Source organism: Herpailurus yagouaroundi, unplaced genomic scaffold (genome assembly GCF_014898765.1).
Source record: "Herpailurus yagouaroundi ecotype Mexico unplaced genomic scaffold, PumYag 159, whole genome shotgun sequence".
NCBI classification, from domain to species: Eukaryota; Metazoa; Chordata; class Mammalia; order Carnivora; family Felidae; genus Herpailurus; species Herpailurus yagouaroundi.
The window spans coordinates 73,822,503-73,878,763 of NW_024412400.1; the positions used below are offsets into that span (position 1 = coordinate 73,822,503).

A 56,261-nucleotide genomic window follows, 5' to 3' on the forward strand; every position below is an offset into this window, starting at 1 on the left:
GAAGGAAGGAAGGAAGGAAGGAAGGAAGGAAGGAAGGAAGGAAGGAAGGAAGGAAGGAAGGAAGGAAAAGGGAAGAAAAAAGGAAGAAGAAAGAAAAAGAAGGAAAGAGAAAGAAAGAAAGAAAGAAAGAAAGAAAGAAAGAAAGAAAGAAAGAAAGAGAAAGAAAAAGAAAAAGAAGATAAAGAAAAAGTGATCAGTCCCCATCTCAGTAAATGGCCCCACCATTCACCCAGTTGCTGGAGCTAAAAACCCTGGTGGTCATCTTGGAGCTCTCTCATTCCCTTAGTGTCTACATTCAGTTTATCAGCAAGTCTAGACTGCACTTCCAAAACATTGTGAATCCATCTCTTGTTCTGCATTTCTACTGCTATAACCATCTTTTGCCCATCCCTCTCCTTAATCTCTCTGCTTCCAGTCTTGCCTTCCTGCAATCCATTCCCCACAGAGATGTCAGAGTGATCTTTTTAAAACATTGATCAAATCATATCTCCTTACTTGTTATAATTTACTGCAATAGTTTCTACCTACACATAAAATTGAAATTTCTTTCCATGGCCTACAAAGTCCTGCATGATCCAACTTCTGTTTTCCTCACCAACTTCACCTCCTACCTCTCTTATTTTCTCCATCATTTTCCATCCATACAGGTACCATTTTTGTTTTCAGACACACTAAACTTGTTCTAATCTTGGCATCTTTGCACTATCTGTTCCTCCTGCCTGGAATATTCTTCTCCCAGATCTCCTCATGCCTCTTCATTATTAGCAGTGAAGACTTATATCCCCCTCTGATCACTTACACATCACTTCTGTAACCAACCTCCTTAAAGAAAACAACACCCACGCCCTACTACTATCTATTACATCCCTGTTTGTGTCCTTTATGCAAATTTTGAAGTCTGAAATTATCTTGTTTAGTTATTTACTGACTTATTGTCTCTTTCCTCCACTACAGAGCAGGAAATTTTGTTTCACTTCTATCAACAAAGCTTAGCACAGTCACTGGCATCCTGTAGGTGTACAATAAATGATTTTGAATAATATTAATCCCAGTTATCACCTATATCATACCTACTGCGTACCAGGCACTGCTCTAGCACTTTACATTATCAACTGATTTAATTTTTGCAACAATCCTAAAAGATGGACGATACTGTTATCATCTTTATTTTACAGTTAGGAAATACATATAATGAAAGGCTAAATAACCATTCCAAAGTTATACAACTGTTAAGTGTCAGACCGAGGATGCCAATTCAAAGTCTGACTCTAGAGTCCTTGCTCTTAATCTCTACACAATGCTACCTCTGAAAATGAACTCAGTGTTGAAGTCTGTTTGTGTGGAAAGGGTAATTGCTTAGAGGAGAAAGTGCTACAGTGGAATTTTAACGGACAACTGGGGAATAAAGGAGTGAGAGGCATTCAAAGTTGAGGGAAGAGTGTATTCAAAAGCACGCATTTTGCAATAGTCATATGTGTGTATCTTCCTTTTCATATTTTCATATATCTGAAATTTCAAATAACACTTAGGATGCACCTACATTCCCTGAATGGTATGTATATGTTATTTTTTAACATCTTTTTTTCCAGAAAGAGCTTTGGACAAAAATCCAGAAAAAACTGTGTTCTAATCCCTACTCTATAATTTTGAATTGCTTTGGCCTCTAAAATGCTCTCTGAGCCTTAGTTTCTTTACTGGTAGAATGGGAATGTCTGAGCCTTAGTTTCTTTACTGGTAGAATGGGAATGATGATCCTCCAGCTCACGATGCTGACAGTTCTCAAGGAGATTATGGATGCAAAAGGCAAGTGCAGACTGTGAAGCGCGAAAGAAACATCATATTCTTTCCCTCATATAGCTTATTTTAGCTTTCAAAAAAAATTTTATTTATTTTTGAGGGAGGACAAGCGGGAGAGGGGCAGAGAGAGGGGGACAGAGGATCTGAAGGAGGCTCTGCGCTGACAGCAGCAAGCCCGATGTGGGACTTGAAATCAAGAACCACGAGATCGTGACCTGAGCGGAAGTTGGACGTTCAACTGACTGAGCCATCCAGGTGCCCCAGCTTTATTTAACTTAATAAGTCCAATGGTTTTCCCTCATTTTAAGGCCCAGATCTCTCAATACTGGATTTCCTTTCTTGACTCAGCTTAGTGGGGCTACTTGACTCTTCTGAGTCATTTAATGAGACCCAGTTCTTTACTAATCCTAACACCTGCCCTAAGTATATTGCTGAGAGTTTGATTGTGATTCTATTAATCTATAGATCAATTTGGGGATGTCCACAAATGTGGACATTACATTCTTCCATTAATTTAGGTCATTTAAAATTTTTCCCAATTATGTATCAGAGTTTTTTTTTGTTTTTTTGTTTTTAATTTTTTTTTTCAACGTTTATTTATTTTTGGGACAGAGAGAGACAGAGCATGAACGGGGGAGGGGCAGAGAGAGAGGGAGACACAGAATCGGAAACAGGCTCCAGGCTCTGAGCCATCAGCCCAGAGCCTGACGCGGGGCTCGAACTCACGGACCGTGAGATCGTGACCTGGCTGAAGTCGGACGCTCGACCGACTGCGCCACCCAGGCACCCCTCAGAGTTTTTTTTAAGATACTGACCATCTTTCCTAAGCATGTAATGATTTTAATGCTATTATACATGATAACATTTAAAACTTTTTATTTTCTACTTGATTTTTGCTGGTTTAAAAAACACAGTTGAGAGGTGCCTGGGTGGCTCAGTCGTTTGGGCGTCCGACTTCGGCTCAGGTCATGATCTCGCGGTCCGTGGGTTCGAGCCCCGCATCGGGCTCTGGGCTGACCGCTCAGAGCCTGGAGCCTGTTTCGGATTCTGTGTCTCCCTCTCTCTCTGACCCTCCCCTGCTCACGCTCTGTCTCTCTCTGTCTCAAAAATAAATAAAACGTTAAAAAAAATTTTTTTAAATAAAAAAAATAAAAAAATAAAACACAGTTGATTTTTATATACTGACCTTATATCACTCCCCTAAATATTACTTATTAATGCCAGTAGTTTACCTCTAGGTTATTTTTTATTTTTTACATATATAATTATGTCATCTGTAAATAATGATCATTTTATTTCTTCCTTTTTAAACATTATACTTTTTATTTTTCTTGCCTTACTGCATTTCCTAAGATATCAAATATACTGTTGAATAGTAATAGTAGACATCCATGTCTCTTTCCAAATTAAAAAAAAAAATATATATATATATATATATATATAATTTTAGAGCAGGCGTGAGTGGGGGAGAGGGGCAGAGGGAGAGAGAGAGGGGCTCTTGAGCAGGCTCCTCACTCAGGCTCCTCCCATGACCCTGGGATCATGACCTGAGCCAAAAATCGAGAGTTGGATGCTCAACCAACTGAACCACCCAGGTGCACCTGTAATTTTATTTTATTCAAGATACAGGGTTTTCATTTGTGGTAGTGTAGATAATGACCTCTTCCTAATAGAATTTATTTAGTTTTAAAAAGCTGAGTCCAAAGAAAGGTGTTCAGTAAATAAGTATAGGTAGAGTTGGCAAAAAAATATTATAGTGATTCACATGTTACAAAAAAACACAAAAACAAAAACAAAAATGGAAACGCAGCTTTTACCCAAAATAAGATGTCCAGATGTCAACAGTGTCACTCTATTACCCAAATTCTCAGGATAAACTGTCCATTATTTTGACATTTTTCCCCAGTTTTATTGGAAATAATCAACAAACATTATTGTATAAGTTTAAGACATATAATATGATGGTTTGATTTAACATATATTGTGAAATGATTAGCACAATAGGTTCAGCTAATATCCATCATCTCATATAGATATAATAAAAATAAAAATAAATAAAAAGAAAAATTACTCTTTGTGATGAAAACTCTCAGGATTTTCCTTAACAACTTTCCTCTATATCATACAGCATATTAACTATAGTCATCATGTTGTACATTATATCTCTAGTAATTATTTATCTTATAACAAGAAATTTGTATCTTTTGACCACCTTCCTCCAATTCCCCCTTCTCCCACCCCTGACTCTGATAACATGTCAGATATTTTTTCCTATGAGTTTTGTTTTAGGTGTTTTTTGGTTTTTAGATTCTACATATAAGTGAAATCACATAGCATTTATCTTTCTCTGTCTGACTTATCCCACTTAGCATAGTATCTTCAAGGTCCATCCATGTTGTTATAAATGGTAGGGTTTCCTTATTTCTATGACTGAATAGTATTCCATTGTGTACATGTATCAACATTTTGAGTTAATTTGTCTCATTCTTTTACATGTGTATATTCAGTTATCCCAGCACCACTTATTGAAGACATTGTCTTTTCTCCACTGAATATTCTTGGCTCCCTTGTCAAGTATTAGTTAACCTATATGCTTAGGTTCATTTCTGGGTTCTCAGTTCTGTTCCCTTGTTCTATTTGTCTGGTTTTATGCCAATACCATACTGTTTTGATTATGACAGATTTACGGTATAACTTGAAATCAAAGAGTCTGATGCCTCCTGCTTTGTTCTTCTTTCTCAGGATTTCTTTGATTTTTGGAATCTTTTATGGTTCCATATAAGTTGTAGCAGTGTTTTTTCTACTTCTACAAAAAAAAAAAAAAAAAAAAAGAAAGAAATCTTGATAAGAATTGCATTGAATCTATAGATGGATTTTGGTTGTATTGCCATTTAAACATTATGAATTCTTCCACTCCATGAACACTTGGTACCTTTCTATTTATTTGTGTCTGATTTTTTTCATCTCTGGCTTATAGTTTTCAGAGTAGAGATCTTTCATTTCCTTGGTTAAATTTATTCCTAAGTGTTTTACTGTTTTTGATGTTATTATAAATGGGATAAATTTCTTTATTTCTTTTTCATAAAATTGTTGGTGTATAGAAACCATACTGAATTTCATACATTAACTTTGTATCTGCAACTTTACTGAATTCATTGATTTGATCTAATAGTTTTTTTTGGTTGACTTATTAGGATTTTCTTCTCTTTTTTTTTCCTTTCTGTTGCTTTTTAAAAAATAATTTATATTTTAATTTACATCCAAGTTAGCATATAGTGCAACAGTGATTTCAGGAGTAGATACCTTAATGCCCCTCACCCATTTAGCCCATTCCCCCTCCCACAACCCCTCCAGCAACCCTCTGCTTGTTCTCTATGTTTAAGAGTCTCTTATGTTTTGTCCCCCTCCCTGTTTTTATGTTATTTTTGCTTCCCTTCCCTTATGTTCATCTGTTTTTTGTCTTAAAGTTCTCATATGAGTGAAGTCATATGATCTTTGTCTTTCTTTGATTAATTTCACTTAGCATAATACCCTCTAGTTCCATCCACATAGTTGCAAATTTAGGATTTTCTATATATAAACTGATGGCATCTGCAAGTAGAGACAGTTTCACTTCTTTCTTTCTAATCCTGATACCTTTGTTTCTTTTTTTGCCTGGTTGGTCTAGCTAGGATTTCCATTACTGTGTTGAATAGGAGTGGTGAGAGTGGGCACCCTTGCTTCTTCCTGATCTTAGAGGAAAAACTTCCAACCTTTCACCATATACTTGAGTATGATATTAGCTGTGGGCTTATCATATATGAGCTTTATTATGTTAAGATATGTTCCTTCTATGCCAAATTTGCTAAGAGTTTTTATCATGAATGGATATTGAATTTTGTCAAATGCTTTTTCTGCATCTACTAAAATGATCATGTGATTCTTTCCTTTCCTTCTATTAATATGATGTATCACATTGATTAATTTACATACATTATACCATCCTTGCATCCAGGGTTAAATCCCAGTTGATCATGGTGAATGATTCTTTCGATATATTGCTAAATTCAGTTTGCTAGTATTTTATTGAGAATTTTTGCTTCTATTTTCACCAGGAATTTTGGCCTATAGTTTTCTTTTTTTATTAGTGCTCTATCCTGGTTTGGGTTTCAGGATAATGCTGGTCACATACAATGAGTTTGGTAGTGTGCCCTCCTCTTCAATTTGTTGGAAGAGTTTGAGAAGGATTGGTATTAATTTTTTCTTTAAATATTTGATAAAATTCACCAGTGAGGCCATCTTGTCCTGGGCTTGGGAGATGTTTTATTACTGATTCAATCTCTTACTAGTAATTGGCCTATTCAGATTTTCTATTTCTTTCTGATTCAATCTTGATAAATCATATGTTCCTTACAATTTTCCAGTTCTCTTGTAGTTATCCCAAAATTTTACACTTTTTCTTCTCCCTCTAACATTTTAAATTATTGATGTTACAATTTGCAATCTTTTTTATATTGTGTGCCTAATAACAGAATATTGTAGTTATGGTTATTTTTACTGTGTTTTTGTTTTTAACTTTTAAACTAGAGTTGTAAGTGAATTATACATCACTATTACCATCTTGCCAAATCAATGACTATTTACCATTACTAGTGAGATTGATGCTACCTTTTCAGATTTTTATGATGTTAATTAACATTCTTTTACTTCCACTCAAAGAACTCCCTTTAGCATTTCTTGTAAGGCATGACTATGAACTCCATAGTCAGCTTTTGTTTGAAAAAGTCTTTATCTCTCCTTCATTTCTGAAGGACAACTTTGCCAGGTATAATATTCTTGGTTTACAGTTTTATTCTTTTAATATTTTTAATATGTCATCCCATTCACTCCTGGTCTGAAATGTTTCTGTTGAGAAATCCACTGATAGTCTTGGGGGGTTCCCTTCTATGTAACTTCTCTTTTTCTCTTGTTGCTTTAAATTTTTGTTTTTGTCTTTGACTCTTGACAATTTAATTATACTGTGTCTTGGTGTGGCCCTATTGGGGTTCAACCTATTTGGAGTCCTTTGAGCCTCATATATTTGGATATCTATTTCTCTTTCCAGGTTCAGGAGTTTTAAACCCATTATTACTTTAAATATACTTTCTGTCTCCTTCTCTTTCTCTTCTCCTTCTGTTATTCCCATATTGTTGAATTCCTATTTTGTGAATATTGGTTTTTTATGATATCTGTAAGTTTCATAGTTATTCTTCATCCTTTTTTATTTTTTTTCTTTTTGTTTCTCTAACTGGATAATTTCTAATGTCCTATCCTCCAGGTCATTGACTCTTTTTTCTGCATGGTCGAGTCTGCTTTTGAAACTCAAATTCTTCAGTGCAGTTATTGTATTTTTTTTTTTTTACCTTTAGGATTGTACATTTTTTGATAGTTTCTATTGATTTGTTGTTCTCATTTAGTTCATGCAACTAATTTCATTTAGTTGCCCATGTGTCTTTATAGTTCATTAAACTTCTTTAAGTGATTTATTCTGAATTCTTTGTCAGATAGTTCATAGATCTCCATTTCTTTAAATCAGTTATTTGAGCATTATTAGTTTCCTTTGGTGGTGTCATATTTACCTCGGTTTTCATGATTCTTGATTTCTTACACTGGTATCTGTACATTTGAGTAATTGGATTCCTGTTCGAAGCTTGAGAGTTTTGCTTTGGCAGAGACTGATTTTTACCAGTCAACTCAGTTTGGGTTTCTGGGTGTGCTGCTGGTAATATCCTTAGGCAATGAAGTCTGCTATTATGGTCTATTTTGGGGAGAGGCAACAGCTCAAGCTCTGCAGTTGGATTGGGGGGAGGTGCTACTGGCTAAGAATAGTTACATGAGACTGCTGGCTTGGTGCCCTACCCAAGTGAAGCCATGGGATGGGCTCTGAAATTATCTGGATTCTCTGGTAAGGCTTACTAGATGGTCAGGTCTGGGTACCATATTCAGTTATAGATGGGGCTATGAATTAGCTTCCTACCCTGGTGTGACAGTAGGACAGGACCCAGGGCTTATATGGCTCTTTGTTTGGAGATCTGAATCAGGTCAGAGTGTACACTGAATTTCCTGGTCAGGTGGACCACTGGTTTTGCTCTACAGACAGGGAAAGCCATGAGCTATGCTCTCTGTTCTAGTGCCACCATAAGTAGGGCTTGTTGGGTGGACTATGCAGTTTCCTGTGTGCTTTGGTTTCCTGTGTGCTACCTGGTCAGGTAGGCTAGAGGCTGTATTCAGTAATGAGTAGGGCTACAAATTATTTTACCCGCCTGGGCACAGTGGGAAAAGCAGCTGTAAGACCAGTAAAGCTCTGTGTTGTCTTAACTCAAGTGAACCTGTACTCCAAGTACTTTGGCTGAACAGGTCCATTAGCTTTGCTCTGCCAACTATCAGTTCTACCTGCTTTTGTCTTGTCTTAAGCACCACTGTGTTGCGTTTTCCAAGTGTTCTCACCAGCTCTTTAGGTTCTACAGCTAGTGGATGGAGCATCTCAGCTCCCTTGCCTGGGTGGGAAAGGGAGGAACTACTCTAGGCAATTCTCAATTTACCCAACATTTGGGAAGGGCCAGAAGCCACCCTCAGCATGATGGATTAATCCCTCTGGCTATTTTGAGGGTGATCAGCTATGCTTGTGCATCTCAACTTGAGCATTGTTGGGCTGCACAGCTTGCAGGTGTTCTTGCCAGCCCCTCTGGTCAGATGTGATAGTTCCTGATCACTCTCCACAGATCGTGGGACTGTGACTCAGCCTCTCTCTGGATATATGCAAACCATGCTCTAGGGCTGGGAGAATTCCTCATATGGGGTCTGAATCAAGTATATCTGTACGCCACTGACTTCCCTGGTCAGAATACACCACTGACTTGGTTTGACAGATGAGCAAAGTTGCTGGTTGTGATTATTACTTGAGCATTACATGTATGAATTTGGTCTGCCAAGATTTGCATGCTAATTGTTGCAAGCCCCTCCCTCCCTTCTCTGTCACAATCAGATTCCCGGGGGTTGAGCCCTGAAGATTCCACTGCAATCCCTGTGGGGCAAGAGCAGAGTAGTACTCCCACGAAGTGGTCCACAATGCTAGGGAAATGGCTGGTTGTCCTCCTGGAGTTCTCTTTTCCCACTGGAGCTGGAGGAGCTGGAGTTGCAGGAAAGACCTCTCTGCATAGTGCTGTGCTGGCCTTGGGGAGGGGCAATGCAACCAGTGTATAACTGCTTTTCTTACTGTTCCAATGCATCTGCCATGGTCTCTGTGGTTGGGGATTGCTTCAGCCTCATCCCCATGCTCTACGATTCTCTCAGTGGTGTTATGTTCTTGAATAGTTGCTAGTTGTTCTTGGGAGGGGGAAGGAAGTCAAGATGCTAATCCATGTCAGGTTCCTGGTGACATCACCCCCCTAAAGTTTTTATAGCTATATGACACAATCTCAATTGTGGGGGAGGGGGAGAAAACAGATTTAAAATATTTTGTATTCTACCCTTCTGTAAACTGCTTGAAAGTAGGGCAAGTCTCATTCATAGTTCTTGACATAGTGTCCTATACTTAGTAGGTACTAAATAAATGCTAGATGAAGGAATGAAATAATTAATTGATGAAATGTGGAATGTTCTGGCCTGACTGAATGTAATTAGCCATAGGGCATGAGAAAGAACAATCTCTCTGAACCAGTCTACAAGAACAATTTAGGACTCTGCTTTGAAGATTCAAGATCTGCCTTTCTAATAGAAGGAACATAAAAGAGATTAACCTTTCTGCTATGTGACTACAGACCAATTGGTACAGCTTGCCTTATATCACTGCCATAGAAGAACAGAGATAATAAAAAACCCTCACCCAGTTATGTGTGTATTTTAGAGGACTGATTAAATTAAGACCCCATTAAATAATCTTTTACCACTACCAGGGTTTCTGTGTTATGCTATCAATCCAAAGAGAACCCATAGAAACTGCAAATTATAGGGCGAGCTCTCTTTGAACCTATAGTAACTTTAAAAGGGGGGTGGAGAAAAGTAACCTTTGAAAAGTGGCTTTCTGACAATTTTGTGTGGGAGAAAAAAATTACAAAAATGCAAAAATATGGCTATCTTCCATATTTTCTGTAGCTTAAGAATAAAACTTTATACCCCTCATTTAAAAATGTTAATTCCTGCCTTTAGCTACTGAGGGAACCATTTTTTCTATTTTGAAACTTTGAAGAATTAAAAGGTCATTAAATTTTGGGGCAATAGAAAATCCTAAGAAATAATTTAATTTTAAGAACTAAGGATTCAATTATGATGAATAGCCTATATATATATATATATATATATATATATATATATATATACATTTGCTGTAACAATTTAAAGAATAATTCTACACTAGTCAATCGCTCACAATTACATCAGTTCAACCAGGAATTATTCTCTTTTCCTTTCCAAGTTGTGATTGTCTCACAGTTACCAACACACTGATGAAGTTAATATCCTAGTCCTGTTGATGTCATTCTGGGTTTTCTTGTCAACTGTCATGAAAAATTTTGTCATTAGGCAAGTTGGTAGATGCCTACTGCCAAGTCCTCTTGCCTCATTAGACCAATTTCATAAGCCTTTCTGACTCTATTTGGTAGGAATGGAATCCAGACATCCATGTCTGAAATTAAATTCTCCCAGCAGCTACACCTCAAACATCTCTTTGCTTTCCTTTTTTTTTTCTTGGCTATGGTATGAAACAAGTTGGATAGGATGGAAATGGACTGCTCAGCTTTTAAACTTGCCATTCTCCATGGAGCATGCATATGGTCTACTCAATTTGAACAATTCCTGGGAGCAGGATTCAGTCCCTGATCCTGCCTAAGCTCACTGCCAATAGTGCTACAAGGGGGAAAATGGCCTTCTTCTTCTTTTTTTTTTTTTTTGGCTAATACATCTGTGATATATATACACTGTATCTAGATCCACTTACAAGTAGTTGCTCTGTCAGTTCTTTGACTGCCCTTGCAAATCAATCAAAGGATCTACCATATCTCTGTAACAAAATAAATGATTTCTTAGGGCTGACCGACATTTCCTTGATACAATATCCTTTACAAGCATGCATTTTGTGAATCAAAAGTATGGTAAATACAACATACACTGAGTGTGCTTTTTTTCCCATGACCAAATAAGAAAGGATTATTTATTCATTTATTTGTTTGCATATTTACGCTTACAGTTTTGTTTGGGGACTTGTCAAGTAAGAGATTAGAAGGCAATTTTCACACAAAAGCCCCAAAGAAACATGATGTTATTCTGTGGAAGTTATTTGATTGTTCTTCATAGTCTCTTCCTTTCAATTGGCATTTAGAGAACCAGCCACACAAGCTGCTCCGTACCTTCCCGCATGATACCATTTCTTCCTGTTCTCCTTATCTGTACCTGCGAGGATGCACAGCTTTCTCTTTTTTCTTTCTTGTGGGTTTGTGCAGTTTCTTGATGTTTGTGACAGGCCACGATAGGGGAAGCTTTTATCACCGTGGGGTTTGGAGGCCTCGGTAAATTGAAAATTGCAAATGAAATCCACTGGGCTTGAATTCATCAGCTATTATGTCAGATGACCTTTGGCAGCTGCTGATAAAAATGAGAGAATGTTAGCTCTGATCCAATTTTCAGCACTAACCATTCCTTTTCAAATCCATTCACAGTCAGGCAGCAGACACATGGGAAGTGAAAATGATAGGGTTTCAAGAGAACGGCATTGTGTTGCAGATTAAGATTTTCTCCCCCTATTTCTAGAGGTCGGCCCCCAGGCCCCTGTCTGGTATCTACCTATTGTCCAATCAGTTTCAATATCTGCTTCAGAGGACATGTTAGCCATCCTTACAGATAAGTGCTTACAGGAGAGAATGTTGGACTTAATAGTTTTGCTTAGGAGGCATCAAGGGTCGCAGTGTAGCAATATTGACTGGCACATGTTAGTTTAATCTGACATTCTAAGGAATGTGACACTAGATTCTTTTAGAGTTGTTGATCTCTAGGTAATTTTTGTTACCAGCTCTGGTTTTATAAAATTTATTTTTGCACAACTATTTATATTCATGAGTCCGGAGATATTCTAAATGTCTGTCATAGCCAAGCAAAGGAAGCCTAAGCTTGTCTAAATAAGGTACGGAAGCCAAAATTATAAAACTGGGAACCAAATGACTTGTGTGTATTCTGTTCTTGCAATCCAGTTAAACATAAATGCTATCAATAATATTTTAAGAACCAGATTATCCTGAAATAAATGAGTTTCCACCAGCGGTAGGTTCCTCAATAAAAATAATAGATTTTTTTTTATCGTGCAGGGGGTAAAAATTAGACTTGTTATTTTCCACTGAGGTAGCATGAAACAGCAAAATAACACTATGGATGGTTGAGTCATCAGTATGATTTCCCCACCTATGAAATATAGAAGCCTTCTGAAAATAAAGAAAACTGAGATTAATCATTTTTCCCTTATTTGACTGTTCCAAAAAGACAAATAATTTCTCCTTCAGTCCTTTGAATTCACTGAGGGAATAGTCCAACCAAATGTGAAGGCAAAAAGCATCAGATGTTTGAAACCCATGTATAATTTTTTAAGCACTTAAAAAAACTAATTAACTGAAAAATATTAAACCTGTATTTATATAGGTTTTCTTGATATGCAGATTCTTACTTTCATGTTTTCCCTTGACACTCTAATGGTTGACATTATATGAAAATAGGTGATTATATGTTAATAGTGTTGCAAGATGGCTTAGATGGCTCTTCTAAATGCCAGTCTTTGGAGGAAGAATATGGCTGTATGAGCTTCCTCATAAGAAAAACAAATAAGTGCATATGTATCTATAGGATGTATATTACCCATATAATATATCTCACTTTTGAAAAGTAATTATTTAAAGTTAATATCTTGCTGGGTTTTTCCCCCACCTTTTTCCTGGTACTGTTAAGCCCTTTTAAGAGAAGACACTTATTTGCTGTTTAATGAGCATGTGTAAATAAAATGTGACACCAGTGATGGTGTCCAAAAACAAATATGCACATTAAAAGTCAATTATTATTGAATAATATTTTAAAGGACTCAAAGTCAAGTTGTAAGCAATGATTGAATCTAAAATTAAGTGGGACCACCCAACCAAAAGATACGAATTCAGTATATTTGTGGTTGCCTTTGATTTTCTCAGATAATTGATTTTCTAAACTTTTTTTCCAAACCAATGAAGGCACACATTTTGGACTCTCATGGATAAAGAATAAAGCCATGATACATGGTTTTCTGGTCCTACACACCATCCATTTGCACCCCAGGGAAGTGATGACATGACTGGTTTTATAAAAACAACACTACAACCTTGTGTGGTTTAGCCAAACCACACTTCAGACACAGCAGACAACAGCTCTTATCAAAAGGCTAAAATCTGCGGCTTTACAAGTTTATCAATGACTGCAGTCACACATCACCCATTTCATCCATATTCATGTGGCAGAATTTGTTTCTCTGAGTTATAGCTTCCTCATACCTCTACCTGCCTTTAGGTTTGCAATGGATACTGTCACTACTTCCAAAAAAAGAAGCGAATGATTTAACAATGAGCATGTTCTTAGGGGACTGCAACTATGACAGGCCCAAGCCATTCAGTTTGGACCCAGTGAGCTAACAGGAATCTGCCAGAAAAAACAGCAGCACCCACACTTGGCTGGGCCCTAGGACCTGGCTTTCAGCCACTATGATCTGCATGCTCAGATAGATGGAGCAATTAGATAGGCCTGTTAAGTCTTATGTCTTCATTATTGATTTATAGTATGAACTCAGCATGATTATTGAACCAGAGCAGCCAGTGAAACAAATGAGTCATTGATCTTTACATAGGCTTATATTTCCAATTTATATTTGGGGAGGAAAAACATGGATATACCATTATTTCTGGTATTTTGTTCAAAGGCTTGAACAGAGATTTGGGTAATTCATTGTTCCCACCTTCTGACCTTTCATTGTCATTGCTTCTATAGAAACACTATCCAATAGAACTTTCTGTTATGATGGAAATGTTCTGCTCTATCCTGTCCAATACAGTAGCCACTAGTTGCATGTGGCTATAAAGTATTTGAAATGTGACTAGTGTGACTGAGGAGCTGTATTTTTATTTTTATTTTTATTTTCATTGAAATTTAAATAACCACACGTGGGTAGTGGCTACCATATTGGACAATGCAGCAGCTTTATAGCATACCAAGCTTTTCTCCTCTCTCTATGAATAGCACTTGTTGAAATTTTACCTCTTTTTAAAGACCCTGCTTAAATACTACCCCTTTTATAAAGCCGTTATTGATTCTCCCACCTCAATATTCCCCCACGTGTCTCTTAATACATATAATTTTATACCTCTGATTGGTTTCTGCCTTATATTGTAATTATCTGCTCTACCCTACTACAGACTGCTTGAGGATAAGGATTATGTCCACCCAATGATAGGTTGTCTACCACAAATATTTGAGGAATTAAACTGAGTTGTAGATTTTATGGGGGGAGGAGTTATAATTTTTTAATACATGCTAATTAGGTACTGACACTTTTCATGCCCTCTTTTAAGAATGAATGTAGGAAAATCTGCATTATTTCCCTCTCTTGATTAATCTATTAGCACTGAGGTAGAAATACTAAAGAAAACTGTTATATTTTCTCCTCATCTTCATAGACAACAGCACAATGCTATGCATATAGGAAGAAGTCAGTAAATACTTCTTGAATCAGTGTACAAATGACTGAGAATTATTATCCAATTTTCAAATAACTTTGAAGTCCCTGAATCAAGGAAATATGCTTTTATTGGCTTCTAATGTTAGAAAAATTCCTTATAGAATATTCACATAAATTTTTACTCAAAAATAAACTCTAAAAACTGTTCTATGCCTTGGTTAGGATAGTAGTTACACGACCGTATGTGCTTGTCAAAACCCAGAACTGTACAGTTTAAGAGGATGAATTTTGCTGCATATAAATTATTTATGATGAATAAAAATACTGTGTACTTTAGTAATGCTTATAATTTTAAGTAGCTATTTAGCATTGGAGTATTAAATCAATGATATTTATTTAATACATGTTACTAATTTTATTCAATTTTGTGTTTCTGTGGTGCTATATTACACCTAGTTGACTTCTGAGGAATAGTGAGGTGATCTAAGACAAGTGTTCTATGATTAAAAAAGCACTAGATGTGGATGGAGTTACACCTTATTTTAAAAACCAAATTCTTCCACTTACTAATTTGAAATACTAGTAATAATTACCACATTATGTTTTATATCAGCTTATACTTGCTGAATACATGCTGGATACACTCTGTTCTCAGGACTCTATTAAAGTTAAGTCAATCCTCTGACAAGCCTATAAAGTTGGTATTATCCCCACTTTAAAGATGAGGAAACAGATTCAGTAACTTGCCCAAAGTCACACAGCATTTAAGTGGCACCTGGCCATCATACATTCTCCATATTTTTCGGTGTATCTGACGATTAGCATGGTAGAGTCAGGAGACAGGTTTAAGCATTACACATGGGCTCTTACCAATATTATCATATTTGAACATGTATTCTCTTCAATAAAAGGAAGATAATATTATTTTCTTCCAGTCTCACAAGGAAGGCTGCTCTGATGGTCAAATGAGACATTAATATGGAGATGCGATTACCCATTTTAGGAAAATTGTGCCGAGTACTTATGCTTGGTGTTTTAAGTTAAGGTTGGGGTGCCTTTTTGTGTATTGGGAAACACACTGATCTCAAGTATGCTTCATTTGCTGACAAGAGATCCTCCTCACTCCCATTTTCATAATTAGTCATGACTGTACTTGAGGAAATCAGGGAAAGGGAACAATAAAGATTTTAGCCTCCTGTCACTTAAGTATATAAGAAAGACCTTTGGGTCATTTTTCCTTTTTGAAAAATCTGGGAAAGAAAAAAAAAAGTAGAAGAGATGAGAAGGGAAGGAACTGGAGGTTGAAGGAAAAAGTGGGAGAATCTCCCAGAGCTCACCAAAAAACACAATTCAACCAAGAAGAACCATTCTAGCACTTTCCTTTACCCTTTGACTCCTTCCATTCACTCAGCTGGGTACTATCAGAGTCGCAAAATATTAGCCACTGGATGGATTTCTAATGTAAAACTTTTAAAAAGAGTAATAAAATATTTCAATATCAGAGCACTTAGAAATTCTCATTTCCAGAATATACATGGAGTATGTGGGGGTGGGGGGTTTGAATGAAGTTAAATTGTTCTACCTAGTATTATTTTAGACATTTTATATCTATTCGGTGTCTGTGAACAAATTACTTTAACAGGATGCATGTCCATGCACTTAAATTCATTAGTTTATAAATACCCAAAGTTATGTCCAAGCAGATTTATGAGTAATGATCAAACTGTACTAATTAGTACCGTCTACCAATGTATTGTACTCATTTCCGTTTCATAAAAGCAGTCATTCAGATGAATAAGAGCCAGTGGTTTAAGGAGTTCAGGATAGGTGGAGATCTTAAAGAAATTTAGCTAATTATAGTAAAATCTAAAATACTGTGCTTCTTCACACTTCTTGTAAACACAGTCTTCTGAGGATAGTCAGAGTTTACTTTTTTTAAAGTGGGGTAAGGAGAAAAGTTTTCAGAGTCAGAATAAAATTGTTTTAGTTCTTTTGGTCAGTTAATATTAAGTATGATTCAAGTCTAAAGTTGACATTGGCCATTCCTTTTCATTGTGAAGAAGAAGAAGAAGAAGAAGAAGAAGAAGAAGAAGAAGAATAGCTTCCATTCCTTAAGTGTTTTTCCCCCATACAAATGTAATGCAGAGTAAATCCCTCTAACTACTACAATCAGTAAACCCCTAAACCCTCACAGCAGCTTAATAAAAAAAGAATCTAATAGATAGCAGTGGAATCTGATATGGGTCATATGGCTCTTCCTTGTGGCTTTTCTCTAAGTGATGATTCAAGGAGACACCTTCTTTCCAACCTGCAACTTTGTCACCTCAAAGTCTCTTCTATATTTTGAATGGAATAGAGAGGACTTTTACCTGCCCCAACCTACAAGTGACATATCACTTCTGTTACATTCCATTGGTGAAACGTAGTCTTGTGAACTCAGCTAGATTCTAGGGGAACAGGGAAATGTAGTTTACCTCCATGGCAAGGAAAATGAAATGGTAGTGAACCCATAATATTGCATCTGCCATAGCTAGACAGTGCTTTATATATATTGACTCATTTAATATGTACAAGAACACTAGAAAGTGAATGTTATTAACCTCACTTCATAGATGAGAAGCCAAAGATGCAAAAAGCTTAAACAAGTTGCCTAATTTTCACATAAATGGTGGAACCAAGATTCAAATACAGTCTGTCTTAAAAAAAAACCACTATTAACAAATTAACATGCAAAAATATATGGGAAAAGGTTATGAAAAAAAGAAATAGAGCTAGTAACTTGGTTATGAGAAATGCTCAGGCTACATAATAACTAAAGAAATGGGAATTTAAGGGGGAAAATGTTTTAATTTGTGAAGTTAACAATAGCAACAAGAAGTTTAATGCTGTATCCAATGCTGACAAAGGCATGGTAGAAATAATTGAAAGGAAAGTCACCAAACTATTAATAGTAGTTGTTTTCTGTTGGTGGATTTATGGGTGATAGGTATCACTGATTTACCTTTAAAAATTATTGCATTTTATAAACATGTAAACACCTATGTACATGCATGTGGACACATGACATATAACTGCTTTGTAGAAATCCCAACTGGGGCTATGGCAGGGCACGACTCTGTGCATGTAAGTGAACATATTACTTTAAAGAAATATGGAGGCATGCATGGTCCTGAAAATTTCCACCATCTCAAAACAAACAAACAAAAAAAATGCACTGATTTATTTCTGTGGCTTTTGGGATCTATCCTCTTTTTATACTCACTCCTGGAACTTGTGTCTCTTAAATTCATTTCTGAAAAGAAATATAGATTTTGGCAGTAATAAAGCTGTCAGAACATTGATGGAGAGATAATATCACATAATTAAGAAAGAAACTATCATGTGTTATCCAATAGTAAGATTAGTCACATGGAAAGCAATGTAAAGACTGCACATGCAGAATAAAGCAGATTTAAGAAGACAAATTCTGACAAAATGGACAGAAGGCTGTGGGGGTGGAAGTCGTACAGAGGATGGAGGGTTTCATAATGCTTATGTTTCTGGCCATTTGGAGAAATACATTTCAACTCAACAACCAATTCAGATATTACTCTTTTAGCTAAAAAGGAAGACGCTAACCCCTCTCTCTTCCATCATGATAGCATGTCATAGAGCACAGACTCACTACACAGTTTTAATAAGACAAGTCACTTATATTTTTTTTGTGTTAGAAAGAGCAAACTTTCATGAAGATCATTTGGTGAATTTATGCTCCTTTAAGTGAATTTTGAGAGATTTCATTAGCACAGTCCAAAAATAATCTGTAAACAGTAAAGGGGTCCTGAATTAAAGTGGTCAAAGCAAATATAGACTAGCATAGGACCAAAATAATATAGGGAAAGTAAAATAAAGTCAAAGAAAATAGAAAATATATCTCTATAACCTGGGAAAAAGAAAAATTTCATTTGAATAGTATTTCTCTGACTGAGGCACACGTAAGGTTTTAACTTTAAGGCCCATTCACCAAATCTAGTTTGCCTTGCTAACTTCATATGATTTCTCAAAAGTAAGATTCCAGGTTTACATTACTCAAAGAAACAATTAGCAATGGTTATTTTTGTAACATGACCAGTTATTACAGCAGCATTTTTATATTTTAATGCAACACTTCCCCACATACAATTTATAAAGTACTGATTCTGAGTAAGAGTAATAAGATATTATACAAGTAAAGATCCTGTGCTGGGTGAAACAAATGATAAAAAGATGTATTAATGACAAAATTTATTAGAGCCTGCAGTGGGTGTAAGGAAGAAGGAAATATAATGTTCAGCATTTCACCAGTGAACCCTTGTTTGGCCATGAAACATGTTGAGGGGCCATTGTCTTTTGGGTCATGTTTTGGAGACAATGATTTGGCACCACTTCTCTTCACCAAGAGAGACCTTTCTCTTTAGTTGTGAAAGGGAGAATAATGCAGTGGTTTGGAGAGTGGGTTTTGGACCAGACTGCTGGCATTTAAACTCTGGGATTTGCTATGGACCCTTGGAAAAATTACTTGACCTCTCCTGGTTTCAATTTCTTTATCTCTAGGGTGGGCAAAATGGTAGTACCTAGTGAAGACAAAGTTATTGTGAGCATTACATAACTTGACACACTTGGAGTACCTAGGACACCTTCTAGCATATGATAAATTCTCAATATTAGCTCTTGACTGCTACAGCAAATAAGCACTTGCACCAAATATCCTTCTTTATGAGGACAACTCCATATCTATTTGGGGGTATGCTATACAAGACACGTTCTTTATTTTTGTAGAGGTTTTTCCTGAAGACTTCAAATGATAAGCCCATTTTTAAAAAGTCTAAAATTTGTGATTAAAACCAGAGAGATTTCCTTTTTTCTAGCTTAAAAACATGACCATTTGAACTTTTGTTTTTTCTCTTTAGACCCTAATTCTCGTCATTTTGCAGTGGTATAATGACAAATGAGGTTGCTTCACCATCAGGGCTCTCAGAATGACCAGAACCTTCTACTGAGGAATAGGTCTTAAATTTCACATCCATGAATAGCCAGAACCCTAAGGTTTGTTTAGTGCTTCATAATGCTGACAATATGTTTTCACATGCATAAGAATGTGGTTCTTCCTATACCATGTTCCTTTAGTCCAGGCTGCCTTCTTGCCCCCACCGGTAGGTTTAGCTTTATGTTCAACCCCAAGCAGGAAGCATGAATTATTTATTACTCATTTATTTAAATCTATCTCATTCCTTATGCAGGATTTCCAATAGATAACAAGAGATCGACTCACTATTCACGTCGGCTTTGATACTCATCACCCCACCTCCCCCAGCAGATGACCCACTGCTCTGGCACCCAGTAGCTGGATCTCACCTACTTGGTCCAGCTCCCTCCTACAGAGCCCACCCTGGCACCACCTACATCCTGTTTTGTGGCCCCAAAGTCCTTCATTTCAACTCCTAGGTCCCAGATAACCAGATCTACATCACAATCTGTTTTAAGGAATCCTTGATCAAACACTCTTTTATAGAGCCTCTTGAGGCAAAAATAAGGAAAACAATATATGATGATGGATAGTATTTTCAAGGAGTCATAGTAATTTCCACATTCACATCCCTCAAAAAGAAAAATGTAACAATATTGAATTCATGGGAAGGACAATGCTGGCAACTTTTTTGTGGGAAGTATTTGTCCAAAAGTTTCCCCATTTTCTGTTTAATGTCACAACCAAAGAATTAAGTGTGATTTGTCCAATTAGTTCCTCCAATGAAACAATGGATGTCATTATTGTCAATCAAAAATTGCCAGCGTGCCTCCACATGTCTTTGAAGCAAATATCCAGTTTATTTACAATTTAGAGAATATACATAGACTTAGACTTAGGCACAAGAAGAAAATAGGGACCTGAAACTGTTATCCAATGTCTGAATTGTATACACTAACGAGTTTTTTGACTGATTTATTCAGATTTTCCCATCTTAAGAATTCTAACACCCTTAAAACACAGATTAATTTTTCTGATACTTAACCTGTTCCCTCAGCTCCCCTAAATAATACTGCCCAATTTTTTTTTACCTTTTTTATTGTGGTAAGATCTATATAACATAAAATTTGCAATTTTAACTTTTTTTTAAATGTCCAGTTATACAGTGTAGTCTTGGCTTCAAGAGTAGATTGCCATGATTCATCACTGAAATACAAAACCCAGTGCTAATCCCAACAAGTGCCCTCCTCAATGCCCATCACCCATTTACCCCATCCCTGTCAACCCTCAGTTTGATCTCTGTATTTAAGAGTCTCATAGTTTGGGGTGCCTGGCAGGCTTAGTTGGTTAAGCATCCAACTTCAGCTCAGATCATGATCTCACAGTTCATGAGTTCGAACCCCATGTCAGGCTGTGTGCTGACAGCTCAGGGCCTGGAGCTTGCTTCAGATTCTGTGTCTCCCTCTCTCTCTGCCTCTCCCCCACTCATGCTCTATCTCTCTCTCTCTGTCTCTGAAAAATAAACATTAAAAAAAATTTTTTTTAAAGAGTCTCTTATGGTTTGCCTCTCTCTCTGATGGTATCTTAGTTTTCCTTCCCTTCCTCTGTGGTCTTCTGTTAAGTTCCTCAAATTCCACATATGAGTGAAATCATATGATATCTGTCTTTCTCTGACTTATTTCACTTAGCATAATACCCTCCAGTTCCATCCACGTTGTTGCAAATGGCAAGATTTCATTCTTTTTCATCTCCAAGTAGTATTCCATTGTGTATATACACCACATCATTTTTATCCATTCATCCCGTTGATGGACTATATAATTCATCAGCATTAATTACATTCACAATGTTGTGTAACCATCACTACTATCTATTTCCAAAACTTTTTCATTACCCTAAATAGAAACTCTACCTGTTAAGCATTAACTCCCTAGTTTCTCCTCTTTCCCGCCTAGTCCTTGGTAACTTCTATTCTACTTCCTGTCTCTACAAATTTGCCTATTCTAGATATTTCATATAAGTGGAATCATACAATATTTATACTTTTGTGTCTAGTTCATTTCACCAAGCATAATGTGTTCAAGGTTCATCCATGTTGTAGTATATATCAGAATTTTATTCCTCTTTATGATCAAATAATATTCCATTGAATGTATGTACCATATTTTGTTTATCCTTTCATCTGTTGATGGACACTTGGGTTGTTTCAACTATTTGGCTATTGTGAATAATACTGCAGTGCATACAAGTATGTGAATCCTGTTTGGAGCAGAATTGCTGTATAATGTGCTTTATCTTTTTGAGGACCCTCTAAACTGGTTTCCATAGCCACTGTACCACTTTACATTCTTACCAGCAGCATATGAGAGTTCACACTTATTTTGTGTGAGTCCTCCAACTTTGTTCTTATTTTTCCAGGTTGTTTTTGCTATTCTGGGTCCCTTGCAATTCTATATGAATTTGAGAATTGGCTTTCCCATTTCTGGGGGAAAAAAGGCCGTTAGAATTTCTATGCAAATTGCATTGAATCTATAAATAGTTTTGAATAGTATTGACATCTTAACAATTTTAAGGCTTTTTATCCATGAGCATGAGATGTCTTTCCATTTATTTACATCTTTAATTTCTTCCAGCAATGTTTTGTAGTTTTCAGTGTAGAAGTCTTTTACCTTCTTGGTTAAATTTATTGCTAGGTCTTTTATTCTTTTAGGTACTATTGTAAATGGAATTGCCTCCTTAATTTTCTTTTCAGATTGTTCATTTTTGCCATATATAAGCAACTAATTTTGTTGGTTGATCTTATATTCTACAACTTTGTCAAACTTGTTTATTAGCTGTAGTAGTTTTCTTTTGTATTTTTTGGGATTTTCTATTCTATAGCATCGTGTCATCTGTCAATAGAGATAGTTTTATTTTATTTTCCCTCTTTGAGTTTCTTTTTTCTTGTATAATTTCTCTGGTTAGAATTTCCTAATACAGGGTTGAATAGCAGGGCATTCTTATCTTGTTCATATCTTTAGGGAGAAAAGTTTTAGTCGTTTACCACTGAATATATTGGCCATTGGTGCTTTCATTAATGCCCTTTGTCATGTTGAGGAAGTTCCCTTCACTTCCTAGTTTTTGAGTTGTTTTAATACTGGAAGGATTTTGGATATTATAATGTCTTGAGTGGATAAAAACTATTGTAAAACAACTCTTTGCCTCATGTCTGGGTCTCTTGTAGTAGTGAAACTTCTGCATCATTTTTTATCTAGCAGGACCAAAATTAGGCTGGGTAAAAGGAAGGAATCACTCTGATTCTGTCAAGTATCTGGTATAAAATCTTTGCTTCTAGCCTGAACAGTTCTGTTTTTTTATGTCATGATTTATGCCACTTCTGCCTATGGATCTAGATGACACAATTGTGGTGGCCCTCCAATGGGAACTGAGTCTCTTGACTCACCAAAGATAGTCTCCAATCTCAGCTCTTCCTACTCAATCAACAGTTTCTACGTTAATGACTTGTTCCCTCTATCCCCAGGCTGTGGCCCTTGCTCAGTGTCTCATGATCTACCAAACCTTAAGTGAGCCTCTCAACATCTCTTGTCAAGCCTCCCATCCTCCTACCGAAGCTTTCTGGGTATTCCTGAGGACTGGGTTGTTATGGTCACTTCTGACATTGAAAGCCTATCCCCACGGAGTTCTCAATGTCACGCATACATCACCACTTCCTAGTGTCTCTTCTGGGCTGATCCATGGGTAAACCTCAGCCCTCTTTGATTTTCACCAAAAAACCCACTCACATAAGGCATGTGTATGGAGCAAACTACACTGAAACTTTGAGGAGATGATTTGGGTTCATAACCCAGTAACATAACAAAGTAGAATATCAGATTTCACTATTCTTAAAAAATCTGCTCAGCCATTTGTACTGATTGGAGATCTTGTTTCCTATCATGTTGCGTATCCCCCTCTTACTTTCACTCCACTGCTTGCTTTGTTATGCAGAGCAGTTCAGTTCTTTTTAGTCTATTTTAAACTAGGTTCTGGTGTCCCATTGCATATCAACAGACTCATTCTTCTACTGGGTCTCACCCTTCCTTCTTCGCTCCACTAAAAAAGGAAAAGAATAGCATAAAGATGTTTTGCTCTCCTCATATGAATTAAGCCACCTTTCTTCAAAAATGGAAAAGGCTACAGTCAGTTCGATTTTTAAATAACAGGGTTTCTCACGCACATACACATATGCATATAAAATACACTTTAAATACTTAAATACTTTTATATTAAAAGATAGGATATCATATATAGTACTTTAATACCATAATTCCCAAACTATGCACTATGCCCTAGTGAACTCACAGAGAGAACTGTAGGATATTTTCTATCTGGGGAGGAAATACAGACACAGTGCAAACTACCAGCTCTAGGTGGTCCGTAGCTTCAACATTAGATTGTTCTGCTTCCCATTTGGCGACCTCATGTCTTTGCAAAGCAGAGTTTTCTGTGCTTGCTTTGATAAAAAGCAAGTACCATACTAAAATCAATGTGGAACAGGAGATAGGAAAGATGGGAACCAATCTGATTCCAAAGATTGAGGAGTTTTATAGTAGCCAAAAGGTGCACATGTCCCATTAGGAAGTAATTGTGATTATTCAAGAATAAAATAAAAATAGGGGTGCCTGGGTGGCTCAGTCAGTTGAGCACTGACTCTTAATATTGGCTCAGGTCATGATCTCACAGTCTTTCATATCAAGCCCCGTGTCAGGCTCCATGCTGGTCATGGAGCCTGATTAAGATTCTCTCTCTCCTTCTCCCTCTGCCCCTCTTCCCCCATTTGTGCTTTCCCTCTCTCTCTTAAAAAAAAATAAATAAAAACGTATAAAAGAATAAAATAAAAATATTTTTCTTTTAATTTATGTGTAGTATTTTTTGCAAAGGCTGCAAAGTTGTTAAAACATAAACATTTATTAAGTTCTTTGGAACCTTACTGCTTAATAAATGAAACTATTAAATATTTCCTTTGGCCTAGTGGCACTGTGAAAAAAATACCAATAAGGTTTAGTGAACTCTGCCCTACTCCTTTATGTGTATAGACATATATGTGTATATATATATATATATATATATGTGTGTGTGTGTGTGTGTGTGTGTGTATGTACATATATATGCACACACTTAAAAAGCCCATATTTAATATTATGAAAAGGTAACTAGAGTAAATAATACAAACATCCAAAGAAATTATTACTATAAAATGCACTAATTACTTAGGACATGATTGTAATTATTATTACCTCCTTTTTAATGTAAATACCTGAAAAACTTTAAAAGATAGAAAAACTTTAAATCAGAAAGGTCTCAGGAAAAAGTCAAACACTGGTTAATTAAACTGTTCTAAAAAAAAAAAAAAAGACACTCCGGTTAGTTAAATATTTCTCATTCACTAACCTGAATATTAATGAAAAATCCCATTTCCAGTCTTTCTGAAAATTTACTCAGAGACATGTTGGCCATTCTCTGTCTTGGTAGGTACAATTTGCTAAATATAGTTCAATCTTCTTTGGGTGAGTAAGTAACTTAATAAGAAGTTGCTTAGGGTTGCTTGCTCAGGGTTACAAACATAGCAAGTGGCAAAACTGGCATCTGAAACTAGGCACTCATGCTCCAAGCACTTGAGTGATCGATGGGGTTTGGTAAGTTTAGGAAATACTGTGTGTTATATTTCACCTTAGAGACTCAATGACTGACTAAGAAATTGTGCAAGAAAGAAGTTTTTCAATTTAGTTTAGCTCTGTATTTCCAAATTCATTGACCCCAACATCCTTTTTTACCTAACAGTTATGCTGTACCATTTAAGGGTGTGATCTCCAGAGTCAGGCTGTGGGATTCAAAGTCCAGTTAAACTGCTTAGCCATGTGATGCCACCTCTCAAATCCTCACTTCCCTCATCCATAAAATGGAAATAATGCTAATACCACTTGTGAGCATTCGATGAGAAAATTCATGTAAAGCACATACTAGGTGTTTAACAAATGTACTAAAATTGTTAGCATTCCTCAAAATTAGTGTTTGTAGAACATAATTGAACATGCCGTCGTGAACATTCAGACAAATGCATAAAAATGCATATGCAAGTAATTGCTGTAGGTCTATAACTTGCCGCTGAGAATACAAAATGTATCGTAAGACTTTCAGGTAGCTCGTGTTTGTGAGGAAGACGATTTGCAGTCCTGGCAGAGTTTGGAGTTTTCATTCAGGGATGAAAGGCCAGGCAGTGTTGTAGCCATTACGGGGATCTGCTGATGTCTCTCTAGATGTTTGTAGGCACACAGATGGTCTACGGAAGGATAAAGAGAAAGCTGGTACACAAAGGCAGATAAAGAAAAGGCAGAGAGAAAAGGGAGCACTGACTATTGCTGCTACTCTTAACCAGTCGGTGGAAAAAGAATATTTGTCTTTCCATTAATTTCACCTCTTTCCTCAACTTACAAAGAGGACAGATGCTTTTTTCAGTGATTACCGTTCCCAAAGAAAAATAAGGCATGTTCTTTCTTTGAAACAAAAAGTAAAGAATTATGTAGGCAGAAAAATAGCAATTGGTTTTCTTCTAAAATCTATAGCTAGGTGAAATCATAAAAGAAGATAATATGAAGTAAATGCAGCAGACTTCGTTTAGGTTGGTGAATTAGTAAATCCTAAGGAAATATCAGACAACTAATATTGCCATTTTCCATATATTTGTATAGCTATTACTTTGCTACACAACCACATATCTTATATATTATTGAAGAACTTTCTCTAAACATCACTTTGATGCAGTCAATAATAATTTCATCACATTTACACAATAGACAAATGGAAGATTTTATTAATATTAATGTACTGTTGGGAAACAAATAGTTACACTTGACTCTAATGACTGTATAGATTTTTTTTTGTCAAAAGGGGAATGGAATATTATGTTTTCTACAGTGTACATTGGCCACATGCTTTTTTATGATTAAGCTGTCTCTTCCATGCATTAGTCACACAATTTATACCTGGATAGTTTTGTATGGCTCATCAAGAAATCTTTATGCAACACAGCATTACATAAGTAGGCTGCCTGATATATTATTCCTTGTTGTAAAAATGTTTATCTTTCCTGAATGCGATGATGAGCATTTGATTCATTTGTTCATGTCTCTCTGCCGATGATTTATCAATGTCAATGATACTTAGAGGTCTGAGAGCAATTCATGTTGCTTCCAGTAAAGTTAGTATGGCAGCCCCATTGAAAGTATCCAGGGAAAACATTGCTTCTTCTATGTTTAAGGTCACTTCCTCTGTGACTAAAACTCTAACAAGCCAATCTCAAGAGCTTATTGTACTTTTGTGAACAAATTGGAGCAAGAATATGAGCACCCACAAAAAACTATTTCCCCAGTTCAAGTGTTACATTTGTGCGAAATTAGCTAGCAGAGGCAGGATAAGCCATGGAAGCCGACCTCTATGCTTATCCTTTCCTCTTGAAGCATGAAATAGAAGTTCAATGTTTTATTTTGACACTACAGAACTTTAAAAGTACCATTTGTTGTGCAAATTAAAATATGTGATTTGAACTATGACATGTTTCTGAATTCATCAAAATCATCAGAGATTATGCCTCTGATAAGTCTCCCCTTTGATCAGATGAATCTTAAAACTTTGCTCTTGTTAAGTAGCTGCAGAAAAAAAAAACCAGCTCTTTCAGCAGGTTGTCTGGCTGCCCGCCCCACTGATGGCAGGGAGGGGCTAAGCAGGCAGTGGGTAAAGCTTCTCACGGAAGGGCTGGGAAATATTAAATGGTGCTAGTGCTCAACGTGGATGGAACTGGAGAGTGTGATGCTAAGTGAAATAAGCCATACAGAGAAAGACAGATACCATATGGTTTCACTCTTATGTGGATCCTGAGAAACTTAACAGGAACCCATGGGGGAGGGGAAGGAAAAAAAAAAAAAAAGAGGTTAGAGTGGGAGAGAGCCAAAGCATAAGAGACTGTTAAAAACTGAGAACAAACTGAGGGTTGATGGGGGTGGGAGGGTGGGTGATGGGTATTGAGGAGGGCACCTTTTGGGATGAGCACTGGGTGTTGTATGGAAACCAATTTGACAATAAATTTCATATATTAAAAAGAATAAATAAATGGTGCTAGTGCTAAGTACAACCTCACACAAGCAGAAATTGGAATTTAATGACATTACAAGGGGAGAAGACAGTGCTTGCACTGATTGTTTTTCCCCTGGGAAGTTGGTGTCACATGCAAACTATTGTGGAAGTATATTGATACCTATTCGATTTTCACTGGGAAAAAAGTATGCTTATTAAATTCTCCTGACCAGTAGATTTTTTAGCGTTCACTTTGCTAGAGCTGAAGAGATGTGAGCAATTGCTTTTACTCTCCCAAAAGATCAGTACATTTTGTGTCTTTTTCCTCTTTTCTTTGTTTCCTTCTTCCTTCATTCCTTCTTTCCTTCCTCTCTTTCTTTTTCTGCTGTGTGCTTCAAATTGCTTTTGCTTTAAAAATCCTCAAGGTATTTATTTCTGGGTTAGGGAAAGTTGGCTCCATGCAGAAATCAAAATACATCATTCTTAATTTCCAAAGCAATTGCATTTATCTGTAGGCAAATACATAGAAATCAGGTTTCTTTGACACTTAAAAAAAAATAAAGGGATAAAACATTCAAATAGCATAAAGGGCTCCTGTGGCACTGCGTTGTTACAGCATATTAATACAGAACTCTTCAGAGTCTTAATTTCCTTGAGCAGCCCCTGTGAAATTTCATGCCAGAGAATGGGAAAGAAGGTTGGCAGCCAGAGAAGTAGATGCCAAATGGCTCCTCACTGGCAGTGGCATCTGGATGGGAGGTTGGCCTGTCTCCGGGACTCTTGGCCAACAGCACTGTTGTCTATACAGACGGCTGTGTATCTGTTCAAGAGTCCAACAACTGTGTGTGTGTATTTTGGTAAGCTATTATTTCTGGGCCAAAGATTTCCATGGCATTTTTGCATCTGTTGGCACCAATTCTATATTCAGTGCCTCCCCCCTTCCCACCCGCTGCTACATTTTAGTTTTCTGATCAAAATCGTCGCACATAAGTGGAAATGCATTAAGAGGAGAAAAATACATTTCTGGAGATTTTTTCTGATCCCACCAAGGATATATAGGTATGGCAGTGACATTATTCTAGATGGACTTTCTTCCTTCCTACCATCCATGAAAAATGTGAAAATTCCAATCTCAATGCAAAAATTTCCTTCATCCTTACAGGATTTAGATAGAAGCTAATTATAGAACTATCAGAAATCACTTTAATCATCAGAAATAAACGGACCATTAGGAAATTTAAAGTCAAGTTACTCTTTCGGTGTTTCCAGAGAAACAAAACTATTTTATAATTTTATAAACTGCAGTTACTGCAATATGATGCCAACAATTGCCACACATCCAGTCAACTAGCTTGTCAAAGTCCTGCCTTATTGTCAAGGCTACAGCCTCTCAAGCTTTTAAGATTTCTTTACCCCAAAGTAATTTGCTTTCAGGGTACTCCCACGTTAATGTAATTCAGCCAACATCTATCAAGTGGACTATTTATGCAAAAGCTGTGGAATACAAAGTCAAATAAGATAACTGCCCCCAAAATTTTATACTTTTTTCCTCTTTTGATGAAGAAAATTGGGAACAGACTTTTAAACAAGTTACAAAAACACCAGGAAAAAGAAATTAAAGCTAAATAGAGGTCCAGATTACCATATGGCATATGCCAAGAGTGGGGCAATAAAGAAATAAACCCATTTTTATGCATATTTTACAGAAACATTCCAGTTGAGCTTAGTTTTTTTAAAGCTGGAGGGGTTTGTGGAAATCATATAATCCAAAATTTTTCTATTTCTGATGAGGAGACTGGTGACCAAAAAGAAGTAATTTGACCATGGTCACACAGTAATTAGTATGAGGAGACAGATCTTGTTCTATCAGTGCTACTCCTGGTAATTTTAGAGTTATGACATATTTAAAATGAAATTTGCAAGGAAATCCTTTAAAATGGCATGGCATAATATTGTAAGATAATCATAAACAGTGAACCAAGACTAGGGAATTGTTGTGTGATGAAAATGAGAGGTAGAATGAAGTTACTGCCATTATAGGCAATTAATTCTCCTTGGCTAGAGTGGCGAGGGCAGGACTCCCAGAAAGATCACTCAAAACCAGCCTGTAGATGCTGCAGTTAATCGCACAAAGAACAGCTGCTACAACTTTTCTCTCTCTGGCCTGTAGGCATCTCTATGCAGAAAGCAGGATGTACAGAAGCTTATAGATGATCACAATGTTACCTCCATCCTCCAGGTGATCATAGAGTCATAAAAAATGACCCCCACTCAGATACAGCAGTTAAGTGTTACCATTACCAATCTGGAAAAGACTGAGGGCTCCATAGTCTGAGGTAGGGCGTTACAAGTGTATAAATAGTCATATTAAGTCAAAGTTATATAAAATATGGTGTTGTCTATTTTGGGCACTATATCGGGTCCCTTTCCAACTTGGTAGTGAGCAAAATAATCCCGTTGTCCAAGTTAAACTAGGTAATTAACATCTGCTAGATTGGAGCCATGTCAGACTTGATCATCAACACACAAAATCAATTAAAAGAGGCTGTAGGATGCCCAGACCAGAAGGACTTCTCCATAACCTAAAAGAATGAGCAGATCTGACAGAAGAATGTGTCAATTAGAAAAGAGTTTGGTCAACTACAAAAACAGAAAATAAACAAAGAGGTATATATAGGCAGTGTCCATCCCATAACTATCCTAGACAAAGGTGCCCTGGTCCAAGGACCCACTACTGATCATACTTTTTTAGTTTCTGTATTTCCTGGTATTTTGGTGTCTGGGGCCTTGGGGACACTTCCCAGGGCTAGCTAATTCCTAGAGAGCAAACAACTCAAGGAGACTATACTTTCATATGCAAACCAACCTAATCAAAGCCCATACCCCTTAATCCCTCCTTTATCTAGCTTTTAGACTCTGGGCCACTATCCACCTGCCCTAATCACTCCAGGGCTCAGTACCAGACCCAAGAGATACCCCTAAACCCCAGAGCCTGCTGAAATTATTAAAACAAACCAATCCTAAACCTGCTTACCCTGCCTCTTCCATACGCTAAACAACCATAATAAAGGCCCTTGTTCATGTTTTTCCCTTGCTGCCTCTGCCTCCTGACCAACCCTAATCCCTCCCTGTGTGCTGCTCCCCCCTTGCATAGCATGCTATGCCTCCTATTTCTAGGGATCTTATTCCTTCATAACAGTCACTTCCATATCTGTGTGTCTTGCCCTACCTGATTAAAACAAATCCCAGGTACATTTTAAAACCATTACTCTGGTGCCAGTAGCAGTGAGCTAGCAAATCTCTACTCGTCTGAAATCGTTGAATAATCTAAACACATAGCCATCTCCTGCTGTTTTCTGTCCCTTCTTTTCCTTCTGTTCTAATTCAGCATCTCAGGTAGCATGTCTATAGGGACAGAGATTCTGGATCAGTCCCTATCATATTTCTCCTTACAGACTAGTAAATTAGATTCCCAGGTTTCTGCATCAATCTTGTGAACTAGGTTAGTGAGTCCATCCCTGAAAGATCTGCTCTTGATCAGACTGACATCAGTCTTGTGAGCCTGTATAGTGAAGGTCGTGTTCTATAGCCTTGCTTCTCAAGTATGGTTCTCAAACCATCAGCATCACCAGGTAGCCTATTAGAAATGCAGAATCACATCTCAGATGCTGTAGACTTACTGAATCAGATTTATATTTTAACAAGATCCTACATTTGTATGCAAATTAAAATTTGAGAAGCACTACTCTAGAGCAGGGACAAGCAAACTTTTTCCAGAAAGGACAAATAGCAAATATTTTAGTTTTGCAAAATGTACAGTCTTTATTGCAAGTACTAAACTCTGCCATTTTCATAAGAAAGTAGCCATTGATAATATGAAAATAAGTAAACATGGCTATGTTTCAAAAACTTTTATGTATGGACAATGAAATTTGAATTTCGTATAATTTTCATGTCACAAAATATTTTTAAAATGTTTTTGAATCACCTAAAAATGTAAAAAGCATTCCTAGCTTGCAAGGCCTTAGAAAAATAGGTGGCAGGCCAGATTTTCCCACTGGCCATTGTTTTCCTATCCTTGTTCTGGATTATGAAAAATTCAGTAGGATCAAGTTGTTCTTTGAAGTGAGGCATTCCCTGTTGACCCACCCCAAAGTCCCATGTGCCAAGTAAGACTTTATACTTTAATTTAGTAAAGACTTCCCTCTTTAAATTACCAGAGATGCCTTATTTTTTTTTGTTTTGAGCAAGCTTGATGAAATGTAATTCACTCCTTTAATAATTAAAAATTTTAATTAAGACTTTATAGAAACATAGGAATTCTAGAACATGGATGTAGAAGTTCACAGAATGAGCTACCTCCCTAATGGAACTGTTTAATAATCTGGAATATCAGTGTTTTAGTCAAACAGGCCATTTCCAATTTATTTTATGTGGTTGCCTGGGTGATCTGACCATGAGAAGCAACGAGGAAGTGATAAACCAATGAACTGTCCTACAACCATGCACTCATATGCAACAAGAATGGTCCAAAGCTCACATAACAAAGTACAGACAGAAGTGCACAGAGTGCCTATTAGCTGATTTTTAATCCATGTTTATATGTGCCAAATGGCAGGAATATTCTGGTCTCTTGATTTTCTGTCACCATTTATGTAGCAGGATACCTGTTTGGAAGCAGGTCACAATCACCAGTCAGCCCTGCCACCATCTAGTTCATCAGTCAGCCACAGAAATGGTCTGGCCACCTTCAATGGTTTTTTTTTTTTTTTTTTTTTTTTTTTTTTTCCAATGAGATAAGGCAATTGACCCTGCAATTCTAATAAGTGATATGAAGTGAGTTGGTGAATTCAGAATATCATTCTTACCATTTGAATTTTTAGATCTTTTTCTCTCTGATTGGATTACCTTTTAAAAAGTATTTCCAACATGATTCTTTAAGTAGTAACTTCAGATAACGCTAAAGGTCACACGTGTGATACACTTCAATTTCTAGACATCCACTTCACAATATTAGTTCTTTTAGTCTGAAAGAATTTTTACTTTATGCATTAAATCTTGCTACATAAGTTTTTAATTGTGTGTGTTTATCTCCAGTTCTAAATCCTGGATATATATCAGAATCAACTGGGGAATTTTTGAACATGCCAATGCCCACCAGGCTCCCCAAGACCAATAAAATGAGGATCTGCTGGAGAGTCCTGATATCTTTATTTTTTATTTTTCATTTTAGAGAGAGAGAGAGAGTGCAAGTGGGCAAGAGGGACAGAGGGCAAGGGGAGAGAGAGAATCTCAAGCAGGCTCCACACTGAGCATAGGGCTCTATCCCTTGACCCTAGGATCATGACCTGAGCCAAAATCAAGCGTCTGATGCTCAACTGACTGTGTCACCCAGGTGCCTCTTGATAAATTTATTTTAAAAAATTTCTTCCAGATTATTCCAGTGTGTGGTGGTTGAAAAAAAAACCTGTTTTTGGTGATGACCAAACAAGAGTGATACACTTTAGTATTAAACATTGCTATTTTTTCTGAAAGTTTTATAATACACCCTTTTAAAATTTAAAAGTGAATTAGGTACCCAATTAAAGAAGAAATAATTGGGGCACCTGGGTGGCTCAGTCGGTTAAACGTCTGACTTCAGCTCAGGTTATGATCTCACAGTTTGTGGGTTCGAGTCCCACATCTGCCTCTGCGCTGATGGCTCAGAGTCTGGAGCCTGTTTTGGATTCTTTGTCTCCCTCTCTCTCTGCCCCTCCCCTGCTCATTCTCTGTTGCTCCTGGTCCTCAAAAATAAATAAACGTTAAAAAATTTTTAAAAAGGAGAAAAGAATCATTCTGACTCTGTGAAAACTACTTCCAACATTTTCTTAGGAGTAGTATACATACAACTAAAACTGTAAGCCTCCTTTATTTTTTTAACCTAAATAAATTGGCTTTAGGTATTGATTAAATGGGATCTAATAAGTACATACTCCCTAATGTCCTCGAAATATGACAGTTTTATTACTTCTCAACAGTGTTTCAAAAACTATAATTGCATCATACTGTCTCTCTGTGTTCTTTTGTCACTTTCATTCTCTGTTAGATGGCTAATATCAAAATAAATACATACTAAATTACCAAAATGCATTTGTTCTGATGTTATTTTTATTTTTGTTGTTCGTGCTTTACTATTTCAGTTCTACAGAATATGAGATTCTTCTAAGTAAACATGACACAGATCTGTCTCTACCATCACCCCAGAAGTTTCTGAAGACATTATTACAGAGATTTCGAGGGAAATAGGCCACCCTCTTCTAGCCTCTGCCCCGCCCCATCAATTCTGACTTTTGTGCCTCTGAGAAGCGGCTAAATAACTCAAAGTAGCACCTTGGGATATCTACTATCCAGGCACACTATTCATCTTTTCTCAGTTCTCACTCAGGGATAAATGAGCATTAAGTTTTGTTTTGTTTATTTTGGAGTGTGCAAAGGAAAAAAAGATCATTAGTTGTTCTTAAAACATTTTTATGTGAAACAAACTGAAGGTACTTGGACTATTCAAATTTTAAACGGTTGTGTTAATAATAATTGTTCATTATTGAGCACTTTCATGCTAGGCACTGTGCTAGGGTGCTTTACCTACATTATCTCATTTAATCCCCACAATAACACTATTATATAGACTGGAAATGCTCCCATTTTACATTGAGAAGCTGAAAAATTAGGTTAAATAACTTACCCAAACTCACACAGCTACCTCAGTAGGACCAAAGTTTGAAAGTAGATCTTTGGGATTCCAAAACAACCCTGACCATTCCCTGCATAATCCAAAACTACAGTGAAGTCAGTGGTTCCCTTTACTATGACCTAAAGGAGAGAGAGAAAGACTGGGTTCTTCCCATAACTCACACTTTGTCTAGGCACATAATTTGACTCTTGGTTAATAATCAGTCAGCTCAAACAGGTATCGCTTTCTGACCAATCTGTTCGTAACTCAACTCAAGAAAAGAGGTCAAGCTGGCCGCAGTTTTGAATAGCTGCCTCAGGAAGATGGTCTTTTCAGTTTGGGATGGAGACACATAGTTGGGAGAAATCACGCTGCCAGTGTTTCAGGAAAATATTCAGCTCTGAAAAAAAAAAGACAATTAAAAACATTTTTTTAAATAAGTGAACATCACATACCCTAAACGTATGTATGTGATTTTTTTAGTATGAACATTCCTTAATAGTGATCGTACATACATGTAAATGGATACAATGAATATATATATGTATGTGTATATGTACACACACAGAGATTACTAGCAGGTGAGCATAAATTAAAGCAAGTGTGAATCCTGTCACTTTTTAGTCTTTTCTTCTACACCTGGTAAATTTAAACCCCTACAGGTCATTTTGTCAAAATACAATTTTAGGTTCTGAAATAAAATAGCAGAACAGAAACAATCTATTATAACTCACTGCCAATGTTGCCAGATAACTACAAAAAAATAGAGTGTCTCAGACAGAAATATCAATAACTTTAATGTGTGCGATTTGTTAACAGGGAAGAAAACAAGCAAACTTGCTCTCCGCTGACTGTCACTAATATTTATTCGTCCAGTGACTGTTAATCAAACCAAGTTTACAGTCCCGTACAGCACCTGTCACAGGTGCTGATCATTAATCAGCTATTACGGCAGTTTATTCTGCTGCTGACAAGTCGCAATTTTCCACTGATTCAGCTAGTTTGTCAGGTGGGAATTATGGCATAGCGCATGTGACAAAACACATCACCCTTTTTTTTTTTTTTTGCATTTTCAGGCTTCTCTCTCCTGCTTTCTCCCCCTTTTTAGACAAACAATATCTGGGAACTCAGAAGTAATAAGGCGGAATGCATAATTAATTACCCAGCTTGCTCTAATTAGGGATGAATAAGTTGTGTCCCTCTCATCATCACAAATGTGGTGATGGGTAATACCAGTTTATGCTGTATTAACTGCAAATATGCAATCCTTCTGAGAGCACTTTTGTTGATGAATTTGATGAATGTGACAATAATTAGCAGAGACAGATGAGAGCTAAATTACTACTGACAATGTAATGCTATCCTGCTCGAGGGCCTGGGAACGTGGCAGGATAACATGGCAGGGACCTGGGCCTCGTTTCTAATTAATAGTCTTTTTTTTTTTCTTTTCCTTTTTTTTTTTTTTTTTTTTTTTTTTTTTTTTTTGCCAGTGGGGGAAAAAAGGAGTAACGGTAATTGTTTTCGTAAAAGGCTGCAGGGAGTTATCAGGGTAATAAAGTTAATTAGCAGAACAAACATCCTTTCACTGCCTTACCAGTCTGTGGAAAAGAGGGTAATTCAAACTGCAGAAAGATATGACGAGATGGGATGATAAGAAAAGAAATTTTACACAGGAGGCTAACAGAGAATGATTTTCTCCCTTCATTTCTTGAGCTGGATGGCATGGGAAGAAATTATAGCCCCTTCCTTCAGTTCACAAAGTTCCTCATTGTAAAGAACTTCATCGTTATGATTTTGAGTTTGGGATATAAAGTTAGCTTAGATCACATTCCACTGTTTACTTCTTTCTTTTCCAGGTAGTGATAGGTGTGGTCAATTCAAGCATAGAAGTAAGTTGGAGCATTTGCCAAAAAGAGCACTTAGCTGTATTTCGTCCTACAGAAGTCTGTTTCATCAACTGAATCTTTTGGGGAAAGTGAGAAATTGTTAAATGATTTCCACAAGTACTATTAGTTTATTCTGTGTACATTAAAAAAATTAAAATGAGATTTTAATAATATACATGCTATTTTATCCTATTTTGTAGTCTCAAAATATCACTTTTGTTAGAATAGGAAAACATTATTTTTCATTTCTATTGCAGCTTTTCACAAATACAAGTAACTGGTCAAAAAAGGTGAAGGGTTTAATGAATCTCAGTTTTACATTAGAGTTTTATTCAGTTCGATTTCATTCAATTCACACTGCTTGACCTAAGTAGATACAACATAAAGGGAAAACATCCAAACATCTGAAGCTTTTGCAAGTTCATTTTCTCCCTTTAAAGACCATTAGTGGTTGGCCTCTTTTAAACACCAATGCTTGAAACATTTGTTTAATATTAAGTAAAATCGGAAAGTGCCTATGGATTTTCATTCCTTTTAGGCACATTTTTAACAACTTTATTTTGTGCTTTTTAAAATCATTAGATATCTCACAAGTTCTACATACTTACCATGCATATAAATATGTACCCATTTACTGCTTGTCAAAGCTAAATAAAGCAGCTACTGTAATGACTGTGTTTCATTCTGAAAACATAAGGAGTCAGCAATAACCCTACTTCGCGTTTGACAGCACTGCACCGGGTGACTGTTCAGCACAGAATTCTACAGGAAGAAACCTCTACGAAACACAAGGAAACATCTACCAAAATGGCCTTCACTTCTAAAAGCTGTATTTTGAAGGTGCTATTCTTGTCTCCAAAGACAAGAGCAGTGTGAGGGTGGACTATAACATCGAACTAAGAATCCGAAAACTTGAGTCCTTCACTGGGTCTGCTACTAACAGCTATATGATTGTGAGCATTTCCCTGTCATGCCTCTACTCTTCAATCTCTCTGTGAAGAGAGATTCACAACTCAGTGAAGAAGAGTTTCATCTGTGAAACTGGGTGCCTTCCCTACCTACCTCATAGTATAGTTGTTGACACAAAAGAAATCATTTTTCAACTTTGTAAATGAGATTATCAATGAATATAACGTTAATATGATTACAATTTAGAAAACATCATGAAAAATAATCTTGAGACAATCCATCTCCTCTTCATAACTCTCCCATGTAATATTAGTCAGAAACCAAAGCTAAAAGATTTGACAAGAAGTTTTAGAATTCAAGTAAGAGGTACCGAAATCTAGCCTTACTTTGTGACTTCCCTGCTAAATTTACAAGAAAAATTATCATTGTAAAAATACCCCCGAATTCATCTGGCCAAAGCTACCTATGTTTCCAAGACTTTCTTAGTCTCTTGTTAGAAAATCCGGTTAAAGTCAAAATTAGAAGAAAATTAAACCATTAGTTAATGTAGCAGGATTTCTTAGGCTTGTCAAGTGAACTTCCATTTAAAAATACCCAAGTTTCTCACAGACAGGCAGACACACACACACACACACACACACACACACACCCCAAATTCAGATTGTTATATTTTGCCTAGCATCTTTAGGAACATTTTAAAGTTTTTACCATATAATCAAACTACGTAGGAAAACTCTAGAAGTGAAAGAAGCACTGGATTCTACTTTCAACCATTTATAACAACTGTTATTTAGCTACTATGTGAGGTAATACATTATAAGATCACTTAAAGATACCGAAAGAGAGAATGAGAAATTATGAAAGAAGTAACACTAAAATCCAAATTGAAATAGTTTTTTCTAGAAATCTATCAGAATGCTTGTTGTGAGAGAGAGAGACTAACAAGGAGCATTGTTTGTTTGTCTCCTTTGAGACCTACACAGAATTTATTGAATATTCTGGTCTTTTCCTCTCCAGCCACTACCTCCTTCATTAGACCAAAAGGTATGTCCTTTTGGAAAAGTAATGGAGTCCAATCAGCTTACTTCATGGATCTCCAAGGACTGTTGAAAATTATAAAACTTGCTATGGGATTCTCACACACCAGAAGCCACTAGAAAAAGAATTTTGATATTCAGAACCTCATGAAGAGGTTCCCCTCGTCTTTGGATAGAGACCAAAGTGATACTTTCAAGTAAGTAATAATTTCCAATATTAGCCTACTGGGTGAGCTAAGAATGCTTAGGGAAAAAAACAGTTAAAATTGGAGTTTCACCAATAGAGACTGTAGGCACTGAATGCACGTACTGTTGGTATTATTATGAATATTCAGGAAATTTAATTCTTTCTTTTCCTTTTTACTCTTTGGCCATTGTTTTAGAGAGCATTTTGACAAATTCTGTCCTTGAGGACTCGGGGTATTTTTGCTTCTTGCATGAGTGAAGAAGAGTGTAAGGTGGTTAAATAGTTACAAAGGACTAAAAATAAACCATAGTTTATTTTTTCAGATTGTGAATTATAAAATCATTTAAATGTTGTCTCTAATCGAAGTGCTACATTACTATGTAATGAAATTACAATACTGCTTAATGACATGAGGAAACTGTGTGCAAAAAAATATTTGTACACAAGGTGGTGATGTTAGCAACCAACTACAGTACTTTTATTCCACAATAAATAACAACAGATTGTTTTTCCCTGAGTGGTCTCCAAAGGGTATGTTCAGGTACTCATATAATGATAGTATGTAAGGGCACAGGGCACATAAGAAACCTGTCATCATGTGTCATTAAAGTCAAAGGGAAGGAAAAGAAAAAAGACAAATCACAAAAAAGAGAGTAACTTCTAAAGAATAAAATTACATTTACATGTAGTAAGGATTCAAGTATCCAGCTTTTCATACCTTTTAATAAGTTTCTGTTGACACGCATTTGGATGTTTAAGTCCAAAGATTAAATCCTAAATGTAAAACTGTTTCTGTAGCTCTAATAAACTATTCCCACTTCTCAGAAAGATTTCCTCAGAAACCCTTTACCTCACAACCTCCCCCTGCAACCTTTACAAACAGTTTTCTTTATCCCAATCCTGACTACACTGTTGATCCATTGAGGGCAATGTCTTATCCTCTATTCATCTCTTGTGTATAAATTCAAGTTTTGAAGTTTATGTTAGCACAATTCAGAACAATTAAAAAGTGAGGCTTGTCATAATAAATCACAAACTTTATTTCTCATGAAATGTTGGACTTACTAACCTCATCATCAATACTAAAATATAAATTAACCAATATGTGCAAACACTTAAACTAGTTCATATTGTTTGTCTATTGGTAAGTTGATAATAACCTCTAAGACATAGGTAATTAATTTTATTATTTGGCCCCCCACACCCAACTATTTATCATAGTTAAATATACTTATTCTCAAATACGTTTCTAAAAAGGCAAGTGATGACATCACAGAACTTGTCGGTTACGAGGCAGAACACTTGTGTGCCATGCATGAAAAAGGTAGGCAGTTGTGTTTTCAATTTCTAGATTTTTCTCCCAAGATGAAAAGAGCAGCAATTGTTGCTTGCAAGCTAGAAAGCAAAATATCTGTTCTTGAATTATCTAAGGATGAGTCAGAAACTTAAGCCCAAAGAAAAGTAATAAATGACAACAGATGTTTGTAAACCTGTGCTCCCCTGTTCAGTGTTTCTACGTGTTGTTTTGCCTTGATGTGCTGTCAGCCGCCTCTCACCTGGGAGTAGTGATATCTTATCAAAGCCCAAACAGTTCCTCTTCACAACAGACAGATAATAGTGCCTTTCAATTTATCATACTGGAAGTCTAAAAGAACCATGGGAACGATTGGTCAGGTGACAGCTTGATGGACAGTTTGACAGCCCTTAAAGCATCATGGGAAATGGTTGTCACCTGATTTTCAGAGCGACCAGGGAGATAACCTTCAGAATGACGAGGAAAACAAAAATCTGAATATTTGTATAAGATCCATTGGCAGCATCAGTGCTCACTTAAGTGATAATAGGTATGCATTTAGATTACTCAAAATGTTATTATCAATCCTGAGAGCTCTAACTCCAGAAGTGCCCTTCATCTCTTTAGATGCCTTTTACATTTTTATTCAAATGTCATTTGAAAAGCATATACATAATATAGGGCTTTTGATTTTAAAGAGACACAATAAAACATTTTATTTAACCACATGCCAAATATATTAGCTGACCATTAACATTCTCCAGATTTTAAATCTACTTTCCTGTTGACAAATCCTTGTACACCTTTTCCTAAATATGGTTTGCACATTGCAGTTCTAATTAGAAAGGCTGTCGTAAAGAATCCTATGTGTCAAATTGAACACTCTGGCCTAACTCGACCTCATGAAGGTCAGTGTAGCCTTGGTGTGAGAAGCAAAATAAGAGAAATCAATTTGAAGATCTTTGGCGCAAAAGTGTTTCAGTCTGTGTTTATTCATTCATACAGCCAACAAATAGGAATTGAGCACTTACTACACACAGGGTCTCCGCTGGATGTATAAAGATGAGAAAGATTAAGCTCCAGCCTCAAAGTTGTCTCTAGTACGTTTTCTCTTGTGTATTGTATGTGCATTTACAATAGTTTAATGGCTTGATCTGAAGAAATTTGGCCTGAAAATTAAGATTTCAAATAAAAAAGTAAGCACTCACTGTTTATACATTTCTTGAGCGTCTCCCAAGTTGAAAGAATGATTTTAGAAACAGTAGGGAGGTAAAAAAGATTTGAGATGCAATTCTCATCATTGAGGACTCTAGACATCCCAAACCTCAGTCCCTTAGATATTTCATCTACTTTTTTTCCAGAACAGACACTTAATAAATTTCTCTTTTAAAATAATATCTAACATACAGAAAAGTTATAAGAATTGTGCAAGGAACTCCTTTATACTCATTGTCCAGAATTCACCAATTGTTAACATTTTGCCATATTTGTTTTTATCACTGCTATTCTCTCTCCTTCACACATCCACCCTTCCTCCTTCCTCCCTCTCTTATTTAGTATCTATTTAATATTACCTTTTTTAATAGAGGGGAATGAGATTAGATTTATGTCTGATTCATCTTTACGCTCCTTCATAAAATCTAGCAACTACCTTGTATATGCTTAATAAATATATATATATATGAATGAATGAAAAATGATAAATAATAATCAACCTAAATCTAGTCTTTGATAGCTTACATTTGTGTTTACACATCAATATAAAAGATATTGAGTAAAAAGATATTATTCGTCTAAAATATATGTACTATTTTATAAAATATGAATCTTCCCTCAATTATGTCTGATCAACAAGAGATTTAATAAGATAAATAAATAATATAATAAAATTAAAATATTGCAGGGGCGCCTGGGTGGCGCAGTCAGTTAAGCGTCCGACTTCAGCCAGGTCACGATCTCGCGGTCCGTGAGTTCGAGCCCCGCGTCAGGCGCTGGGCTGATGGCTCGGAGCCTGGAGCCTGTTTCCGATTCTGTGTCTCCCTCTCTCTCTGCCCCTCCCCCGTTCATGCTCTGTCTCTGTCTGTCCCATAAATAAATAAAAACGTTGAAAAAAAATTAAAAAAAAAATTAAAATATTGCAGCAAAATGTCAAGTGACTTTCCAAAGGAAGTAAAAGAAGTTTCAGGTGCTTCTGGCCCTTTGTCTTTGGGACAAATAGACCAACTATAGATACTAGACAAAAAGCAGGGATTTAAACAAAAACTGTCTTTCTGAAAAACACTCTGGCATCATTCTTGAAACTGGTACCATTTGGCTGCTTGACACTTTTGGGAAAACACTCTGCTTTCACAAATTCTGATGCTTTGGATTCACATTACAACATGATTTTCCAAGAGAAGCCAGACACATTGTGAGAACGTTCTCAGTGTTTTCCAGGGAAATGAAAAAAAGCCAGTAAATAATTTAAATGACTATTAACAACAAAATGTTCTCCATGTAATTCTTCACAAGACACATGATTTGAAAAAAAAATTTTTTTTAATGAAGCCGAAGTTTGCAAATGCAAAGCAAAATGCTTTTTGGGTGCCATATGCAAATTTAAATACTTAGAGACTGATAAAAACAAAGTTTGCTTATTTCCAATTGGGAAGACAAGATGTGGGAGGAAGATTTGTAATAACTGATACATGGACAAGGTCCAAATGCTACAGAATAACTGAATTCAGAATCATTTCTGCATCAGAGCTGGAGTTTAAATGCGTTTCCTTTCCTTGTTGAAATAAACCCATGCGGCATCAGGTTGTAACAGGTCCCAGATGTAGTCCCCAGCTCACCCTCACCCGATATGAGTTAAGTTTCATTGTTAACAACTAATGTAGTCAGTTAAGCCAACTAAATAAAATAAGCTAAATATAAAGCCGGAAGCAAACGGGGCGCCTGGGTGGCTCAGTCGGTTGAGCGTCCGACTTCAGCTCAGGTCATGATCTCACGGTTCATGAGTTCGAGCCCTGCGTCCGGCTCAGGGCTGATGGCTCAGAGCCTGGAGCCTGCTTCCGATTTTGTGTCTCCCTCTCTCTCTCTGCCCCTCCCCCATTCATGCTCTGTCTCTCTCTGTCTCAAAAATAAATAAATATTAAAAAAAAAAAAGCACATTGCTAAAGCCAGAAGCAAAGTCTTATAACATATTTCATAGTAACGCCAAAATCTGTGGGTTGGCAAGTTAGAATAAGCACTAGTGCTGGGTTTTCAGTCAGACTGAAATTTTCACAGAAAGAAATTTTCAGACTAAAAATTTCACAAAAAGAAATAAAAATGATCAGTTAAGTCATAAAGCTATTTTAAAATTATGACGTGACTTGCCCATCATAAATTTCAACATGCACAATTAGCTTGACTGTTAAGCAACATTTTGAAGAGACAAAAGTCTTAAATTATTGGTTTATGTAAGTTATATGCACCATGGACTTTTGAAAGTCCATGCCTACTTGCAGTGTATAAAATTGGTGATCTCTTAGCTCAAAACATGTAAATATCACCGTTTGGACTCTTCTGCTAAGGTGTAACAGGGTCTGCGGTATGAGACACTAAGAGAATTGTAAGCCTTATGATACAAATCACACAATTAAAGTCATTTCTTTTAGCTTTTTCTTCTTTCAAGGTATGTACATTACACTTCAAATGTGGGAAATTCTGGATCCATTTTGACTTATTTTTCTGACAGTGTCTTCCTAGATTTGGTAGATATTGGTATGCAAAACACAAAAAGCTTCCCTTTCTATGCCTTATTTTATATAGGCTTTTTTGTCATTCATTTTAAATGATAAAAGACATATAGCTTGTACAATTAGAAAATAGGCTTAGGATTTTAAAATCTTCTGAGCTCATCATGTTTGTTCTGTATCTTTCCAGTAAACTGAAAGCTTGTTAAGGAAGTGAATCAATGACTGTGTTGGTTTTTTTCTTTTTTAAAGGCATTTAGAAAAGCTGTCTGATTTTTTTTTTTAATGTTTATTTATTTTCGAGAGACAGAGAGAGACAGAGTGTGAGTGGGGCAAGGGACAGAGAGAGAGGGAGACACAGAATTTGAAGCAGGCTCCAGGCTCTGAGCTGTCAGCACAGACAAGACAAGCCTGATGCAGGGCTTGAACACACAAACTGTAAGTGTGACCTTGACCTGAGCCAAAGTAAGACGTTCAACCTACTGAGCCACACAAGCACCCCTAGAAAAGCTGTCTAATTTTCTTAATGCCAAAAAGGAACTGAAAAATCGTAACTAACTCTCTTGTTACTTTTACAACTTCTTAGAGCTAAAAAGGTTTGAATTTTGTTTCTTTTTTTTTTCAGTAAAAATATAAAAATTTAGAAGAGGGAAATATGGCAGCATATCTCACTAATACTGTTGTAAACATGCTATTCAGGGGTGCCTGGGTGGCTCAGTAGATTAGGCGTCCAACTTCAGCTCAGATCATGATCTCATGGTTCGTGGATTGAGCTCCAGTTTGGGCTCTGCACTGACAGTGAGGAGCATGCTTGAGATTTTCTCTCAATCTCTCTCTCTGCCCCTCCCCTGCCCACTGTCCCTCTCTCTCAAAAATAAATAAATATTTTTTTAATGGAAAGAAGCATATGCTATTCAATGATTTAAGCTAAATATTTACATTTATAAGACTATGTCTTGAATGTAGAAAGGGACTTGAGTTTAGCTTTCTACTTCTCAGTTATGATTTGTGATTATTCGGAGATATATGATAAACTTTCTCAACCTCACATATATACCGAATAATCCTAGGATTATAAAAATTGCACCTTATATGGTTCAACTTTCACTTCTACCTAACTCATTCTCATAAATTCTTCTTTTGAAGGATGTAAGAAGATTGCAAGTAACTGCATAGTATCTCCTGTAACACAGCCTACTCCCAAAGAGAGCTAATTCCCTTCTCTTTGATTATGTTAGAATATTTATTTATTGACTTGTGTCAAAAGGCAGGTTATTCAATGTCTTAACACTTTTCCTTCAATTACACCAAAGCATAAACCAATATATCAGAAGATACTAATCCTTCTGCTGGGCTGATTTAATAAAAAGGATGCAACACGGGGACACCTGGGTGGCTCAGTCAGTTAAGCGTCTGACTTGGGCTCAGAGCCTTCTTCGGATTCTGTGTCTCCCTCTCTCTCTGCCCTCCCCGGCTCACATTCTGTCTCTGTCTCTGTCTCTCTCAAAATATAAATAAACATGAAAAAAATTTTTAAAGGATGCAGCACAAAAATAATTTTAACATTTTTTTTTCAACGTTTATTTATTTTTGGGACAGAGAGAGACAGAGCATGAACGGGGGAGGGGCAGAGAGAGAGGGAGACACAGAATCGGAAACAGGCTCCAGGCTCCGAGCCATCAGCCCAGAGCCCGACGCGGGGCTCGAACTCACGGACCGCGAGATCGTGACCTGGCTGAAGTCGGACGCTTAACCGACTGCGCCACCCAGGCGCCCCAAAATAATTTTAAATCATAAGACTAAAACATTGACGATGTTCAGAAAACAGTCTTTCTCAAAGGCAGGAAAAAAGATTATTTGCCAACCTTAGTAAAAGCCAATCAAATTTCCCTTTAACTATTTTTCTCTACAAATCGATGAAGCAATAGTAATAGAATATTTGGATTATGTTGTCCAATATGCTTATTTAGATACCTAAAAACTTCAAAAGAGAGGCGCTTGGGTGACTCAGTCAGTTGCATGCCCAACTCTGCATTTCAGCTCAGGTCATGGTCCCAGGATTCTGGGATCTGCCCCATGTCGGGCTGCACACTGAGCATGGAACCTGCTTAAGATTTTCTCTCTCTCTCTCTGTCTCTCTCTGCCCACTCCCTCACTCACACACACACTTTCTCTCTTTCTCTCTCTTATGTAAAAATTAAATTAAATTAAAAATTTTTTAAAAACTTCAAAAGATATGCCAAGTATTGTTCACATTTTGTTACTATGAAATCAAGGAGGAAGTTAACGTCAAAATATAACAACACAACAAGTACTTGTTCAGTCACAGGCATTGTGTTCAACTACTTGGACTATCTCATTTAAACCTCACAACTGTTGAGATAGACATTATTATTGTTATTATTATTATTATTCTCATTTTACAGATGAGAAAGTTGTCATGGAGAGAGTAAGCAGCCTGGTCAAGTTTATACAGTATGTAAGTGTGGGGGTTGAAATTCCAAATAATTTACACAAAACTCATTATGCTCATTTGAATGTGAGCTTTAAAGGAAGAGCAGTCTTTTTATCCAAAAAAAAACTTGGAAATTTAACAAAAAAAAAAAAAAAAGAAAAGAAAAGAAAAGAAAAGAAAAATTGTGCTATAACTATTTCTTTACCTTTCATCTCTTAAGTAATAGTAAAATCTAATTCTAAATATTTAAAGTATTTGTTTAAATTTTGTTTCTCAAATTTTGTTGGCCTTAGAAACCATTTATGCTCTTAAAAATAACTTAAGACCCCAAAGAGTTCTTGTTTATATAAGTTGTATCTATCAATATTATCATATTAGAAACTGAAACTGAGAAACTTAAAACATTTAACAATTTATTTAAAAATAACAATAAAGAACCCACTATATGTGAACATTAATTTTTTAGAAATAATTGTAGTTACCTCATGAAAAAAATGGCATTACTTTATATTTTTTTCAAATCCTATAATATATGGCTTAAGAGAAGATAGCTGAATGCTCATATCTGCTTCTGCACTCAATCTGTAGTGCTTTTGCAGTACATCAAGAAAATCTAGACTTTCACAAATGTGTAGTCGGAAAAGGGAATATTTTAATAGCCTTTTCAGATAATGATGCATATTATTCTTTGATACAACCTCAAAACTAGACAAATGTGGGGTTTTTTTTGTTTTTTTTTTTTTAATTTTTTTTTTCAACGTTTATTTATTTTTGGAACAGAGAGAGACAGAGCATGAACGGGGGAGGGGCAGAGAGAGAGGGAGACACAGAATCGAAAACAGGCTCCAGGCTCTGAGCCATCAGCCCAGAGCCTGACGCGGGGCTCGAACTCCCGGACCGCGAGATCATGACCTGGCTGAAGTCGGACGCTTAACCGACTGCGCCACCCAGGCGCTCCAACAAATGTGGTTTTTTAAATGATAATTTCAATAAGGAATTTGAAACAATATTGGTGGACTTTTTGTGCATTGTTATATTAAAATCCATTGGGTTTCTTTGCACTTTGAGTAGATCTTTTACCTACACATGTTTTTGAAAAACTGTTAGTCTTTTGGAAAATATTAGTTCACTTCAAACCTTCCAAATGTTGACACAGTTCATTATACAATATTTAAAAATCAAATCATATTGATTAATATCACCACTGATCTTACCATAAAGTTGGCTTGCAACTCAAACAGTCCTAATGCAGTAGTCCTCCCTTATCCACAGGGGATATGTTCCAAGATTCTGAGATTCCCAGCCCATGCCTGAAATCAGGGACAGTACTGAACCCTATTCCCTCTATGGGTTATTCTCTGTACATACATACCTATGATAAAGTTTAATTCATAAGTTAAGCATACTAAGAGATTAGCAACAATAACTATTAATAAATAACTAATAATAATAATTAATAATTAATAACTAATAATAAAATAGAATAAGTTTAACAATATACTCTAACAAAACTTATGTAAATGTCTTATCTCTCTCAAAATATCTTATGGCACTATACTCACCCTTATTGTGATGATATGAGATGAAATGCAGTGAATGACATAGGTATTGTGACATAGTGTTAGGCTACCATTGACCTTCTGACATACTGAAAGATGATCATCTGCTTTCAGACCATGAGTGACCATAGGTAACTGAAATTGTGGAAAGCAAACCTTGGTTTGGGTGGACTACTGTAGTGCTTCTGTTGAAACAACTGTACTATTTCAGGACACAGAAGTACTTTATGAATATTCTCATTTTGTTTTTCTTTCACAGAATATTTAAAAAGACATGTATCAGGGGAGCCTTCGTGGCTCAGTCTGTTAAGCATCCAACTTCCCCTCAGGTCGTGATCTCACAGTTTGTGAGTTCAAGCATCACTACATGGGGCTCTCTGCTATCAGCTCAGAGCCAGCCTTGGATTCTCTAGCTCCTCTCTCTGCCCCTCCCCCGCTCTCTTGTGCTCTTTCTCTTTCTCAAAAATAAACATTAATATTTTTTAAAAAGACATGTACTCAAGGGACAAGATTTATTAAAACTAATAACTTTAACTGTTTAATCAAGGAAATTCTCTTTTTTTATTATTATTTTTTTTAATGTTTATTTTTGAGACAGAGTGCAAGCAGGGGAGGGGCAGAGAGGGAGACCCAGAATCCCAAGCAGGCTCCAGGCTCTGAGCTGTGCTCTCTGAGCACAGAGCCCTATGAGGCGTTCAGACCCAAGGACCACGAGATCATGACCTGAGCCGAAGTCGGATGCTTAACCAACTGAGCCACCCAAGCGCCCCTAATCAAGGAAATTCTTAAGTGAAACTGGCCTTTTTTCATTAGTGTAACTGAGTGGAAGTGAAAAATATAATGACTACTAATATAGTTTAGTGCCACTGTCTTAAGTCACCAGAAGCTTACTCACTGTTGTTTGCGCACATTTGGTGCACAATACCAACTCAGTGAAAAAGCAAGTAACCTGTTATTATTATCATCATAAAAATGGTTTTGAATTCATTGACCACCTGAAAGGGTCCCAGGGACCTCAAGAGTCTGCAGACTAGATTTTTACAAGCTTTAATTTAGGATTATACTCTCATTCTGCCAAATAGTCCCTTGATAATTCTAGAAGAGGAATTAAAAAGGGATAGAAATGTTGCATATAAAATTTTTTATGCCTTTGATTCTTAGTTCTCCTTGTCATATTATAACAATTAAATAAAACTTGGCCTTTTCACATGCTATAAAATTCTGAATTCATTTCCTTTTAATTGATTATCTGGATTATTATGGAACCATGTCTGGGCCTGCAAGTTATTACACTGTTTTAAAAGGCTTTTTGAACAACATATTAGGAGGAAGAGAGAGTAGACAAGTGATAAGCTTTTCCCAGTCTATACATTAGTTACTATATATAAACGGCTTACCAGGTAAAGTCATTCAGGTCAATAGGGTATCTTTCACTAATCAACCTCTACATTAATTTACTAATTTCTCTGTACCTCCCAAAGTGAGAACTCTATCTGGATGTATTATTTGTGCTCACTATTTTGAATATATTATGAATATATTATGATGCAATTGAAGATACACAAATTGTGCATATTAGATCTTTTCTGTAACTAATTCAAGAATGAAATAATATATGTTGTTTACAAGTCAATTTTCACAGGTAAATGATAGAAACTAGCCCTAAATTGAACCTTAGGTGAATTCCTTTAGTCTAGGCCATTGTAAACTATTTAATTCTGAAAATATCTCCTTAAAATAAATTTTAAAAATGTATTCCAACTAATCCTTTATGAATAAAGGCTAAAGACTTAATCCTATGATTTTATAAATCCATGATGTCTGACAAATTGCATGTTTATTTTACTCTATTGTCTAAATTAGTTCATACAAGTTCTTAAACAAGAAGGGTTGATGCTTAAATATAAGACATTATGTGATCTGTGAACCTTTTATTTCAGAGTCATTTTAGATTCTGAATATGTCACTAATTTATTATTTTCTTCTTTTTTTCTGGTTGTAATCTAATAGAGACAAAAGAGGACTTTTACCAAATTTTCTTACTTTACATCATAACATTTTAAATACCTTTGAGTAAAAATAAAACTAAAGTACTTTTCCTAAGAGTGGTTCAGGTGGGGATAGAGCGAAGGGATGTATGTTCTCCTTAAGCCTTCAAGGATCACCTGCCATTTCTCTAATTAAGGCAGCACTGACCAGGGGCCTACCTGTGGGCTTTCAGATTTCCCTCTTTCCTAGTATGCCAATACCCCAAGCCCCTTCTACCTTCCTCCTTAAAAGCTACTCATTCTTCAAGGACCTCCTGAATAAAGTCTGGTGACTCCAAATTCCATAGTTCTCCCTCTTGTATATTTACAGTCCAGGAGCATTCTCATATTTTGTCAGCACTGCTGTAGTGCCCAGTTCTTAATAGACACCCAAGGAAAATTGTTATGGTCAAGTATAAACTGCCAGAAAAAAAACTAAAGTTAATTCATTTCAAAAATAATTTTTTCTTTGTTTAAAAAAATTGTAATGTTTATTTATTTTTTGAGAGAGAGAAGGAGAGAGTGTATGAGTGGGAGAGGGGCAGAGAGAGACGGACACACAGAATCCAAAGTAGATTCCAGGCTCTGAACTGTTGGCACAGAGCCCTACACGGGACTTGAACTCAGATTCATGAGATCATGACCTGAGCCAAAGTCAGTTACTTAACTGACTGAGCCACCCAGGTGCCCCAAAATATATACTTTTAAATCTCTACGTAGTTTTATGAAAACCTTCACAAGGAAAGTACGTGACTTACATGAAAAAAAATTTTAAATATTGTTAAAAGATATGTTAAAACACTAAGTGTATGACTATGGCATATTAGTGATCAGGGAAACAAATAATATAATGTTATTACAATAAATACCCTAAACAAATGGGGGGGGGAGGGAGTGGGTCCTAAAGTGCACTGAAAGACTAAACAAGCAAAATGCAAAGAAACATCTGAAAAAGAAAGGTATTTGAGGTCAGATAACATGACTATTTTTTAAAAACATACTGCAATAATTGAAAGGGAAGTGTTGGAATAATAATGAAGCATTAGGATAGAATAGCTCAAATATTATATATATATATATATATATATATATATATATATATATATATTATGTATATATACAAACATACATATCTACTTCTTAATTTCTCCTCCTTTTAGTTGCTGTCATATATAATCATTTTATATATGATAACTAACATAATATAACTAGTTAATGAGGAAGAGAAGGATTATTAGCAAATAGGAATAGAAAAGAAACAAAGAATTTGAAAACTTGTCGGTTAAGATGATTACTTCATAGTACATGCACAAATAAAATGTGTATGGTATTAGGCAAACTAAAAGGAAAAAGCTGCTATGGAAATTCTGTAATTTTGCAATGGGAAGATTCTAAATATTACTCATTTGTTCAAAGAGTGTTCATTAGATTTTAATTCCCAGTGGTTTTTACAATATATGCATCTTTGTCTCCCTTCACAGCAGCTAGCACTGAGCTTTTCATACCATACATGTGCAATGCACTTGATAGATAGTTAATAGATTTATTTATTCACTCATTCAAATATTATTATCAAAAAACACTTGTCCACATTTTCTTTTTAAAGTATGTTTTTCTCTTCTACAAAGAGTATATTTTGATCTATCTTTTAATCTGTAACACACATAGTTTTATCTGTATTGCCTGGGTTCTACTTTCCTACAAAAATAAAAGAAGTAACAACTAAAAATTAAAAATAACCTTGTGCCTTTAGCTTTTGTATCATACTGTATTGTTCATGAATGGAATAGTTGGGTAAATCAAGATTTAAGAAAATAGAAACGTAAAGAACAAAGCCTTTCAATGACTTTCTTTATACCACAATTCAGAAACACTACTTTGAGCTTCGTTTTCTCAGGATAATGATTTTGGCCATGGATAATTTGTAACTGAGGTCTCCATACTGGAATTGGTCTCATTTCAGGATGAAAGTAAGATTTATAGGAGAACAGCAAAATGATGGTCAAAATAATCTTTCAAAAGTCAGGAGATAACCTTATCTGAAGAGAAAAATACTGTCCAGTGACCACACATTCTAAAATAAGGGTTTTGCTCCTGATCTCACTTTTCTATCAAGGAAACTGTAAAAATATGATAAAATAGAAGCTATCACTTGAGTTCAGGGAAAATTGAGGGTATTTTATTTAAATGTTGCTCTTTCCCCTAGTGTGCTATTTGTTGTTGATTTTTTATATGATATAATTTCATGATATTTTGATGGAATTTTATACTTAAAAGAAATCTTAATATAATTTGTATTATTGACCTGAAAGTTCAGAGGCAACATTATCAAATAGTAAGCAATGTCTGTATAAAATTTTATTATATGACAAAGGGATCTCTGTCATTTTTGGCGATGTTAGTCAGTGGTGCTGAAAGTGCATCCCCAGTGCTTTATAGATAGCATTTATTTCTTCGTGTCAGTTTCCTATCCTTTTAGAAAACTCAAGTCTATGTAACTATGATTTTTTTTCTGAGTAAAGACTACATTCCTTTCTTCCTCCTTCTGGATGACTGCACTAATTCCCTTCCAGGTTCATCAGCCTATCACTGCTTAGTAAAATTGAATCACATATAATTCCATATGGATGTTCACATATTATTTTGATCTTCCAGAAGCATTTATGGAAAAATATTTGAAATATGTATTACCAGCCTAAAAGGGCACTTCCTTTCACAGAGTCTATTTTGCAGAACATGTTAGGGCACATGGCACTGTATTTAAAGCTGGTGAAATTTGAACAGATAGACAGACAGATATGGATAGATGGGTGGCTGGGTGGCTGGCTGGTCAGCGAAGTGGATCTTGATGTCTATATCTATGTCTATACTGTACCTACTAGTGGAAAAGTCAAAAATATATTTTACATATCAACCAGATGAAAAGTGATTTGGAAGAAAATAATTTTCATGCCCATGTATAACATAGGGGCTCAGTGTCAGAATAAGCCATTTGATAACTATTGAAAGTAGTAAATACAGGGCACCTGGGTGGCTCAGTCGGTTGAGTGTTCGACTTCAGCTCAGGTCATGATCTCACAGCTTGTAAGTTCGAGCCCCACGTCAGGCTCTGTGCTGACAGCTCGGAGCCTGGAGCCTGCTTCGGATTCTGTGTCTCCCTCTCTTTCTGCCCCTAACCCACTTGTATTCTGTCTTCGTCTCTCTCAAAATTAAACAAACATTAAAAAAATGTTTTTAAAGTAGTAAATGCTTAGAGGCAATTAATTACTTTATCCTCAAACCAGTTTAGAGGTATTATATATTTGTGACCGCTGTTAGCACCACAAGACAAGCATATGAGACTTGCTTCTTCATTATTCAAGATGTCCATCAGCCACACTGTAAATCTACTGCTCCCTGTAACAACTACCACAGGACCCCAAACATAGTAGACACACAAATGAGGGCTTAGTTTAAAATAACTACCATTTATAAATACTCATCATGGTCTAGGTAATTTTCATACATTTATTTTTTTTCTCATGTTTATTTTTTTGAGAGAGAGAGACAGAGTGTGAGCAGAGGAGGGGCAGAGAAAGAAGGAGACACAGAATCTGAAACAGGCTCCAGGACAAAAATGCTCCCTGACCTTTGGCTTCTTAAAAGTGGACAGAATATGTCATGTAGCCCTGAAGACCAAATTCTCCAGGGACATACACTTAACAGTTGAGTTCAGTATCCCATTAAAGTGTGCTGAAACAAAAACTCCTCCAAAATTATCTCTATCTCTCCTTCTCATTCTCACAACTAATCTTCTGACATCAAAGTTTATTGTTTAAAGCATCCTTAGTAGAAATATTATTGTATATATTTTCACATGAGAGAAGAATGTCAGGGAAATTTGTCATGATACGTGTTTACTGTAAGTTTGACATGCATTATTGTTAGATCATTCATCTCTCCTTCCATAATTTTTCTATGCAATTTATTTATGTGCATATTTAAATGGTATGCCACTTAATTGAAATTATAGTGTGTTCAAGCCAGATTTGACACTGACTGGCAGTTGCTGTTAAGGAATACTTGGAAACTATGAATGGGTCATTTTCCAAATAATACAGATATAACCATATTACCCAGCAGAATATTTCAGGAAATCAAATAGCTGATATTGCCAATACAAGTACCTCATTCATTCCAGGAAGGGTTATGTCTTATTCACCTTTATATCCCACAACCCTAGAACCACATATGACATAATTGGTACCACTAGCTTGTTCTCACATAAGGACTCTGTCTACAAATCTAAAGGTCTTGAAGGTAACTTTTCAAAAATTATTCTGTCCTTGGAATAATTCTTTAAAATTTTAAGTATCCAGGGGCGCCTGGATGGCTTAGTCGGTGGGGCATCCAGCTTTGGCTCAGGTCATGATCTCGTGAACTCATGGCTTATGAGTTCGAGTCCTGCCTGGACCCTGCTTCAGATCTTGTGTCTCCTTCTCTCTCTGCCCCTCCCACCACACACTTTCTCTCTCTCTTCTTCAAAAATGAACAAACATTTTTAAAAACTTAAAATTTTAAGTCTTTATTTGATACAATTAGCCAAAAAGTGGTAGATCAGAGTGTAGAATCTAGGTCTATCTACCTCTTAAGACTATTCTCTATATACTATACAATATTTTGTTTATTTTGAGCAACTCCTTTTGACTGACTACTCCGAAGTAGTACCTGATAACATATTTCCCAAAATTATCTGAGAATTACCTTTAGAATATAACATCATGACCCTATGGGAAATGCTAGCAAAATGTCCTTACTGCTGACTCTAAGGAAAAGGATGTTTATTTCTGTTTAATTTGGGGGAATCCTGGCAACATTTCCAAGGAGAAAGTATTCCTAGGTAGCAGCTGCAGAAAAATTTCTGTAAACATTTCATTTGATATTCTCCAGTTGTACATTTGTGCAAGTGTTTTGCCCACCCCAGGGATGTGAAATACTCTATAAGAAATGTAGCAAGCTGTCAGTCAGTGCCCTGCAGGAGGATTTATGAAATGGAGAATGGAATCCTACAAATACTGTTTGTTTCTTTTCAGCTCAAACTGCACGAATTATTTGAGCCAAATTGGGTGGGAGGGGGGAGCTAATGTAAAGATCTGCACCACCATGAATGCTGAATAAAAACTAATGACCTGAATGGCAGACTATTTATTGCAAAAGTCTAAAACTTTTTTGTTTTGAAATATTGGTTTTCCGTGGCTCCTGCAGTTTTTTGAACAGCTACCCCTGTTGTCACCGTCATCCTTCTTAAGTGAAAGCCAGACCCTACTCCTTGAACTGCTCTTCTCCCTATAGCCAGGAGAGAGGCTGCATGGCAGGTGCTTTATCCTGCTGTGGTTTACCCTCCAAGACAAAGAAGAAGGGTTCGTCTCAGGAGGTTGAAGGAGCTGCACTAATTGGGGGAAGGCCGTGGTTTCCTGGGAAAAGTTTAAGCTTTTAAAGGCTTGAGTTTTGGTTGTAGCTCTTCTGCTTTCTAATTGCATGACTTGGGCAAGACTACTCATCAGAGACTCCACTTTCTCATGTCTAATATGGGGGAAATAATATCATGAAGATTAAACACAATGGTATTTATAAAGACCTGCTACATGGTAAGCATAGCACTAGCTAAATACTAGCTATCATTCTTTTCATTATTGATGAGACAGTGACAAAAATAGCGTTATGTCCTGAATACATACTATTAGACATCGAAGGGATTTTTATATTATTGGTTGCCACTTAAACAAAGACCTTTTTTTTGGTAACTTTAGATATCATAGACCAACCCAGTAGTGTTCCCTTTTCACTCAGTGGCTGCACATGTGGTTTGGATGGAAACTAACATCCTGTTCTCTATTTCTTCTTTTTTTATTTATTTTTTTTCCAATTTTATTTTATTTATTCTCAAGTTAGCTAACAAACAGTGTAGTCTTGTCTTCAGGAGTAGATTCCAGTGATTCATCACCTACGTATATATACCCAGTCCTCATCCCAACAAGTGCCCATCTTAATGTCCGTCATCCATTTTCCCCATCCTCATCAACCCTCAGTTTGTTCTCTTATGGTTTGCCTCCCTCTCTGTTTTCTTCTTATTTTTCCTACCCTTCCCCTATTGTCATCTGTTAAGTTTCTCACCTCACGGCAGTCAGAGTGGCTAGTATTAACAACTCAGGAAACAACAGATGTTGGTGAGGATCTGGAGAAAGGGGAACCCTCTTGCACTGTTGGTGGGAATGCAAACTGGTGCAGCCATTCTGGAAAATAATGTAGCAATTCCTCAAAAAATTAAAAATAGAACTACCCTACGACCCAGAAATTGCACTACTAGGAATGTATCCGAAGGATATGGGAGTGCTGATTTGAAGGGGCACATGCACCCCAATGTTCATAGCAGCACTATTTCTTCTTCAGTTCCTTATTCTCCAGGAGTCTATATAGTACATTGCCTCAGATTATCTCATTAATTATTTAATTCTGTAGTCTAAATATAAGGTTGTAAAGTCATCATCTACTTCCAGATATGAAAGTAATACACAATGTAAATGTATAGTCAAAAGAATCTATCTTCATCACTTTACTCTATATATTTAGGGACCCAGTTGACCCCAAAGTAGGATTATTATTATTGTCCAAAGAATTGCATTACCTGGAATTAATACTGAAACTCTCCATTTTCAAAAAACTATCCTTTCAAAAAAAGCAAAATGGAGTATTCTTTAGAGCTCCTCTTGGGCCATCCTGTTTCATTATTTTTGGTTTGGTGGCAGGTGTTTTAATCAGCAAAGAGCAAAACTCATCTGGAGCATGAAATGTGTTTCTTTAGAGTTGCAGAGAATGTTTCATCTGTAGAGGCAGAATGAGCTTTTCTATTTTTTTTTTT

The 56,261-nt window shown here is 36.3% G+C and overlaps 1 long non-coding RNA gene across 2 annotated transcripts; it reads right to left on the reverse strand.

The window, feature by feature from the left end:
• Window positions 1–10,953: 10,953 nt before the first annotated feature.
• LOC121034042 (uncharacterized) lies at window positions 10,954–47,642 on the reverse strand. Of its 2 annotated transcripts, none has more exons than XR_005792259.1 (3): window positions 46,992–47,642; window positions 34,303–34,690; window positions 10,954–11,391 (listed from the first exon to the last, which is right to left on the reverse strand). It is a non-coding gene; the product is annotated as an uncharacterized LOC121034042 (long non-coding RNA). The 2 variants fall into 2 exon arrangements; XR_005792258.1 differs by lacking the exon at window positions 10,954–11,391 and adding an exon at window positions 24,848–25,791.
• Between the last annotated feature and the right edge of the window lie 8,619 nt (window positions 47,643–56,261).